Here is a 53,233-nt window from a genome sequence, read left to right on the forward strand (position 1 = left end):
ATTTTTTTTTGTTTTTTTTGATTTTTTGGGGTCAAAATCCAAAATTCAATAATCCGAGATAGCAGTTTTGTAGCCCTGTCCATTCTACAGCTTTTATGTCTGTATCATTTTTCTGTATTTGCAAAGCTATAGGCCTGATAGCTCTTCCCGCGAAACCCTTTTTTGGGTCGAAAACGGCAGAACATGACGTCACTCTGACGTCATTTCCGGCCAACCTATCATAGCCTTTGGAAAAAATTTTGGTCACAAGTGTAAAATTGATGTCCGGGAGGGTACTGAAAGTTTGGTGACGATCGGCGCAGTGGTTCTGGAGATATATCGAAAAGTCTGGAGGGGGGGGGCAAAAATAGCCCCCCCCCCACCAGGTGCGCGGGTTAAAGGCCTTGTGTTATGAATTCATCTCCAGTCCCATAAAATGCCGTCCCACAATGGTCTAATTCATCGTGTTCGAGGGTGAAGATACCATCTGAAAGCATGCTGACATGCAGAGTTTTCTTTGTTTTGCGATGACATAGGGATTTTCTGTAGTGATAACTGCGGTGAGGAGGGCAGAATGAAAGGTCAATGAAAACAAAACTGCTGACACAGAATTGATAGGAGCAGTCAGATTGAGAGGACAGGCCTGGACACATCCCACAAAGATCTCAGATCAGACGCGCGTCAGCGCCGTTAGCTGCAGGTATTGTAGTTCTCTAAAAGGAAGGTTTTTACATTTGATACGGAGTCGGTGGGAGATCCTAGAGATCTGGGAGGGAAACGTATTTTAAGAACGAAGCGCCGGTTTTCCTGCACTTCACATATGTATTGGAGTTTGGGATAAGATACGTCCTCCTAGATGAAAAAAGTCAAACGCCAACAACTAACGTTTCTCAAACTCATTATCGAATATTCCACTTGGTTCGCTACCACAAAAATTGCATTGTTATTGTATCGTAGCATGATTGGCTTTCAGCATGCCGTTCATATAAACTGCATTACCTACTGTTTGCTTTAACAAGGACATTAAGCTGTAAAACAACTGCATTGTGCTGACGCAATGTTTGATAATGCAATAATGGTCCCACAAAACATTTGGCGTTCATTTTAGCCGTAGCGACTCCCACACAGTGTATGTGTGTGAATACTGAATAGGCACACTGTATATCCGGGTGACGCGGGTCCTAGCTCATCAGCAGGGGCTCCGGCGAGCTCCGATGCCTCCTCTCCTACCACCCTCACTTCATTATCTACCGAGGTGTTTACCGGAAACAGACCGCACAAGAGATATCATTGGATGACAGCAAAGTCGTGCTTTTCCAGCCGGCACGAGCACCAGAGCGCCGTGCACCAGCACCAATACCACCACCAGCGCTGTGCTAACACTAATGCTCAGCGCATGCACCACCGTTCACCACCGCCTCACTGGTGCAGCTCCCGCGGCGGACTGGAGGCTGCCAAACTCATCACAGGCGGGGCAAAATTTATGACCGCGGCGAAGCCGACAGAAACCTTGATAGGGCCTGTGTCAATGTCGAAGAGAAATGGAATGGGGATGAGAGTCTTATCACTTACATTAGTTATTTTTCACATATCACTTCTCGTAAAGATGTGCTGCTATAGGAATGACGACAGCGTTGTAGAAAGTGTCCCCTAGCTGGATGACTCGCGATCCCCTTCAATGTCTGATATCCCCACTCAAATGCAAATAGTTACACCGAAGAAAAGCAGATAGGTTCATCTTTCGAATATGCCCCTAGTATCGGTTATCAAATCCATAAGACAGGAGAGAGTTGTTATGGTGACCTCCACTCTCGCCCAGTGTGACGCCGTCCTTCACTGAAGAGATCTCGGTCGTACATACGTCTCCTACCTCATTATCGAACTACCTCCCCGGTCCTCCGTGTCACTGTGCACCGCACCTGACGCCGCTGGGAAGCCCTCCGTCTCCGCCCCCTAATTAGAAACATTTCCTCACGCAGCGCGCGCCACGCACCTTGTCACTGGTGGTGGAGTCGTCGGCGGCGGCGGACTTGTTCTGTCCGAGCAGTCGGTCCGTCTCCTGGTCCGTGTCGGGCTCCTCTGCAACAGAAAAACGCCGGTTATCGGCGGAACACAGCACCAACGGTCACCAACAGAGCATGGCACTGGGCTGGGGTCACCGACCCACCAGAACACATCATCAGGCTGGTCACCAAAAGTCTGTCCCCGTGTGACCTCTGTCGCGTCAAGGGCAGACCACCAGTCAGTTCTAGCTGATCTCTGAGGTCCCTAATGATTGACAATTGCTTGATCTGAACGCCACATTACACTTTCGTTCGTCGATGGAAGCCCCCTCCCAACTATCATGAACGCTGTTTGATTAGATTAATTTTTCACCGATCAGATTTAAAGCAATTTACGTCGAGGATAGAAATGAATGAAATAAGATAATGAGCTCCCCGGGCGCTCGCCACGCTTTACACATCCGGGCGATCGGGTCTTTTGGCCCAGATAGCTCAAATCCCGCTCACGGGTGGAATTTTAACATGGCGGCGGCTATTCTTGTCACAGTGCGCCGGCTTCGCCACCGAGGCCGGTCCTGGCCTTTATCATGCTGCAGGCACCAATGCCGTTTGGTCTCTGGCTAATAATGCGAGTCCTGAGTCCTGACCGGGCGAAACTGACCGTCAACCGTCTTATTATTTGCGCGATTACTTTGGATTTAGCGATGCCGTAAAAACTGTAAAATACTTATACTTGTCATTGTATCATGACGAGACAATTTTGAATAAAATAAATAATTTTATTCTTTTATGAAGAAAAAGTCATACCTATATTGGTTTTGAAATCAATAAACAGGTAATGTGAATAAATACTTATTCTTTCACACATTCAACATTGAATCACAATGCATACCATTTATGAACGTCATCAATGTGAAAGGCACCGACGGCATCCGTTAGGCAGAACTCAGCGAACTAACTTTTAACTCGTGTCAATTAAGCATCCCATCCCAATCAAACCATCCCAATCGCTAACCTAACAACAAGGAACCAGCTCACTCACCGTCTGAAAATGACTCATAACAGATATACAGGCCATACAGCATTTCGCCCCACCAATCGCCGCGGCTCTGACCCAGGCCGCGTCCCCTTAGCGACCCCCGGCGACCTCTGACCGGCCGTGCCTCCGGGCGCTGCCGCTGTCACGGTGACTCTCCCCCTCACCGCCCGCTCGGAACACTGACAGTGCGCCGCGCTGGGACTGAGGCCACCTGGCGGTCGGCTGGTGACAGCGCCGACCGCGGCGTGCGTGAGACACCTGCGGCGCGGCCCGCGTCTCTCCCGTCACCGTCACCGCTCCCCGTCGGTGCCCCCCCCCCCCCCCCCACTCGGCAGTCGGTGCTGTTACCGCCGTCTATTCCGCGTTCGCTCCTATCGAAATTCTGTCGGAATTCCTACAGACGATTACATAAAAGTGTTAATTAATGCTGCCACAATTGGCTGCGATATAAACCAATGATGGACTTAGGACTAGGTGTGGAACGTTGCAAGTCCTTACAGTATAATTTGCGAGCCGCCGATGTCATATATCTAAAAATACTCTCCCCTTTGGCGATTTTTTCACATGCCTACATTTTCATGATTATTGCTTATACTCGATCGACTTACGTGACGATGCTCGTCAAAAAAGCAATAACAACTGTATTGACCACACTTTCTTTATTGAATGCTTAAAAATTTGCGAAAGTAGTGAGTCTCATAAAATGTTTGTTAACTCTTGGCTTAAATTCGTCCCGAAACACTCGCCATCGCTATCGAGGCTCCACGCAGGCACATGTAAAATACACGGTACGGGAAACACAAACAAATGCATGCGCATTGGATATGATGTTGCAAACTCCAGTAATCTGCAGTGCATGTCGCCCGACACAGCACCGTCTCCAGGGAACGGAACTTGGACACATGGGATCAACTTTGAGATCAATGGTTAATATGCCGTAATTGAAACTGGCGCAACTTCCAACTTCATTTAGCTATTTTAAAGTCTTGTAGGCGTTGCAGTCTGAGGCGAGGTGGAAACCGAGCCAGCGAACTTTGAGCTGTAGGTAACGTCATTTGAAAAGTGACATTAGATTTGAATATAAGATAGCCAGAAGCGGAAGCGTAGGGATATAAAAGTTTTGGTGAGCTAGAGAGAGAGAGAGAGAGAGAGAGAGAGAGAGAGAGAGAGAGAGAGAGAGAGAGAGAGAGAGAGAGAGAGAGAGAGAGAGAGAGAGGGGGGGGAGAGAGAGGGGGGAGGAGGGTGGCAGGGAGAGGAGAGGCGGAAGGAGGGAGATGAAGAAAACGTTTTCGGATAAGCAACAAAGAATGGCCTCGAATAGTTTGATAAAGGTTTCAAATAGTCATCAGAGGAGCCGCCCTGCCAATATGTGGCATCAATATGTATCCCGCTTCCAAAGCCGCATCCTATTTGAACGGCTAACAGGGTAACAATATCAGCTCCCTGGCGATGTGTTCGTCATCAGGACTCTGATGCTGTAGCGTATTTCCAGCGTTTGGTTTACTGGATACAAATTGACTAAAATGAGCCAAAATAGGCGACACGTCTGAGAAAATAAGGGACATTCCATCAAATAATCAAAAACAGCTACCGTTATCATCAGAACTTAACCCTCGCCCGCACATGCCATTTTCCCATCCTAGAACGCATATGGGGGGGGGGGGTGGTTGCCACCCCCCCCCCCGCGCCATTTCGTTCCTGTTGGAGATAGAGCTTAGCGGTAAAGACCAAAAAGATTCTTTGGGAAGAGACGAATCCAATGATACCCAGTTTTACTTTCTCAGGTCAGTCATTGACCTTCCAGGTCAGGTCAAACTAAAAAATGTTGCTGTTTTGGGTCACCGTTGGGTATCAAGTGCGCTGCTTATCAAATACCGATGACGATGCTGTTTTCTGGTGCCAAGCCAGCTAGAACCTCTTTGTCACACTACCCGACCAGATTTTTGTTGCTGAGGTCATTTCAGGTCAAGTTAGGTCAAGGTCAATTATATGTGTTTGTATGTCTGTGTGTGTCTGTGTGTATACTGATGTGTGCACCGATTGTTTTTGGGTCCATATTACATGAAATCATGATCTGAGAAGCTTTTACCAAAAATGCAGTAAAAAAACTTCACAACAAGTAAATTCAGCTTGCCTAAAACGCAATTATCTTAGATGACCTAGGTTGACCTTGACCCTGACCTTGACCCCTGTACATCGTCGAACAACATGTTCCATGATAGATGGGAGGTAGGACTGGCAAAAAAGGCCGAAATCAGGGTGTCAAAAGCTCACAAGGCCCATGGCAAACGCAAGATGTTGAGAATTGGCCATTTGGGCCATGACATGACCTGAAAATTAAGGTCATATCTCCAAAACCAAAAATCACAGAAACTTGAAATTTTCAGTGGACATCAAGAAAGGATAGAGGAGCAGCTATACGAAAAATCAGCCTTCTAGCTTTAAAAATGTTGAGTGCAGAGCAGAAAGACTACCTGGGGGGGTGGCAACCACCCCCCCCCATGTGCGGGCGAGGGTTAAAATCACTTACGGGACTCATCGAATTGTGTTTGCCTCGTTGCGTAAAAAGGACAAATGTATACGCGAAATGGGAAAGCTGTTTGTCTTGATTTACTATTGATACGCTATCTAGACATTGGATGGTCGCAATAGACTCGTGAATCATGACTGAGGCTCAGTCTATGACTCGTGAGTTGTGACTCAACTCACCCGTGTCAGCCTGAGGAATTGGCGGCGGGTCATCACATTTGGTCGAGAGCTTCTGATAGCCAGACCATCTGAAAATCGAGCACAAAAAAAAACGTCAACAGCATGGCACAGCTTGAGCTACAATACAACTACACTGAAAATAAATTCACACCCGCTCCTGGTGTTTACACCTTTTTAGGAAATGTTTACACCCCACCGTTTTTGAGCACCTGCACCGGTGTAGTTTCAACACCAAGTTTTGGTGTAAGCATACACTGAATCCTGGTGTAACACCAGGCACATACACTGGCGTATGGTGTTAAATCACTGTAAGTACACCAGTTTGTGGTGCTACACCACGTCTTTACACCATAAAAAGGTGCTACACCATTAATTTGCGCCTTCTTTACGGATACAAAACAAATACCTTTACACCAATGTGTGGTGTTAGCAGCCAATTGGGTACACCCCCTTCCGGTGTTGTGAAGGAGATACACCGGTGTTTGGTGTAGCTGCATCTCGATGAATTAATATATATATATATATATATATATATATATATATATATATATATATATATATATATATATATATATATATATATATATATATATATATATATATATATATATATATACGTGTGCATGCATCTGTGTGAACATATGTGACAAGTCCATATGCGTATACTGTCGCTTGCCATAGACCCCATACAAAGCAAAGCATTCCTTAAATAAAGACAATTTATTTTGTAACGTCCGAGACGAGCAATAAACAAATGTTATTAACAAAAATTGCGGCAACTGTGAGTGGCGCTTTCTCAAGTGCACGGGTGGTCACCGGACTCTGCTGACAACATATACCAGACCAGACACCAGACATGGGGGGGAGGGCGGTCGCCAGACTGACACCAGAGTCTTCACAGCCCGGTGACTGTCCCACCCAGATCCAGTCAGGTGACAAGCGGTCACCGAATCGGGCGGTCACGAGACTCGATGGACACAAGAGAACAAAGACAAACAAAGCAATGTTCTTTTCTAAACAATCTTGGTATGATAACCAAAGCACTATGGTAAAGAGACTCCGCGCCGCCTGGAGCCCTAACTCACAAGTCACAATGAACAGGAAAGCAGGCTCATGAACTCAACTGAACGTCATCTTTTTGTCACCTACTTAGTTGGAGCAGTCAGCCTACTCCAGGCAGCTCGGAGCCTCTTTGGCATGGAGCCTATCTCATCCGCCCTCAGCACATGAACGTTCATGAGGGTGGCCGTACACTGGCATGCCGTGAATGTCATTTTCTGTGACAGGACGGAGAAAACGATTCCCCACAGGAGCAGTTTGTCCTGGCTGCTTAGCCCGTTCGTCTTCACGACCTCCGTTTTTTTCCACACACAGGTTCTCGCCCACAATACAAGGCCACGCCTCCATGTTTGTTGGGAACACTGCGTCGTCCTCACCCAGCAGCGACAGCAGAGCTGACACAGTATCATCTGCAAGGGAAATGTACTGACTTAGCTTGCGCTCCGCAAAAAAATATTTTTCAACATTCAGCAGTCAGTACCTTATCGCTTTGAGAAACGTGTAGAATGAACTCACCTCCACAGCCGGTCTCCAACTTCACGCGGTCCAACACGTCTCGGAGACGCTGTGCGCAGTCGGCTTTGACATCTCCTTCCCAGCCTGTCAGTCTACCGAACTCTTTCCACATCTGCAACAGATAGTGCACATTTACTAAAATGGTGTATGTTGCAACTTCAAGTAAACTCACAGTAAGGCATAATGATAGTTTAAGGTGCGAGTACATGTTTCAGTGATTTACTGCACGAAGATCAACAGGTTCATTTTCAACTGTGGGTAACGAACATTATTACCCTTGAAATAAGCTGAGGAGACAGTGCCTAAGCTTCACTGAGTGCAAGCGTTGATATTACACTATTACTACCTATCTCAAACCACCCCTGGCAGTTGGCACTGAAGAAAAATATGATAAACAAAATAAAAAATAGTAGATGTTTCAACACATATCTTTTAACCCGCGCCCCAGTGGCGGTCTCAGCCAACTTCGCATAGTGGGGGGGGGGGGGGCATATGTTACCACCCACCTCTAACTCAGAAACTAAGAGGGCTAGAAAGACGCGGTAAAAAGCAGTCGATAGCGCTCAATGCGTACGTTTGAAAGTATTTCAATCATTTTTCATCTTAGAGCAATATTGGGGTCACCAGAGGTCATCAAAACTCAAAATTTGCCAATTGTCATATTTTAGAAAACATGCCGTTATCCCAGGACCTATGATAGCTAAAAAAACGCATGGAAAAGCAATCGATAGCTTTTGAACTTTTCTTTTGATAAGGTCATCATCAAAATTGACCTCAGGTCAACACTTTAGCCTCCAGAGGGCAAAAACTCGAAAAATAGCTGTTTTTACGAAAAGTGTTTTTTTTCGACAATAACTTTTGACTTAAAAAAGCCACGACATTTCCATTGCCAGGATTGTGTTCCTCTCGCCGAGACGCGTCGAATGAACTATAATTTGACCTTAAAAGGTCAACTTGAAAATTTGACCCCAGGTCAAGGTCATGACCTGACCGGGAAAGGTCACGTTGCATATCAGTCGATGCGTCTCAACAAGACAAACACGATAAGGTCATCCCCAACGTTCTATCTCTTTCCAATCGAGAGTTATTGGCAAAAATCTGTTTGTAGCTTCAAATGATCTCGGATGACCTTTCTAGAGGCTATCAGCAAAAAGGACACCTTGGTCGTCACGGGTGGTCCAAATCATTGTGATTCTGAAATATTTAAACTGTTCCTACGCGTACACACGGATCTAGAGGCATTTTCATTTGTCTTCATTGACTTATAATGGTAAGGTCACGCCACTGGCCTGACCTTAGGTCACGGATATAAAAAATCCGAGATATACACATTATAGGCGCCTATAACATCATGCAATCCACCAAGTTTAAAACCTCTCTGCCAAACACTGCAGGCTGGACATGATTGCAAACTTGTTTTTAGGCTTGGTCAGTTTACTTGACCTGGTGACCTGACCTGACATGACCTGGGGCCCAAAATTTTACACATTGTCCAGAATTGATGTACAGAAAGCTACTTTAAGCGGCGCGGCCCACGGTTTTTTATTCACACGCAAAAAAAAAAACGCGACAGGGTGGTAACATATGCCCCCCCCCCCCCCCACTGGTGTGAAGGTTAAACATCGAAACTATGTAGTGGATGCTGATCCAAGGTGATAAAAATTTCATAGCTTAAGACCTAAGCATTATAGTTAGATTTCGATTCAGGCCACGTTTCTTTTACCCTTTTGTCCCTTTCACGCGTTGCTGCAAAATGTCGGGAATTTACTTTTACATTTTGATACTTCTGCGGTTTAATTTTGGCTATACGATTAAAAATAAATGCTTTTGAAACGTGCGAAGCAAAAGAAATATGCATAATGCCTCTGCGGATGAACATCCTACAAACGTGAAGTCGGTACCGATTTCACGTTTGTAGGATGTTTATCCAGGATGTTTGGTCGATATAAGTGAAAATAACTACATACCTTCATCCTACCACGCAGCGTGCAGGGGGGGTGTACGTACGTTGGGATCGGTACTTCAATATACTATCTCTGCACCTTCAAGTACCTATCTCACGACTATGATGCACATTCTATGCTACTGGGATCATGAGCATGGTTGAATTAATTCATATTTAAGAATACAAACGTATCGCATTGCACCTACTTAATATCGAGGCTTCAACATACCAGGCAGCGATTCCACAATTCTGACTTAAAACAATATAACATCAATTCGGCACAGCAATTAACGAAGTAATCAGACACTAACTTAATATCACAAAATCATACCTGTGATGATCGCGCGGCAGGCTCCATCTTCATCTCACACCACCTCCAGTCTCCACACATCCCCGCATCACTCGTTTCAAACTGAAGCGCGAATCAACACGCCGCGCCGCCGTTCATTTGAATTTACGCATGTGCACGCGCAGCCGCTCGCGCTGGCCGGCGGCCGGCTGACCTTGAATCCAAGGCCATATCTGATCCATGGTAACGGTGCTAGTAACACCGTTTAGAGACCAATGAACTGGAAGCTACACCATTGTGTGGCGTTTGCGATATAACGTCTCTGTCACGGGGTGTTGACACCAAATGGTGGTGTTATTTATCCGTAGCGTCGGTTGGTCTGAGGTGGCATTGGTGTTAATTGTCGGTGTTGATTTTGAACACCGAGTAATTGCACCATTCTTCGGCGTTACACCCCACAGTTACACAGTTGAGTTGTGTTACACCCTACCAACACGCCTCTCATTGGTGCTTATTTTCGTGTCACCGGCACGCGAGTGTAAATTTATTTTCAGTGTATAACTTAATTTCTACAGACTACCAGCCCCTCTTTTGCGCCTCACCAAATAGAATTGCCTAATGGCAGCCATTTTAATTCCATATGCTGTGCCGCAGCGCACAGAATCGCTGCGGTACAGTCTACTTTGCAGGCGCTCTCCGTGCTGCCATCTATGAGTGAGGATCGCTACTATCTCTACTCGCAGTGTTTGGGCGGCGGTCCGGTCCCGGTACCCACCTGGGAATCCACGTGGAGCGCTCGGTCCTGCTGTTATCCTCGTCGGGCGACTCCAGGACAGGTGTGGTCGGCAGCCGGCGGGTGGCTGGCGCCGCTTTGCCGGGCAGCGCCGCCGGTCGGGCCGGACGGGCGCCGCCGCCCTGACCCAGCCAGCCCCTGCCCCCCGCCGCCGGCGCGGCGGCAGAGGGGGACGCAGCCGGGCGGGGCGGCAGGGGGGACGGGTGCGGCGCCGGCCGGCCGTTGGGGACCTGGCCCCCGGACAGCGACAGGGGGAGGTGGGGGCGCGGGGGCCGGCCCTGCGGCGAGGCGGGCGCGGCGGTCCGCGGTGAGGCCGGTGCCGGGTGTAGCGGCCGCACGCCGGGCGACTGCGAGCCGGGTGGCCCGGCGGCGAGCGAGGCCGAGCGCTGCGCCACGCCGGGCCGCGGGCCTCTGGAAGCCTCCAGACCGGTCGGCCGCCGGCCCGAGGCGGGCAGTCCGGGCGAGAACGACGTCACCAGCGTCGCCGACCGGAAGCTGGGCTGATACGTGTCGGACACAGTCTCATACGAAGCACTGTGGTCGGTGCCGAGCCGCGGCGGCTCCATGGCCGCTGCCCGCCCCATCGGCCGGCGACTGGTCGACGGGGACTGCTCCTCGCAGGAGTACGACCCCGGCGAGGCTCCGGGGTACCCCGACCTGACCCCACCCGCGGCCGAGTCCGCCGGGGGAGAGCCGCGGTAGCCGACTCGGCGCGGCGAGGGCTCCACGTAGTCACTTCTGCGGGTCGGCGTAGCGCGGTAGTCGCCGCCGTGGTGCCTGTAGTCGCTCCCATCGGGAGACTTCTCCAGATAGTCGTCGCTCTCGGGCCGCTCCGAGCTGTAGGCACCATGTCGTGCCGGTGTGCTGGCGTAGTCGCCGCGGCCTCGAACACCCTCTGAGCTGTAGTCCTCCCGTCTCTCGGTGGCGTAGTCCTCCCGCCTCTCAGCGGCGTAGTCCTCCCGCCTCTCAGCGGCGTGGTCTTCTCGCCTCTCTGCACAGTAGTCCTCCCGCCTCTCTGCACTGTAGTCGCCCCGGTGTGGCGTGTGGTGCAGCGGGTAGTCGCCACGCCGGTGCTCGGGCGGGGGCGGGGGCGGCTCGGGCGCCGGGGCGTCGCGGGCGGACAGCGGCGGCGGTGGCGGCGGCGGCGGCGAGGGAGAGGAGAGAGCAGCCCGTCTGCTGGTTGTCACCGGCAGGGAGAGAGGAGAGGAGTGGTCCGAGCCTGAGAAACGGACAGAGGGAAGGGGCTGTCAGCGATCAGTACCGCCCGATGCAGCGGAACACAAGACGCATCATTCTTCGACAGCGACAGCCCGTAGCAGAGTCGAGCTCAAATCAAGCAGCAAGGAATGTGAACGGAATATGCCTATATATCAGCTACAGCTGTAGTTCAAGTAGCATAAGAGGAAACGTTAGGTACCGTTTTACGTCTACGAGTAAGCCCTTGGTCCTTGATACTTTTTCTTATCGTCTTGGATAATTATCGACCTTAGAATTAGACATATTACCGCTCTTTATGTTACTTGGGAGAACACGATAACTTTTTTTTTGCTTTAAAATGGCGTTGCATCCCCGGGCCCCAGCTGGCAGTCGTTTTGCACTCAGACAGAGTGATACCGACGCTCGGGCTATTTTCGGGCGCCGCGGACATTAGCAGTGCTAGAACGACCGCTCGGAGAGCCTTTTTGGAGAGAGAGAACGGCCGAATCGCCTCAATCCGTCCAGCAGAAATGAGAGATTGGTTTCTATCCGTTCAACCAGAAGCAATAACACTAACCAAGCAGAAAATTGAAACCATGAACGGCATTGCTGATTTTCAGATTCGCTGATTTTGAATCGGTCAAACATGCAAAATAAAAAATGGATTTTTTGGGGGGGAAAAGATAAAAAAAAATCAGAATTGACTTGCAGAAGGCGCAGCCTGGCAGGGATCCCGCTTGTTGATTGATCTGCCTAATGCAGGAAGTTACATTTGTTTGACATATTTTCATTGCTTCGTTAATAATAAATTCGGGAATCTGAGCATGCATTTATTGTACCTACCTAAGGGATCGACTGATCTGAGGTCCAGGTCGCTGCCTCGGTAGTGGGCTCTGTACTGATGCTGCTCCTGTTCCTGCTGCTGAAGCTGATGTTCTCGCTGCTGCTCACGCTGCTGCTGCTGCTGACACAGGTAGGCCTCCACCTCCCGCTGTCGGGTGGGTGTAATGTTGGCCAGGCGGTGGTCGGCACTCGGCGGGGACGGCGGCCCCGGCGGCGGCGGCGGCGGCGGGGGCGGGGAGCCTGGCCGCCGCTCGCGCAGCTCCGACTCCAGCCGGGCGATGTGGCGCCGCAGCAGGCTGGCCGCCGTGGGGCTGAGCGGCTCGGCGCTGGCCGCGTCCTCCGAGTCGTCCGGCCCCTCTCCGTCCTCCCAGTCGCCATCCGAGAGGCCGTCCTCCAGCACCGGCATCAGCGGCGCGCCGGCGGCGGCGCTGCCCGGCGCCGGACTGCCGCCGTCCGAGCGCGTCAGCTCCAGCTCTAGCTCCAGGTCGCCGCACTCGCTGACGCTGGTGCGCGGAGAGAGGGTCAGCAGACGGGAGCGCTGCGGCGAGTCGCGCCCGTCGGCCAGCCGGCCGAGCAGGCTGACTCGGCCCAGGCCGGCGGCGGCCGCCTCGCCCGGCTCCGAGGCGTCCGAGCCGTGCGAGCCCAGGTAGCCGGACGACGAGCTGGCCGTGCCCGAGCACGCCGCCACGCCGCCCTCCGAGCCGCCGTCGGACGGGCGCACCGTCGACTCGGTCGGCGCCGCGTCCGCCCGACCGCCCCGAGTCGGAGTCGGAGTCGGAGTCGGCAGCGGCGACAGGCTGTGGTCGGGGGACAGGCGGTGCTCCGCCAGCGCGGCCGGGTCGGAGCCAGACACGGCGGTGGGGTCGGCCGCCTCCTCGGGGCGGGTGAAGGCACGGAGAGGCAGCGCCTGAGGCTCCGCCTCCTCTGAGATCTCCCGGTCGGGGGAGATCAAATAGTTGCCCGAGTTGCCGTACATGCTGGTGTCTGTCAGAGTCAGGCTGCCCCGCGACTCCCTCCGCTCAAACTCGCGCTCACCGCCGTAGTGATCGGCCCTGTGATCCAGACTCCGCTCCTGTCCCGACCTGCGCTCTTCCGTTCGTCCATAGCTCGGCTCGTCCTCGTATACAAACCTCCTCTCCGAGCCGTACCCCAGAGACCGGTCCGCTCTTCTGTCTGTGCTCTCTGAGCTCCGCTCCAGGCGACAGTCCAGACTCCTCTCAACTGCCCTGTCATAGCCGCGCCCTGGGATGCGGTCTGAAGTGCGCTCGATTCCGTACCCGAAGCTGTGCTGATCCAGACTACGTTCCGTTGCGCAGCTGGCGTTTCGCTCGGCGGTCCGCTCTGGACCCCTGTCGGAGGGGCAGTCGAGGCTCCGCTCGACATCCGGCCGTCGCCAGGACCGGGGCCGCGCCTCGGCCGACGCCCGGGAGCCGTAGCGTCTCGGCGAGCCCTCGTACTGCGCGATGGGCAGCGCCGGCTCGGCCAGGTCGCCGATGTCGTCAAACACCACGGTGCCCTGGACGGGCGTCTCTCCGACGGTGAGCCGGCCACCGGGCGCGGCGCCGCCCAGCAGACAGGTCTCCCGGAGCGGGCGCAGCCCGAGCACGGTCAGGTCGAGCGACTCGCCTCCCGCGGCCGAGCGGAGCCGCTCGCCGGTCCTGACCGGTCGCCGTCTGACCGGCCGGCTGCGGCCGCCGCGCGCCACCTCCAGCCGCGGCTCGGCCCCGCAGTCCGAGTCGGGCTCGCTGGAGGGCGGCTCGGCGGCCCGGGTCGGCTCCATGGCGGCGAGGTTACCGTTCAGGTCACAGACGGCCTCCGGCTCTGACCCGGCAGCTGCTGTCAGGGAACTGGCGGCGGTGCTGGCGGCGGAGCTGTGGCTCACATTGCCGAGCCGATCGGTGGCGGCGCGAACCGTCGGCGGCCGGCACTTGGGGAACAGACGGTCGATGCTGCTGTTGTCGTTACACAGCTGAAGGTGTGACGTCATGGTGTGACGTCATCACGGGCAGCGCCGGGCCCGACAGTTCCTGGAAACAGGGGAAAGGGGGGCAGTCGTCAGCCCGAGGGCAGACTGGCGTCGAGCAGTTACCAACCAACCAAATGTCACGGACGCAACGAATGCGATTCCACACCGTTTACTGGCCAGTCAAGCTATAGACATATTTTAGGACTCGTTTAGATTCTAGTTGCTTGCATTATCAGTATTACCTTATCATATGTAGAAGTAAAAAATACAGAATAATTGGGAGGGAGAAAAGTGCAACTTTTAAATGAGCGAATTCAGTAGGTATATAGCATTTTAAATGGTTTGAATGAATCTGTTCAAAAAGTCTAATCAGAACACTTTGCAGTCTCAAGAGTTATCCATGTCAACAGCAAAAAAGAACTGTTGAACGGTTATTAAATGCACAACGCTCTGGCGGTGGTAAGTCCCAGTTCATTGTAAGTACTAAGTACCCACCGACCCTGCTCCGACGAAAGGACCCCAGGCTGCCCAGACAGACCGGCCGGGGCGGAGTCTGACCTCTAAGACCCCGGCGGCCGACCTCGCATGTGATTGGCTGATCCCAGCAGGAGCAAGAAAGGCTACACCGCTGTTGTCCAGCGGGAGCAGTTCTTATCGTGATCTAATTGTTATGTCTGGTTTTAAAGCTATACTTTAGTAAACGGCTACCAAAAAAAAAAAAAATGTCAGACGGTGAAATCACAATCATGTCAATTATAATTAGCAATAGCATTCACTGTAAAATAATGTTTTGTAATTTTTCATAAACTGCATTAACTATTAAGCTACAAGCAGCCGGTTTCCTTCAACTACTTTTCTAAAATCTCGTAAACCTTTCACCTTCCAGGATTTGCCTCCCCTGCCGAGCACCATCTACCTACAGCTCTGATCGTTTTCAACCCTCCTCGCACTTCAATCGGCCGCGTTGATCCCCGCAGCGGCGGCCGCGGCGTGGCTCGAGCTGACAGGCGGCCATTGGGCCGTCAGCGGGTCATTGGGGCTGTCCGCGGGGCGGCCCGCCGCAGCGCCGCTGATCCGCCATCAGCCCACCGTCATCCCGAGCCGTCATCCGAGCCGTCACCGGCGCGCTCGGTGAAACCTGCCGTAATCACAGACGGCGGCGGCGGCGGCTCTAGGCTGTGGGACTCTCCCTCGCCTCAGTGCGAGCGCAGGGAACACTGACGCTGTCACCGGCTGAGTATCGGCCGGTCCTGTTGCTCCCGGATCTCGGGGGATCAGTCACCGCGTCAGCTGCGGCGGGCAGGGGGGGGGGGGGGGGCGGGGCGCCGGCGGCGACCGGCTGGTGCTGCCGCCGTCCGTTCGGTCTGGTCTGTATCTGCCGCAGGCCGACTGTTTGCGTCCGTTTGCCGCCAGTGTTTGCCGTTCCGTATCTGTCCGCCCCCGCGCCTCCGCTCCGCTCGGATCGATCCGGATCTCCGGGGACCGGGGGATCCGGATCAGGACGGATCGCGCTTCGGCTTAGAACCAAGAGTAGTGGAGGACGTTTTGGAGATGGGCTGCGTCGTATTCCGCAGGCTCGGCTTTTGCGGGGCGGGATTATGTGAAGATATAGAGCAGTCCTACAAAAGACTGGGCACTTGACTGCAGGCTTGGGGCGCAGACCAGCACCGCCGAAACGGGCCGAATCGTCTCAGAGGAGCTTATCTTGTGAGATACTTGCTGGGATTAGCGATGAATGGTCTGAAGGCATAAGGACTGCGTCAGTAAAGCAGTGATTATTCAGTTCATCTGTTTTTTTTTTTGCGGCATTCCATTTGATCACTTAATGGAAGTGTTCTCTTTTGCGGCGGTATCGGGCCACCTACGTCTTTCCATCGCCAGAAATATCGCTTATCCCGGCGGTCGCGACAGCCGTTCTGTTTTCCTCACTAGGCCTGCCGATTAATTATTCATAGGTCACAGCTGGAGGTCTTCTAGGAGCGGCGTCTGGGGCCGGCGAGGGTGTCAGGGTGATGTCAGTGGCGCCTGAGCACCGGCGGCGCCTGGGAGAACCTCCAGAGACCGTGCAACAAACAAGTTCCCCTGGAGCGAGCAGCCACCGGGCATTCCAGACACAAATTGTCGCCGAGACCAAAACAGGACAATTTCGCCGCAGAGTTTACGATGGCTTAACGCAGCTCAGAAGCCAAAGTGAATTCTCAAAGCAGCAAAAAAGGCATTGAAAGTCAACTCCTGTGCGCAAGTGGTGGATGTTATCGGCTAAAGAACGCACGTAACCATTTGCTCCTGGTTATCTTGCCAAAGTGAACTGTTCAATAAATGGAGGAAATTCTTGAAACTTTTTACATATTGAGTGGGAATGTCTGAAACGGTAGCGTGTAAATAAACTTCACAGTTAACTCAGGGTTATCATTAACGAAATAAATAAATATGTTATATAAAAAATGCAGATCATGCATGCTAATTTGAAATAAACTGACTTTCACTAATCGTACTCGATCGAACATAGTACTCGTAATTGGTCATGAGTCTGACTTATCAGCGCCCACAGCATTACCAATCAGGGCCCGGAGCGGCTCCATAGACTCGGGTCCCATATGCCCACCTCCACTCAACACCACAGTCACGCTCGTTACTGGGCCGGCCGCGTCACTCAGCTCCGACACTCGGAGCCATCGTCACGCTCCTAGCCGAGCCGACCGCGTCACGCAGTCGTCTTACGTAGCACACGCACACCGTTCGCTGGCCGTCCGATCAAACGAGCGGCACCACTTGTGGCCGGACGGCAGCGGGAACGGCGGGAGAGAGAGGAAGGGCTCCTGTGGAGGGAGGGACACCCGCCCGCTCTGGCCCGCTCTCCCGGTGGACGATACGCCCGGCTGGTCCGCTCCCCCGGTGGACGATATGCCCGGCTGGTCCGCTCCCCCGGTGGACGATATGCCCTCCAGTCATCCTCAGAATGGGCACATACATTATGCATGCCGTCCAGATGCTTCTATTATGGTCAGCCGGGAGCGCGCCTGCTGCGGCCGGCCGTCGAGCGGTGCTCGAGTACCCACGCTATCTCATGTCGGCACGGGTCGCGTGCCTGCCGCCGCCGCCGGCCAGCCCGGTTAGCAGTCGCTCTCTGCCGGGTATTCACAGGCGCGAGTTCAATCTCGCCCCAGGTCACAAATCTCACGTCAAACATTTTAGATTCTGGGTAGTGAGTGACATTGTTAATGTAAATTATGCCGGATCCCATAAGACGTAGATTGAAATGCACGGTTACCGACATGGTCCTCAACAGTTCCGCTTATTCACAGACGGAACATTTCTGATGAGCTGCGCTAATTTACTTGAATAGTTAATCACTGGACGGATATTAAGTAAAGTAATTAACTTAAAAGAATGGAAAATGCTCGGTTTTGAATTTTCGTCAATCCTGCTAAGGGGTTGCCAAGATGGTGTCCTGAATTGGTGATCCATTGTTGAGGGCTGAGGCCTTACCACTCCGCTATAACGTTTACCTACTATACTTAAACCCAATTATACAGTCGTTATATTCTGTCGTATCCCGCATTCCACGACCATAGAATCAATAACTTAGAAAAGATACTTATAAAGTAAAAGTATCCGATGTCTCAATATACTTAATTTTATTTGCCACGGAATCATGGTCTCAGATGTGCCGAACTCGTTTATACGCACTGATCCAAAAGTGCTCGAGTTCTGCATAACACGACCAGCCATGCCAACTAACGCCTGGCTCCGAGCCTAATCTTGTCATTTCCCGCCGCCCTCATTAGACAATCAGATTAACCCTCCCAATTATGCCTCGCTGATTGCAGAGGCATATCTCCTGCAGAGTTCATGTAGGTGTTCTCGCTCCCACCACTGTCGAGGGGGAAACTCTGACTCATTGCGCTCCTACACCGGACCTGGCCACGGGATAACACCCTCGTGTATCATGGACGCGGGGAATTCATGTCGGTCATCATTCTCGGCTCCCCAAATTAGCCGCCCATCGGTCTCCGGTGTAACGCGCTCCGCCACCGCCACCGCCGCTACCCCCCCCCCCTCTCTCTCTCTCTCTCTCTCTCTCTCTGTCTCTCTCTCTGTCTCTCTCTCTCTCTCTCTCTCTCTCTCTCTCTCTCTCTCTCTCTCTCTCTCTCTCTCTCTCTCTCTCTCTCTCTCTCTCTCTCTCTCTCTCTCTCTCTCTCTCTCTCTCTCTCTCTCTCTCACTCTGCTGCTATTACACCGCAGCCCTCCATCGAGTCGACAGCGGACCCCCGGCTCGTCGCAGATTAGCCCCCAGGTCCCGGGCAGAGCGCAGGAAGGGCCCGGGTGGAATTTCTCCCGGGAGCCAGTTACGCCATCCCACGAACGAGAAAACGCCCCGCGGGGACCACTGTGCCGTCTCAGAAGTGACACGTCGGGGCCGCGCAGGGCCTGTTGCAAGCTCTTGATGAGGACAGGAGTTGCGTAAGTGAGGTAGGTCGGGAAGGAGAGAGGAGAGATGAGGGGAGATGAGGGAGAGAGGGATGGGGCAGCAGTGGTGGCAGGGTGCTGTAACAATTGGAGAAATTCACATAGGCGGTGGCTGTCCTGATCGGCAACCGTCCTGTCCGCTGCCATACATGTAGAGATGATAATTTCACATAGCAAGGACTCACATTACCAGCAAAGTCCACGGGCCTATACGGTCATTATGTGGCGGACCGGGCGATGGCCAGCCCACACCGGCCCGACAGATGGCTAACGGACGGCCCATTTCGGGCCCAGAAACGAGCTGAACGACCTCAGAACGGTGCGACTGCGGGCGGACGACGATCGGGTGGGGTGGACTGTGGAATGTGGATGGCAGGTGTGAAGTCCTGTGGATTGGGAACTGTGGACGTTGGCCATGTGAGATCCTGCCGGCCGTGCACGGTCGGACGGTGGACTTTGGTCCGAGGACTGTGGATGGACGGTGGAGTCATGAACGAGCGGTGGGATGTGGACGATGGACTGTGGACTGTGGGCCGGTAACTGTGGAGCTCCACGGTCTGTGAAAGGAGGGCGATGCTGTCGTCTGTTGTCGATACCGCAGCAGCTGTTTGCTGTGGCCGTTTCCAGCCGCCGTTTCTGTGTGGAGCTGGCCGCCACCTCACGGACCGAGCCCTGTTAGCTCGCAGCCGGCACTTCCCACTATGATTGGATATATTTGACACGACGGCCATAACCGGCTGAAAATGAGCGCACCGCCCCGGGTTTTAAATGGCTGTCAGGGCGCAACTAATCAAACTAGAAGCATCGCGCGGAATATAAAGCGACAGCTCATCCCGTGCTGCCGCACGATCGCGCCAAACTGTATCCGGTATGGGATTTCTCGTCAAATTCTTTCATGAGGATGCCACATACATTTCAGGGGCCGATTCAATAAGGGTCGGGCTCATTTCCAGTCGGTGATTTCCCACGCCCCAGCTCACGCCGGCTGACAGTGCTCGGATAGGACGCCGCTAAGTTACCGACCCCGGCCGGCTGCCGCAGCCCGCTGCCACTGCCGATACTGTCGTCCCCAGACGTGGCCCGGGGAGTTTGTTCGGAGCTGCGGCCTGCGGCGTCACGATACCGGCGCCGGTCCACCCCCGGGGGACAGGTCGGTCGAGGTCGAGCACATGCATCGCGCCGCCAGCCGCGGCCGTGAACTCGGAGTTACGAGCCGTCTGCCTGTGCCTGATTGATTGGTGGTGTCGTGTTGGCGGTGAGCACCCCGTAATATCGCTGTGAGCTGCCGCCCCGGCCGTTCGGCGGTCCCCCGACCACCGCGGCCGGTCAGAAGGTTATGGGTCAGCGAGCGAAGGTCAATGGCTGCAGATCAATGCAAACACTGCAGGTCTCCGTTCCGCCCCACTGAACAGGGCAGCTGCAGCCTGCATTCGGTGATCACATCACACCCGTCCGCCCGCCGCCCGCCGCGGTGCCCGGTGGCGTCTGGGACCTAATCACGTGACTTCCCTCCACCAGCTGACTGCCGTTGTTAGCAGACGGTCCCTCATATCGGTCTGTAAAATGGCTGACTAGCCCCGCCCCTCCAGACGCGGCAGCCCCTCCGCGGCCGGCGGAGGCGGGGGCCCCGCCCACTGAGCACTGCGGCACAGTCTACTCGTCAGGCGTTATACCAGGCCTGGGAGGGGACTGATGGTCGCACAGTGGACGGCGTGGGAAAACGCGGGCAGGTGGCGAACAAAGTTCGATCTGTAGTTGACTTGACTTTCATAATGTTTGTGCTTTGTTGAAGTCAGTTTCACTTGGCGTCTCCATTAACATTTTAAAACTTATATAGGTAATCGTTAAATAGGTAGGAAAATACAAGGTCGTCTAAGAATTTATCTTAAATCAAAAGGGAACATCAAAACAAACGTTCGAGCACTGTTGCTGTTAAGAAAATCACATTTGAGCACCATGTCACGAGCCCCTATCTGTCGGCTTCATTCTGATTCCGTCCACCCTGCATCACGGGATGTTTGGACCGCTATCACGCCACCGCTGGCACTTGGTAACCGCTTAGCCGCCAACGATATTACCCGGCCAGATCCAGATTGAGTTTCAGACTTAGCATATTTTATTCATTCCACAAGAAGATAAATCTTGCGATAGAGGCTGGTTGCTATGACCGTGTGGGAGTTGAGAATCAACATAAATATGCACCTCAAACTAAACAAATAAATAAATAGGCAATAGCACATTGCATCGGGATAAGAGTTATCTTACGGCCAAGGTCACCCGGCGCTGGGCAGTCTGGCTGGCCGCCGAGTGACCACAGAAAGTAGATATGCTTGCGGTCCTCTGGGCATATAGTGAGCGCAACATGGAATATCGTGCCGGGCCTTGCCTCAGAACAGGGAAGCACCAGGAGACCGACGGCTAGGCGGGCTGGGCCACGAACCGACCGGGCCAGATACCGATATCGCTAACAGAACTTCCAGTCAGCTAAAACGGCACGATAGCCACACCTCAGCCAGAGACGGCTGGCAGACCCCAGCCGGCCCCAGGCCAGGTGGTGTTCACTCCCGCCTCCCCCCCCCCTCCCCCACCGGCGGCGGCGGGCCGAATCAATCCCGCTTATGATAAATCAATGTTGACATCGACCGGCCGGAGTGCCGGATTAATTACCGCGCTGGTTGGACTTTGGGCTGTGCCACCAATACGTGACCGGACTGGACACACCAGTGGAGGGCGAATGACGAACAAGTCGAAATGAATTGGCGTGTGTGGGCGACAATTCATGGAGGATGTACGGATTAGGTGAGATTGAGAGTGGAGTTAGATGGATGGGGCATAGCATCTGAGCTGGATTAGGGAGTTTGGGAGGTGATTCACGCTCCATTTGTTTGAGCACTCTATGATTCATGGTAGATTTCCCTAATTGACGTATGACCTACGGTGGATTTAACTGATAACGTATTGATACATGATTCATAACAGCTTAGATTTTGCGCGGAATGACTATGCAAATAGATTGACCAATCATCAACGAACATGACTTTATTGGTTTATCGTAACTTGTTATACTAGACACACCGGAATAACTCCCATCTTAAGCTTTCCGTCTTATGTTAGTGCCTCGACGCACCATCCCAGTTCGTCCATTTGATATCCATCTGCAGGCGTGGGCCGGTTCCGCGCCCAGCTTGTGCAGTAGCTCCGTATATTCGATAGTATTTCCGTTAGCGCGGAGGCGGCGGCGGCGGTGGGAGCTGGGAAAGGATGCGTCCCGCGGGGGCCGTCCCGACTGATGACCCGGCACCGTCTGACCCACCCGAGCCAAGCCGAGTGAGGGGGGGGGGCGGGGGGGGGGGGGCGGCCGGGGGGCCAGAGTGGAAATAGAGTGCCCGCGGCAATATGGTAGAGGTGTTTCAGTCATCTACAGCGCGGAACTGAGGATTCCAGATAATTATGCATGGTGGAACAGAAGAGACTTTAATCATGACTTGTTGATCAAATTTCAGATTCGTATGCATTCTACCAAACTCGAATTAAAAAGTAGAATATGCAATAAGTCAATAGTTGATGCCTATGTTCAATGCTTTACATGATACCCAATGCCAGGTTTCCAAAGTGATCAGAACTACCCAGCAATAATGGAGTATTTTCGCAATGAGCTGATATTTCAGGCAAAACTGTCCGCTCAGAGTGTGGAAAGAGATGGCCGAAATCCGTGCAACAGGCTTCCATCAGGTTGAGTGCCTCAGCACATTATCTGATTCCGCACCCTCATTGGAAGGCAAATAGATTTGGAGCGTTGGCATCGATGACTTTGTGCTAGCCCACCCTTTCGCCATCCGGTACAGGTGACACCGTATAGCCTGCAGTGCTCTCCAAAAAGTCCATTCACACGATTGCACAACCGACGGCCGACGCTGGGTTCACTGCTCAAATGAATCGTCCACTTGAAACTGTCGGCCTTCGAGAGTCTATCGACTCTCAATTTCTGCAGATTTGAGCTGAGATGCGATCAGGACAACCATAATCTGATGAGCAATTGAGCACACTGGCTTCCTTAACAAAGCGCAATTTCGCGTTCACGACGGCTGGTGACCCAGAACAACATGATCAATAACTTTGGTTCTGAGAAAAACAAATGGCATTAGTGTGATGAGCTTACAACCTAATGACTCGTGGTTGCAAAAAGTCTTCAAACCAAAATAAGCAAGAGACGCTCTTTCATTGTTTCGTAAACTCCGGCTAGGGTTGCCATTCATTGATGGCCATGCTTATTCATCCAGGCCGCATCTGCTTGTCTGTGGCAGGACCAGTCCACGAATAGCCCTGATCTAGAGCACAACCACCGTCTGGAGCTATTTACCCGGCGCTCCAGCCCGTTATGTAACGCTGACGACCCGCGGTCCATTCCATTAGAACGGATCGAGCGGGCGACGTGCATTTCGCAGGCCGTCGTCGACAGCTGCGCCGCGCCGTATTCATGGCACGCTCAGAGCGGCGCACCGGCGCCAGATTCGGCGCATTCATCAGGATCAGATGGAGCCGCTCCAAACGGGGTAACGACCGAACGGGGTCGGCCTGTGCCGAACGCGCTCACAATGGGACGCGTGCCGGACGGACCCTCTGCAGAGGCGGCGCCGACCCGGCAGACGGTGCCGAAATGAGTTCAGTGACACCGTGCCCAACACGGTCCACTTAACCTTAACGCTGGAAACGCTGGGAGTAATCTGATTTAGTAGTCAACTTTAATTGGAAATGTGCTGGTTGAGTGAGCGTCGGTAGGACTAGTACGGACAAGATGATAAATGTAGCTCACCGAGACATTTGTTCAAATATCGATAACTGAGTGACATACACCAGAGAACTTCTCTCTCTTTGACGCAATTTGCCCTCCTCTCCTGAAGCGCTGAGCTGCAGGTCAGGGAGTCCTCCACCAGACGTATCTCTCCAGCGCGCCTCTGTAGCCGCAGCCAGCAGCACGCCGGGAATGCCTCCGGTGCGCCGGGCATGCCTTCGGTGCGCCGAGAATGCCGTCGGCGTTCCGGTCCGTCCGTCTTATTCCGGTCGGTCAGATGAGCAATATTGCTGGGAGAGCAGGCCGTCGGATCTCGTGACACCCACCGTTCGCCGAGCGTCACACACACGTGATAAATGACGTCATCGGGACAAAATGGGATACATATGGGATTATATTATAGTGGGACTAGCGATTATGAACGAGATTATTTCGGGGAGTCATGGCGGCTATTAAACATCGAGGTTCATAGCTACTGTGAGATAAGGAGCATATTTTGGGTTATCATTGGGTCGTAAATCACCGTTTCTGATATACCGCTCCTCGGTCGGCCGTATTTCACTTTGGTGGAATCCACGGCCAGGCGGACCGATTTCAAAACCTATGTCATCTATCAAGCATCATGGAAATCAGTATTCAGCCGAGTACGAAGGATAGAAGATTATTACAGATCCACAGCTCTACCTTTGTATATAGCCACCATTCGTGGAGGGCATTTGTCACGAATCGCGAGCTATCACTCGCAGGAGTGCGCTACTGGAACTTTACCGCAGATGTGCTCTTGAGCGACCTGCACTTATCTAGATCACTTCTCACCATGGCTAATGTGTGAGTAAAATCAATGCATCCAACATTCATTACATGGGATAAAGTATGTGCGAAGGCATACCAAAATATGCTCTCTAGACCACGGGGTCGAGACAAGAACCATCTCTGCTGCACGTTGAAGGCTGGATCGGGACCACCCCCGGCCCGTGTAAGGTAAGACAGGGAACAGACCCGACCCGTGCAGCCTCTGAAGACCCAGGCCGGGCGGCTGGGTCTCATAACTCGGCAGCCGGCGCTCGGTAGCTCGGGCGGCGCGGGATATTGGTCGCCGGCGGCAGACAGCGCCCGCTGTGGCCGCTCACGTAGCACATACCTCGTGTGGGATCCGGCGGCGGTCGGACAGAGAGCTGATACCGTCCGGAGGCTCACACGGAGCCTCTGTGCGGCCCGGGAGTCCGGCTCAGCGCTCAGAGGAGCCCGCACAGCTCAGCAGAGAGGTCGCAGGCGAGACCGTGCTCTGCAGGGGGAACAGGCATCAATTTAGAAATTATGACGCAATATTGAAGGAGTGGTTAAAAAGAATGCTGTGGAAGATGCCTGGTAACCCTGGCAAGAACTGATGAAACAACTAACAAGTGGTGTTCGGTAAGACGACGCCCATTTGACAAATGCTGAATAAGTTGTCATGCTCACAAACGCTTGGACAAAACATCTTAGTCATCTTTAACGTCCAGCCCTGTTCAACAATACCTATTCTCAGTTGAACGCCAGAACTTCTCACAATAAGTGCTGGTCGCGTCTGACAATAGACTCGGGCCGGAGTTGTGTTTCTCAGAACGGTAGACGGTCGTCCAACTGCCGTCGGCGGTGGAACTCGCCCTTTTAGCGGCCGTCCACTCGCGTTTGTCGAGCGCGGCCATTTCCAGAGTGGCGTCACTTCAAAGAAAGGTCGTGGCCAAGCAAACGGTCCGTGTCTCGAGCTGTGTGCTCCGTTCAGCTCGCGTTAACTCGAGCATCGACCGCTGCTAGGTTTGCCGGGATTCTCCGGTTTCACACCAGTTCTTGGATTTATCAGCAGCCTCACTGTGTGTGTTGGCTGCCTCTGTCGCCTAACACTGCTATTGATTGTCACGGGGTAATAACCTGTGTATGAGACAAGCGATGGATACCGCAGCCAGCAGAATAGCCAGCTGTATAAAAAAAAATATATATATATCTACATCAGCTACCAGGCCGTTCGGTAACAGGAGGAACAAAAACGTCAGTAAGAAACAGCGCCGCACCAACAGCCGTGTCTGCAATTGTATCGAGTTGGCGGGTCGGGCAGTGGGGAGAGGGGTGGGGTGGGGAGGGGGTGGGGGAAGGGCGGGGTCCGTCCGTCCGTCCGTCAGAGTCATCTGACGTCTTTGTTCTGTGCAGCCGCTGACGTCTTTGTTAGAGCTCCCGCTAAATGTCGCCACTTGGAAGACATCATTGTTATACGGGAGATGCAAGATGACTCGACTTTAGTAGGGATAATAAGGATATTGGTTTGAGATGTAGGCTTACGCACAAAAAGTGACAGCGCGTCAATATCTTTTATTTACCTGTATTAGTATTTCAAAGCAATGCTTTCATAGGTAGCTTAAATTAGAGAAACGGCAGTAATATCAATTACTGATGCTCTTAAACAGAGTCTGGGGTTAACGACATGAAACAGCTAGGCAGAACAAATATGCATTAAATCTGCCTTACAAGTGCTTGATTTCATTTCGGAATAAGTAGGACAAACAAATTGCTTTTAGTGACATCTGAAGCGGAGAGCAGCTGCAGCGACATTTGAACTACTGAAACGTCATCATTGCAGCAAATAAACATCAAAGGGACAGATATGTGATGAATCATTTTCTTTTTATAAATTTGAAGCGAAAATAAACACTTGATTAGCCCACACACTGCAATTAACAATGCTACCCAGCAGTGAAGAGGATACACGGAAGCAGCACACAAGCGCGCTATTGAAGCTAAATTGTTTTGATCAAGTTTTCCTTGTCATATCTGCAGGCAACGAATGCATTTAAAATAATAATTGGCTGTTTAATACATTATGCATGCAACATGATGTACCTACAGCTGAAAACTCTCCCCGCATCATAACACGCACCTCTGAAAAGAGTAGGTACCTAGAGCAGAATGCAGGATACCATTTCCTGCAACATTTAGGTGCATTTTATATGAGAATCAGATGCATTGATCAATGTAATGTTGTGGAGGTGAATCACAGGTCATACCAAATAAGCAGGATACCCCATCTTTATCTTCTCCATACATATTGTCCTCGCGCAATTCGCTCAGCGAGCCTCTTTCTTTTTCTCTCCCTCCCTTTCCTTCTTACTCTCTCTCTCTCTCTCTCTCTCTCTCTCTCTCTCTCTCTCTCTCTCTCTCTCTCTCTCTCTCTCTCTTTCTCTCCCATCTCTCTCCAGTATCCTCCTATCCATCTCCTTCTTTTTCTCTCTTTCTTTCTCTTTCTAACATACCGTGCTAGTTCCACGCTTCCGCGTCAGCTCGCAGCCGCCCGCCGACCGTCACCATGGGTCGGGACAACAATAAACAGCACATTCCACAGACCGCACCCGCCGGCGGCGGCCCGTCAGTCGACTGTAGGCAATGCACTGCCGGCCGACTGACCCGCTGGGGCACGAGCACGTGACGGCCCGGCTGGAGGGGCTGACGGGGTGACGGGGCGGAGGGGCGGCTGGCTACGGGGAGGTCGCGGAGGGAGTGTGGAGGGAGGAGTGATGGGGAGGAGGGAGGGGTGAAGAGAACTTGAACTGAAGAGTTGTTCAACTGTTCTGCGGACGCGTTTTCTTTCAGCCACCCACTGCCACTGGCCGCGGCCAGCCGCCGCCGCCGCCCCAGGGTCGCCGACCGGGCCCCACGTGGCTTCTTACCGCCGCGCCGCGCCGGCGGCACGGTTGCCAGCCTGGCTCCGACCGACTGACGGTCGACAGACTATCGACAAAGCAGCCGGCGCCGCCGATCGACTGAGGAGCAGCGACAAAGGGGCGCGGTTTGCCCCCTGTCGCCAGGGTAGGGGAGGGGGGGGGGGGCGCCAGCCGGTCGGACGCCGGTGGCCCACCACCGCCCTGGCCGGCGCCGCTGCCCGCTGGTGAGTCACAATTGTGACGGCAGCGGACACTGACCGGCGCGGCGCCTTCCCGTCGTATTGGACGAACGTCGCTGTCGGTCCAATAATTCCGACATAGTGCAGTGGAAGGTGTTGTTGGAACACTGGGGAGGTAAGGTGATGTAGGACTGGTATAATGACTACCGTTTTACCTAAGCTGTGTGCGCAACCTTTATTGAGTAGTGTGCTCTAGTCCGATAAAGATCGATGCATCGAACACCCCTCTGAATGAAGCTACAGAGAGTCGCTACGCACATCACTAATAGTTCAATAGTGCATCGGTAGTTGTAGAAGCAAACGCCCGAGAAAAGCTGGCAGCTGCATTGTGATCCTGGGTGGTGTTTCAGCGATGATAGCAGCACGCTGCTACTAAACGTGTCAAATTGGGTTTCCATGGAGACGTCAACAAGCCCATTGCTCCAACACTGCCACAAGTGTGACGTCAGCTCGCGAAATGGAAGAGCGGCGTGCCGTGAAACACCGCCCTGATAGAGCTTTGGATAGTTCATAGATGGCGTTAGTATATTACGCCTGAAGGTATACTGTGCCGCAACACTGGTAGGTCCTTGTAAGACTCAGATGGCGCCAGTAGCTTACGCCTGAACTCATGCTGTGCCGCAACACATCGATGTTAGGAGAATGAGAGTGAGTGGGAGTAAGAGTGAGAGAGAAAGGGAGAGAGAGAGAGAGAGAGAGAGAGAGAGAGAGAGAGAGAGAGAGAGAGAGAGAGAGAGAGAGAGAGTGAGAGAGAGAGAGAGAGAGAGAGAGAGAGAGAGAGAGAGAGAGAGAGAGAGAGAGAGAGAGAGAGAGAGAGAGAGAGAGAGAGAGAGAGAGAGAGAGAGAGAGAGAGATGACACAACTAAAGAAGCTCCGCTGGATGGTTTGATACGAACCAGGAATGATTGACTGCACCTGACCACTAACAACTTGGTCCAGCGACCACTAGCCACTCGAGACCACTATGATCATTGATCACCAAAACCTTTGGTCCAGTGACCACTGATCAGACTACAATACCTCTGGTCCAGTGACCACAGCCGGCCGCCGCTGACGCCGTATAACCCAGAGATCGATCAGAGGCTGAGTGGTGGCGGCGGCGGGGGCGGCGCGGAGACACCCGCCCCCAATGACTCACCACGCACTGGCGGCGCCGCTCTGAGTCAATGACTCACCGGCTGACCGCCCCGGCGCGGGGAGACGCGCGGCGCTCGCTGGAGCGGCGGCTCCGTGGGATTAAATCACGGGTCAGTGTGACGCACAGGGCTCTCGACAGCCGGGCGCAGTGTGGGGCGACTGGGGGGGGGGGGCGGCAGAGGGGACGGTGGGTGTGGGGGGAGGGGACGAGTAGAGACGAAGAATTGAAAAGCTAGGTGAGTTTCAGTACTGTGCAGCGCAAAATGTAGGTTACCAACGGCGTATATTGAAACCAGAGTAGCGTGTGAGCTTGCGAAACATCCTGCTCCTTTGAAGCTCTCCGGCTCGCTTTAGCGCCGAGCAGTGTTCAATTAAGCGAGCGGCTGATCCAAGGTTATAAGGCGGCTTCTGCGTGTCACAGACCGAGATCGAACTCTGATGACGCAGTAGCGAGCGAGCTCGATGAAAAGAGGCGCCAGGCCGGACGGGTCTCCATTGCCAGAGATGTTGACGGAGAATGGGTCGGTGGAGCGGCGCTGCTCGGCCCCTTTGTGTTCAATCTGCGACCGGATACGGGGAGTGATTGTTTGTATGACGCAAGATATTGGTATGTGATAATGTTGCTAATAAAGGGAGCTCGTTCTACCGTGAGTAAGAGTCTGTAATTATTTATATTTTTGAAAGAGTTTCAATTGTAAGATACTGTTTAAATGTTTCTAAAGATAACGAACAAAAGAGCGGAGAGGAATGCGCTAAACCTTTATTAGATGCTCAATGCGTGAGCGTAAACGTACCCAATAATACACGCTTTATCTATTCTTTTCATCTGGGTGACGGCTTCACCCGGTCAGTCAAGGCGGGAAGGAATTTTCTAATAAAAAACGTCCGAAGTCTTTTATAGTTTCAAATATGACCCACCACGATCCCGGCTCTGTGTCCGGTGAGGTATATGTATATTCTCTCCGCGACCAGCTGCGTTGCCGGAGACGGGATCCGAGTCGTCCAGCGACGGCCTTGACCTCGCTGAGGCCTGCGGCCACTTCACTCGCGCACTCTGCGGCACCACCGCCATCCATAGGTCGGCGGCCACCGGCAGCACTATTCTGGGACTCGTACAGCCGGCGAGCACTTCCATATCAGCGCGCGTCAGTCGCGACCCCAATGACACCGTTCGGTAATTTAGGGCCGCTCTAACATTCCCCCAGGGCGATATCACACGTAGAGCCGTTTGCCCGCCCCTCCCGGTCCCCACCCTGCAGTCAGCAACTACCGAGACCGCCCCGAGATGAGCGCCACCGACATCGCCCTGTCAGGAAAACGGAGTCGTTCTGGCCCCCGCAGCGGGTAGGAACGACCAGGAACGGCGTCGTAGGATAGATTAGACCAGAGGCTCGACGTTCACAGACGGAGCAGATGCATGTCGGACTTAGAATACGCTTGGAATAGCCGATAAGTTGTCGCAGAGCCAGATTTGCAATAGACGAGTTTCGAGTTTCATAGGGCAGTGAGCACCAAGGGATATGTGATTATTGCCTTTATTTCATTATTACATGTAACTACTGATCACTTGAGACTTCTTATACGGACGATCGACCTATAAAACTATAATTAAGTCGTATAAAGTCCAGGCTCTGCTTACGACGGTGCTGGTCTATCGTCCGCACTCGATAGGTAGTGATGCATCCCGGTCAGACATTGCGCGTGGCTGAAGTCGAGGGAGGAGTCCCAAACTCTGACCATTCGACCGCGACCGTCAGATAGGTGAGACCATCAGCAGCCGGTGAGTAAAAACGTAGGTACCTCATCAGGCCAGTGATTTTTCATTAACGAAAAATATAATCGATGAAACGATCGATGATAACGGGGAGAAAAGATCGGTGGCGAGGGAGATACAAAATGGGGGGGGGGTATGTATTCGGCTTGGTATACTACTGATACTGGTAGGCTGCACGTCTTATTTTCAAAATATTGTTTCCTATGATAAAATGCAAATACTCAGATACTGATAGCTAGCTAATAGCTTTCTTTCTGATCACCTTATCCACTTAATGTCGATAGTCGGTGAAAAACTAAATCTATTTAGCTTGCTGTGAAAACGTCCGGAGTCCGGAAACTTGCTGACTCAGTTTTTCCCTATACAGACAATTGCGAAAAAGTCGCTGAGGGGCGAGCTATCCTGACCCGCTTGATCCTCCACATTACTTTTTCAGTAAGCACCAGTCCGTCTCCCTGACGTTCAATTTGGTCGGCCACGGTCGCAATTTCCGTCTGCATTTCTCTGTCCGTCTCGCCTGTAACGACGACGCCTCATCGCAGGCCAGCGGTATCGCTAACACGCCGAGTTCCTGTCACTAATTACCCCCGTCCCCCTCCCTACTCCCCGCTGGCCGGTGTTGCACGGCCGAGGGGGGAGGGTATGACGTCACTCCTGACGGCCTGGCGGTGGCGATCGAACCCCGTCCGTGCCGTGGTCGGGCGCCGCTCCCCGGATTAACGGCAGACGGTATATACCGGCAGCGACTCTGATCCACGACACAATAACGTCGCCGCGGCCCCATGGGCGCAGGGTGGGGCGGTACGGCGGCCATGGCCAGGCCGCAGCCTGCACAGCCGGGCCGGCAAACGGACGGTGACCACGGCAGTTTGGGCCCTCCTGTGGAGAGGCCGGCACTGGGAGAGGTCCATCCTGGGGCCATTGAGAGGAGACCGGTCCGTTTAAGGCCGGTTATGGGTGCTATGAGACGGTGAACTCAACGGCCAGACAGTCAGGGACATTCGAGGGACATTGGAAGGATAGCAGCCGACTTAGCGATGCTTTTCACGGGAGCAATGTGTGTCATTTCAGCAGTTTCCGAGCTTGACATTTATTTCAATGTTTATAATCAATAACTTTTATTTTCAATCGTCAATGCACAAAACACGTGGGTGTAGGTGGTTGGGTGAACTACTTGGCCCTTACAAACGGCATCCTCCGACAAGGCGAATGTAATGGGTTGTTTTCAGCCAAATCCAGTCCGACCAATGCGACTCCGACTCCGACCACAACCGTCTTTCTGAGAGATGAACGGCTGAGAGCTGACTGACTCACCCAGCTATTCCGAGAACTACCGACGACTGTTCGAGTGGTCCCCGAACATAACTGACAGAGGGGGCTCAGTAATGGATCTGGAACTGATCAGAAACAGAACTCCTGCTCTGATGAAATCGACTGTGTATGGACCCTCAGAAATACTGACAGAATGTGCGATTGATTGAATCGCTTGAATCTTCTACATTTTGGAATGTGACACCCATGGAGGTGACTAAAGAAGGGTCCCTGACATGCAGCTTTTGCCGCTCAAACCCTTATAGTGGAACGCATGCAAGTGGTTAGTACCAACGCATATAAGGCCCGATCCAGACTTGTAAACGACTCAAAATTTTTTTGAGTCGATTCTTTGTTTGAGTCTGGAAATTTGAATCGATTCATCAAACGACTCATGATGTTAAATTTAATTGATTCGAATCAACTCATGACTCATCAAGTTCCTCGATAAAATGATTCGAATCAACTCATGACTCGAGCAACTAGCCAACGGAATGATTCGAATCAACTCATGACTCACATTTTGATGAATCGATTCAATTCAACTCATGACTCACACGACATTTTTATTGAACTTATTTCATTCAACCCATGACTCACTATAGGCATTTGTTGATTATTTGACTCAAAGCTATGATAAAATGAATATGCCGCATACCACAATTGTATTAAGCAGCATAGTAGCCTTGACCAAAGATTCAAGCAGCTACCTAGTAGGACTAGGTACATAGGTACCTACCTACCTTACACCTACCTATCTTCAACACTCAACAGTCAACAGTGCAATATCAGATAAATTTGTAAGTAACTCTGAGAGACAATTATAATATAAGTGAGGACTAAGGAGTAGCATAGTAACCTATCTCTTATTATTACCTAGAAAGTCTTTTTGAAAATTCAAAAGCACAAGTTCCGAGAGGCATTCATGTTTTTTTTAATCAAACTTTTTCTACATGATAATGAAACAAATGTTACTACTTCTTACTTATCACATAAAATTATTCAAACAGTACAACCTCAAAAATAGGATTAATCCCACCTGTGACACATTCAGCATCAGCAGGGACTCCATGGGCCACGAGGAGCAAACGAGGAGACCATGACCTTGCATGGGTGGCTCAGGCCTCAGAATCAGATATGATCTTGAGTTGAGACTCATTGAAAGTAGTTAAGGTATCGGTAAAGCTGGCGTCCCTGGCTGGCGTCACCGTCGCCTTCCCGCCAAGGTAGGCCATAATGACCAAGGTCACGTATGTCAAACTAGTGGCAGCTTCAGATCGCAGTTACCGTGCGATCGTACTAACTTACTGCAAATTTGTGCTAACCTGCTGCAGTGGAAAACAAGTAAGTATAGTAAGTTAGTATTATGTCCGTGAAGTTAGCGTCAGCAACAACAACGAATACAGCGTCGGATTCAGAATCGCTCAAAAAACTCATATTCGGTAAATTGGGGGACGGGGAGCAAGAATATGACCTTTATTTGGCCCTAGCTTTTACCCCTTACCCCTTAATCGGCCCTTAAAGGAAGGGGCGCGTCAAAAGTGCCTCAAGGGTTCGTCTGATCGCCAAAATAAGGGTCGCAATCGATTCCCCGGGTTAATATCTAGCCGCAGCCTTGGGTTCCAGATGTGTGCAACTTACCCCTTACCCCTTAATCGGCCCTTAAAGGAAGGGGCGCGTCAAAAGTGCCTTAAGGGTTCGTCTGATCGCCAAAATAAGGGTCGCAATCGATTCTTCGGGTCAATATCTAGCCGCAGCCTTGGGTTCCAGATGTGTGCAACTTACCCCTTACCCCTTAATCGGCCATTAAAGGAAGGGGCGCGTCAAAAGTGCCTCAAGGGTTCGTCTGATCGCAAAAATAAGGGTCGCAATCGATTCCTCGGGTCAATATCTAGCCGCAGCCTCGGGTTCCAGATGTGTGCAACTTACTCCTTACCCCTTAATCGGCCCTTAAAGGAAGGGGCGCGTCAAAAGGGCCTCAAGGGTTCGTCTGATCGCATAAATAAGGGTCGCAATCGATTCCTTGGGTTAATATCTAGCCGCAGCCTCGGGTTCCAGATGTGAGCAACTTACCCCTTACCCCTTAATGGGCCCTTAGAGGAAGGGGCGCGTCAAAAGTGCCTCAAGGGTTCGTCTGATCGCCAAAATAAGGGTCGCAATCGATTCTTCGGGTCAATACCTAGCCGCAGTCTCGGGTTCCAGATGTGTGCAACTTACCCCTTACCCCTTAATCGGCCCTTAAAGGAAGGGGCGCGTCAAAAGTGCCTCAAGGGTTCCTCTGATCGCAAAAATAAGGGTCGCAATCGATTCCTCGGGTCAATATCTAGCCGCAGCCACGGGTTCCAGATGTGTGTAACTTACCCCTAACCCCTTGAGGCACTTTTGACGCGCCCCTTCCTTTAAGGGCCGATTAAGGGGTAAGGGGTAAGTTGCACACATCTGGAACCCGAGGCTGCGGCTAGATATTGACCCGAAGAATCGATTGCGACCCTTATTTTGGCGATCAGACGAACCCTTGAGGCACTTTTGACGCGCCCCTTCCTTTAAGGGCCGATTAAGGGGTAGGGGTAAGTTGCACACATCTGGAACCCAAGGCTGCGGCTAGATATTAACCCGGGGAATCGATTGCGACCCTTATTTTGGCGATCAGACGAATCCTTGAGGCACTTTTGACGCGCCCCTTCCTTTAAGGGCCGATTAAGGGGTAAGGGATAAAAGCTAGGGCCAAATAAAGGTCATATTCTTGCTCCCCGTCCCCCAATTGACCGAATATGAGTTTTTTGAGCGATTCTGAATCCGACGCTGTATTCGTTGTTGTTGCTGACGCTAACTTCACGGACATAATACTTACTTGTTTTCCACTGCAGCAGGTTAGCACAAATTTGCAGTAAGTTAGTACGATCGCACGGTAACTGCGATCTGAAGCTGTCACTAGTTTGACATACGTGACCTTGGTCATTACGGCCTACCTTGGCGGGAAGGCGACGGTGACGCCAGATTTACCGACCTAGGTGAGTTTATTTATATTATAGCATAGCCTATAGGTAGTTTATAGGCTATAGGTAGTTTGGGCGTATTTGACTCTATAGACGCCCAAATTCTTATGCTGTTGATTGATTATTGGGACCAAATTGGGACTGGGAGAAGGGGAGGCAGCCGCAGGCAAGGCCCTAAAACATAAGGTTGGACGAAGTTTTCTACCAAAAATGTACTAGAATAGCGTACGATTCAAAGCTATTCCCGTTGTTTCTTTACAAATATGTCGCAAACAAGCTTTTTCTGTAATAAATCATTATTTTGAAGTTAGGCAACCAGTTGCTATAAATTCGATAAGCAAACACTTATTTTTTATATAAAAGCCTAGCTTATATAGTCCAACTCTAGTTGAATAATCAAGTAGCTACTAAATTTTCCAGATGTGACACATATTGCGCACTTCAGACAAATGCGTTGCTAAGGCGTTGCTAAGGACTCTTTCGCATGTTTTGCTGCGTGGTTTTGTTGGTTTTGTTATGAAGTGAGGGAAGTGAGATGGACGGGCTTTTTGAGATATTTTTTCTGGTTTTCTAGGACCGTCGCAATTCTTTAACTTGACATACCTTTCTTGCTTTTTTATCCGAGGCTTTTTCAATAATTGGTAGATTCTATCGTGAAAATAAAAAGGGCCAGCAGGCCCGAGAATGCAAGTCGACTGATCTGAAATAAAAGCTAAAAGTGTCTGTTCCATTAGAAATTTAATGTGATGTGTGATGGAACATGAAGCAACAGGATCAGACGCAAGAACCACCAATTAAGATTTAAGAACCCAGAACCAGCAAGCGCCATGCCATCAAGAGCAGCCATGGTAACGTTTGATTAGCTTTCAGAAAATCTTGGAACTAGACGCCAGACGGTGAGCAATCAAGAGATCTTACAAGACCAGTAGTTACTTGAAAAAGAGAGCTGCCAGGAAAATCAGTGGATTCTTCAATGGCAACACATTTCAACATCTATCTAGCAATAATTTGCACCAGCGAGGTGCTATCATTGTGTTTTGCGTCTGTATCACTAACTGCTCAAAAATATTTGTCAATAAAAAAACAAACAAATAATGCGTCTTTTTCTACTGAAAGTATAGTCCTCCAAGTGGCAAGGGATGAATAATAGAAGGTACCTTATTAATTGCCATCTATTCATTCAATTAATAAATTAGGCAATTCAGGGCATCGATCGGCAGCGCCATTACTGCATGGTACTGCGGATCGTCCATGGGTTTCTTGATGACTCGGACTCTGACTCAGACTTTCAAAAATCAACTCTGACTTTGATTTCAAATGTCGGCTCTGACCGACTCCGACTCCACAGCCCTAGCAGGTCTGCGGAGGCAATGGATTTTTGGTGACTCCGACTCCGACTCTGGCTTTCAAAATCGACTAGCTGACTCTGACTCTGGTCAGAACTGTCGACTCCGACCGACTACAACTCCGACTACGGAACCCTGAAAGGTCTGCGGAGGGGATTGAATTTCGGTGACTGACTCAAACTCCAGCTTTAAAATCGACTCTGACTCCGACTCGGCGACTCAGGTCAGAACTGTCAACTCCGACCGACTTCATGACTCCGACTCCGGAGCCCTACTGGCAGCTATCACGCCAGGGAGCTGCAAATCATATGTTCCGTGGCGGTTTATGGCATTAAAGTCTATAATGCGGCTCAAGGGCGGCGCCACCGTGGGGGCAGTGGGGGCAGACTGCCCCCACTGGCAGGAGGCCGTGGGGGCAAGACTATGTTTTTGCCCCCACAAAATTTGGCTGATGTATGGGAACAGAAGACCGGTGCAACATTCATTATAGGCGGTTATAATAGTACGCCTGTTTTTGACGGTCCTCGTATCAAGTGCGTCAGCAGAACGTTCGTTCTCGGACCGTCTGTCGCATATCTCGTACTCCCACTCATTCTCCTACTCATTTTCATTCACCAAAAGGCTGCCCTAGAGCTTAATCTCGAGGAGGTTGAGAAGCAGTTTATCAAAAGTCGGCCAGAGAAGAGATCACCCTCTTTTGGGAACCCTTAGACTGAGACTGAGCTCAGAGAGGTATGACAAAATGTGATAGGTATGTATATCCCGGGTTATCTGGAATTGTATGTGGGTCGCCCTAATGGAGCTTATTCTCGTACCTATATCAATCGTATGTGAGAGAATCGCAAATATATACGTACTACGGGGAAAATGAGAAATAGGTACTGACTATAGTTTTGAGGAACACACCATTTTACATCTCAACGAACAACATAACGTTTTCAGTAGTTTTCACAGGTTTGTGTCTCGCAATCTAGTTTTATAGTTTTATTTCGGCCGGGCGGCCCGGGGGTAATCCTAACCACCGCAGCCCGGGGTAGCCCCCCCCCCCCCTGTTTAACTCCGTTAATAAGGCAGCTACTGAAACAAAAATGGTACCAAACGAAAAGTATCTATGAGAAGATTCTAAAGCACCGAAACTTTTTGACCTCAGGTCAGTTTTCAAGGTCAGAATTCAAGGTCAAAGGCAAAAACCGGCATTAATGTAGTGGTCTCAAAGTACGTGTTCCAGAGGACGGCATGGTGCATAAAATCGGCTAAAAGGGATGTTGAACAAAAGAAGAGAATCCGTGGATTCCGATGATGTGCATAACATTCAACTTCAAGGTCACGATCATGCTCAAAATTGACCACAAACTTTGCACTTTTTCTTATATCTTGTATACTAAATTCCGAGATGTTTTGATATGTTTTCAAGCTTAGCGGACCCCTATTTGTGCTTAAGCTTACGATACAAGACTGCTACGAGGTCAAAGTCACAAGAGAGTATCCTTGCTAGAGGCTATTTCACTATTCAAGTCAGGCATAATAATTAAAACATGTTTTGCCATACTGAGGCTCTAAATGAATGCTTACAGCAAAATGGATGCCAGAGGCCAAGAATCGTGATCCGCGGCTACGAAATCATCACAAATGACCTTCCATGTGTAAAAAATCAACCAAATGTCATTCGAGGTCACATGAGGTCAACATAAAACTTGACCTTTTCCAAACAATATATATGTCATTCGACGCGTCTCGACAAGACTAATGCGAAGGTACCACTGCCGTAGCTCCAGAACCATTTTTGTTGAAGTTATTTGCGAAAAAAAGAAACTAAAGCCCCAGCTCGGGGTCGTTGCCCTGACCTCTGACCTCAGGTCACCAAAGTTACTTAAGTATTTTTTTCTGGGTCAAATGCTACACAACCGTGCTCGTAATTTGTCTTTATCTCTAAAACTCAATTTTTGGCAGCTGGTTGAAGTTCACGTCCGTGACGACGAAGTTTGCCGTGCAGGAGTCTAGAAAAATCGGCTCTGAGACATTATCAAGGAGGCTAGGTCCAATTTTTTTGCTTCAAAAGATGTCAAACTAATGGGGGATAAGGTACAGCAAGCTTCGTCTTTCTATCCCTAAGCGTTCGTGAGGTATCGCAAATATTCGCCAGGGGAGGCGAAAAATGCCCCCCCCCCCCCTTTCCGGGCCCGCGAGGGTTAATGGTTAAACTCAATACGCCTATGCATGAAACCTAAAACCAAAATAATTTTGAATGACAACATCTAGGGACAATGTGCTCATGGATTTTGCAGATCGGCGTTATCAGACAACAGTCGGGTCAGTCTCAAGCTTGCCCCCACTGGCGAAAATTCGTGGCGCCGCCACTGATGCGGCTGAATCGCACTATGAAACACCCTTATTGGCTCCAAGAACCACGAAAGTTATTGCATCACCACTGGAAAACGTGACAAGATATCGATTAATTGGCCCTGGATTTGGATAAATAACATGCTGATGATCATATTAGCACACATTTACACTATCATCTATCTCAAGGTTGCCCTCCAGGCGGCTCTAAACTATGGCAATTTCCCTATCTTCAACATGTAAATGCCCTCGGGCGTCCTCGTGGTGACGTAGGCATGGGAGTGCCAGGTTGGTAGGAACTAGACTTCGACGCCCCCTGGCCGCAGGTGTCAATTCTGACTTCTGACATGTAAAATGTAGGTACCTAGGTAGTGTAGCAGGCACTTGGCTTGGTAAGACTAAGTACCTACCAACTGCCAAATGCTTTTGGCTCATTAGGCGCCTGTGCCTGAGCCTCTGAGGCTCTTGTAAGTCTGAAATATGGAGTTAAGTGATGGCTAAAGCTGAGGGAGTGATCTAGCATTGATTATTAGGGTGTTGATGGTGACTTGTAAACGACTCAAATTTTTTTTGAGTCGATTCTTTGTTTGAGTCGGAAATTTTGAATCGATTCATCAAATGACTCATGATGCTAAATTTAATCGATTCGAATCAACTCATGACTCATCAAGTTCCTCGATGAAGTGATTCGAATCAACTCACGACTCATCGAAAAATGGTTTGATTCTGAGTCGATTCACGAATCAACTCAGAGTCGTTTACAAGTCTGGCCCGATCACAGCGAATATTGCACATAACTACTCAGTGCGCAAATCACCTGGCCACAAGCTCTCGGTTGATTGGATATATCCCCACAGCACCTAAGTAGTCTCACCCTTTGACATACGACGCACCGAGAGCTTATTGGACCGCAGCTCGCCCCGCCGGGAGGACATGGGTAGGCCGCAGGTATCTTTCCACCGAGAGTCGGTTCGTGGAGCCGCAGCGCGTCTTTGCCGCCGCAACCAGCGCCCTGCGTCCGGCCGACCGGTGGATATCGGGTCGCCCGACGTGGGACGCCCCGCGCCTCCCGGGCAGGTAAGCCGCGGACATGCAGTGGGCGGGCAGCGCGGGCAACTTGCCGGCCGGCTCGCTCACACGGCCGGGCAAGTTTTCCCATAAATTCAGCCGGTCAGACGACTGCGCCTAACTGCGCCGCGCTGTTCGCAGCGATCGCACGAGTCGCCGTCAAACTTTGTAAGTGCAGCCAACGACATAAAATTGACGTCGTGACAGGTCTCCGCCGGTGCTCGAATAGAGTGCTTCGCAGGAGAGCGTTTTTATAGCGACATGCGAGCATTAAAAATAAAATATGTAGTAAAAAGCAATAAGTTACCCATCTAAAGGTACGTAACACGAATAAGACGAATAACAAGCATTTTATTTCGAGCGACGATGACAAAAACCACAAAATGTTGTCACCCCGCTAGAATACCTGTAAAATTAGGTATGTCTGATCCTTCACATCAACACGTATATTTGGCACAGTGACTGAAAGGCTGGATAGCAAGTCAGCTTTGGTGGGGACCATGCCAAGTTGTCGGTAAAAGGCATTTAGCAGTAAGCATGTGATTCAGTTGATGGTCACTTGGTCACACGCGTCAGTTAAACCGCTCGCCCCGGCCCTGGACCGGCCACTGACAGCACCCTTTGGGCAGGCACGCCCTTCTCACACGCCACTGGCAATCGATTTGGGACAATCCAAATCAGCCTCCCCGCACGCAGCGAGCGCGCTGCATGGCAGACTCGCCGCCAATACCGAACCATACGGAGAGCCCGAGACTCGACCATGTGATGTCACAGGTCACGTGCCGGCCGGGTGCCGACCTCGCCCGGGGTGCTGGTTAGCCCCCTCCCCCCGCACCCCTCCCGGCTGTTTGCTCCGTCAGCTGGGCACGGGATATAGCGGATGATGGGACATTGTGAGCTGCCGGGCCGCTTTGGAAGCTCGAGCCTCCGGCGGGAGCCATCTAAAGCGCCTCTGGAGACCCATGTTAGGTCAAGGTGTGACCGAATCTGTGTTTCGGTGCGCTGGTTAGGTTCAATATGCCGCGGGTCACCACCCTGCCGTCTGACCCGACCCACCCCTCGACCCCGCCCCCTCCTCACCTGGTGGTCGCCGCGCTGAGCTGTGCCGAGCTGGGTCGGTCGGTCGCCGGGTCGCGCTGAGCCGTTCTCGCGTGTTGCAGCGCCCCAGGCTGGGTCACACACTGTTCCGAACACCGCTCCAGCGACAATTGATCATCCAGCCGCCTGGCGGACGGACGGCCAACCAGCCGACGCCAATCGATAGGCGCTGCGGCGTGGCCGCGGACCCACCCGGCCGACCTGCCCGGGAGCGGCCGGCGACCGCAGCGCCTCTGGCGGCCGCCGCCGGAAACTCCCCGAGCCGACCGACAGGTGGCAGCAGCGGCGGCCGGCCCGTCCGTGGACTATAACCGATGGGGCTTCTGTCTGCTACCAGGACGATAAGAGCCTCGGGTCGGCTGTCCAGACACCGCGCAGCACTATCTACATGGTGCACTCAGCAATATATAACAGTGGTTTGCCTCAGGGACCCGTTCAATGGACCTCGACTGGAAAGTAGGCCCGAGGCACACCATGATTCTGTCCTGATGATGTCAGTTGTCCTGACAGTGTTGGGAGGCTTTGTAGTGTGCTGAGCTGCTGGACAAATTTTCGGACACTCCGACTCTGCAAATACCACTGTTAATTCGTTTCATGGATAATTGATAAGCTTGTCAACGAGGCTTGTCTATTGACGTAAAATTACGCACAATGCACATCCGCGGTACTTTTATTACATTACACACAAATAACCGCGCCGACCTCGCTTGAAGTGAACAAGACGGAGGCGGCATACCATCCATCCTTATCCTCCTACCCAGACAGTCTTTAGACAAGTTCCTGACCCTTCCCGATCGAGCGACGGTCTCTAGGCAACGCCCGCTCTCAAACACGGTAAAAAGGCCGAGCGGATGCGCCGTCCGCACCTATCAGTATCGCGCTACAGAGCGCCGGCTCTTAGACTCGGTAATACGCAGATCCAGCTCGGAGCTGTCGGCGTGGCGAAACGGTCAGGTTATATATGTACAGACCACCGGGCACGGACCGGACAACGTGACCTGTCGGCGGACCAGACGGAAACGGGCGCTAATTAGGCGGTGGCTCATTGAGCGCGACACCGGGGGTTACCCGACGAACCAACATCGGACGGCGGTGACCGCGGGCCACAGGAAACGGGAGACAATGGTCACCTGCCGAGAACTGACTTATTGAGCGCCTGCCGGCGAGCGGTACCAGTGTACGTACGACGCAGCGTTTGCCAGCCAATAGATGACAATGTTTCGCGGGGGTCCCTTCAAGACACAAGACAGACTATGGATTGGTCAAATTTTATTTTGGTTCAACTTTCGATACACTTCCGATCTTTTCTGCTAAACATAAACAAGATAGAAGCGGTCGCACAACCACCCATTTCATCTTCATGCGGACACACAGAAAACACTGCAATAACGCCATCATTTTATTGGAAACAATTAATGCACACTTAAACCGAGAACTCAGGATCCAACCCGTCACCTGGATTCCAGTCCACTCGAGAGAAGCCATAAATGGCGGCCACGCAATGCCGGCGCCGCGCCCGCAGGAAGATCACCCGAGCCAAGCGGTAGCCGCGCGCGCCGATCGCGAATCTCCAGAGAACCTCCGACCGAGTCACCGCTCTCCGGTAATATTCTATAGTACAATTTGCAACGATTGTGAGTTTGAATATGATATCGCACAGTGCATGGTCGCGGGCGGGGGCGGGAGCGGGGGCGGCCGGCGGAGCGTCCCAGCGGTCGGGGCGGCTCACTTTTTACCGCCGCCGGCCCCCGCCGCCGTCTCGGCAGCCTTTTTTTCGGCCGCCTTTTGCTGTTTGAGTCGCATCATGTCAGCATCCCTGGGGCGAGAGGGACAGAGTCAGTGGCGACCGCAGCACAGGGGAGGACTAGGCGGTAGCTGGCAATTGGCAGCCACAGGTGGCAAGCGGAATGGCAGCCGTAATTATACAAATCACCGCTGGTACTGATCACATGATCTCTTACAACATAATATCTAACCGAGTTGGCAGTTCATCTCCGGTTAAATTAGGTATGCTACAACTGCTAACTGACTTGCTGGTGCATCTTGGTTCATATCACGATTTTTTCCATATAAAAAAAGATACACGATACAAAAAGCCCAATCATGCGCAGGCAACCGCGCACCTCACTCCACCCCTAGGGGAAAGCCCCGGAGATCAGAACGCACCGGGAATCGATCCCGGGTCCTTCCGACCCTCGAACAGACGCCTTCCCAGCCATGCAACCAGGTCTGCCGGTCACGTGCCGTGCTACGTGTGGCTCACGTGCGCGGACATTTGTGAGCTCAATGGCAGCTCTGAATCAATCGATCTGGATACAGGGAATGGCAGCTTTTGCTGGAGATTCCATTGGAACTTTGCCACACAAGTGGACAGGTGAGTCGCACCATGCCACGGACACAGGTACCGAACTATTCATACCATAGGCGTCGCCAGAGATTTTCGGTTGGGGGGGGGGGGCAAAATCAACTTTTGTGTTAAAACTTGCCTTTCCCCAGTCTTTACTCACTCGTTTTACATATCATTCGACGCGCAATGGTGCGAGGAATCCGATGGTGACAAAGGTTTCCTTCTAGCTATGACATGTAATTTTTACAGAAAAATTCGAAATTTTGAAATTCCATGACAAAAACGACTGGTAGAATTATAAATGGTATATAGTGGCTGCGATTGCCGACGCACTGCAGAGGGCCCCTGTGCAGACGCTCGACTCTAATGATCATTACCCAGAAAAAGGTGAAAAACGCTCCATTTAATCGGATCACCCTGCTAAAACCTCCATTCACGCATGCATGCAGAGGTTTTACGTGAAATGCATAGGACTTATCCCAGCCGCCGATCGTAGCTAAGTTGGGCATTCGGCGGAGAGTGAATGTCGGAAGTGTGAATCGGAAGTACCTAATTCATCTTTGCTCTAGTGAGAGGAAGTGTTTTGTTCACTCGAGTGTGAACAAAAGTTTCTCGTTTTTCGTGTGAAGGGAAGCGCTGCAAACGTGCACAAAAACTGTTAAACGGAACCAAAAGTTACGCACGGCATAGCGGCAAGGGATCCATCAGAGATAGGTTTGGGACTTCCAGGCCATTTCAGGCCACTAAGGGTCAGTGCTGACTCTCAGAAGCATGCTTAGGGTCCCGGAGATCGGCGTGGGTCACCTCAAATATTTACGTGTACGTGGTGCTTTAGGGCTTTCCGAGCCCAAGCCTCAGAAGCCAGTGTGGGCGGCGGGCGCTAAGAGACTAGGCCCAGGGTGAGCCTGGAGCCCTCGGATAACAGTGTGAACCCTCGGGGTCTGTGTCGAATCCCTAAGGACCCTACGTAGGGACATAATAAACATGGTGTTGCGGACCTCAGAGGGACACGTGAGCTGTGACCCCTCAGATGCCGGCTTGGGGTTAGCAAGGTCTGTCGCCTCCAAAGTTTGACTGAACTATCAGAGGCCAGTTAAGGTTCTCAGAAATGTTCGAACTTCGAAGGCTCGAAGATCCCTGTATGGGCCCTCAGAGAACATGGACACCAGTGGAACTTTCAGAGGCCGGTTTGGGCCCTCTGAAAGCTTCTTTAGGGCTCAGTGGAGCTCCTTAGGAGCCTTTGTTTAAAGCAAGCTCATGAGCCCTCCGACACTTGTACGGTACTTGAGCCTGTCACAGACATTTGACGAGAGTTGAGAAATGCCCCTAAGATTTCGTTTCACGCTTTGAACGAAAATTGTGTCAGCACTCCAAAACTTATGAAAATCAGCTATAAAATGTAATAAAGAACGAACTAGGAACATGGAATGGATCGCAGCATTGACATTTCAGAGTCTGGACTCGGAGTCTTGAAGATTTTGGCGACTGCGAGTCAGACTCTGGTTTGAACTGCACGCTCCAACCGAGTCTGACCTCACAGGCATTCTCAGAAAGGTACCCCCATTTTTTCCCGACTCCAAAATCTCATCGGATCTGTATCGATCTCAGGGGGTGCCCGGTCCGAGGTTGGGGGGGGGGGGCAAGCTGCCCCGCTTGCCCCCCCGTGGCGACGCTAATGATTCATACACACTGACAATGTGGAAATACCAGGATGCCGACACGTCCACTGCCCAGCCCCCACCCCTGGGAATTCAGGCGTCCCCTCCCTCGTCCGCTCAGCTGCTCGGTCCTCGCGACCCACCCACCTCTGCTCCGCCGCTGCTCCTGGGTCAGTCCCTTGTTGCCCCCGTCCCCGTCCCCACCGCTCCCGGCCGACCGCCTCACCTCTGCTGGCGCTGCTCCTTGGTTAATCCCTTGTTGCCCTGCATCTCGTCAGCCTTCTTGGCCTTGTTCTGGTTCTTCATGTTCTTCTGGCGGGCCAGCTCTCTCTGGTTTCCGCCTGTACGCGGAACGCAGCCCGGTCACAGAACGAAGATCCCGAACACGCACAGAGTGATCCGAATGGAGCTCTAATGGACCACAGTGAATAGTCAGGTGTGAAATTAGACATATGAAACTAAATATAGAAATCACTCCTTCCATTTCGAGACATAGTAAAATCAGGTAAAATGGTGTTTTAGGCATATTCACTATACGAGTGACAACTGACGTCGATAAAAAAAAACTAATCAATCGCGGAAAATGAGCCCCAGACGCGGAAAGTGCGCCCCGGTGTACTCACGGGTCATTGTTGGCTACGTTTGGGCGCCACCCCGCCTGGAACAGGCCGGAGACGCTGAGTCAGAAACTGGCCGCCGCTACCACCGGCCGGACAATGCCCCGTTACCGCAGCGCGCCTCCGACGGACGCCGGCGAGCCGTCAGCGCAGGTGATGGTCTATTTTTCAACGAGTACACACAGGCGGATCAAAACTGTCACACTGCGCGCAGTCCACACGTAACCAGCAATGTCCGTTGTAAATGTTATCTGCGTACCGCGATGGAGATGCGGCCTTGAGCCAGCCCTTACCGATCTACTGGCACTCCATATCATTAAAATTGGACTACCATTATTGTACCACAACATCAGACTTGGAACCATGTTGTTATCACTGTCCACTATCATATTAAGTTAACAAATAAAGACACAACCTGCACCTGCCACCTGGCGGTAAATAAATGTAACTTACTAGCATACCTTTTGTGCCAGGTTGAGCAGTGATAGGGAGTAATAAATCCCATCATGTCACTATCTCAGGGATCAAAAAGTGTTTGCCACCATCAAGCATAACCTCAATCCTAATGGCACTCTGACTTCTCCTATCTTTCACCAGATCTCAGGATCAGGATCAGGATCAGTGACCAGTTCACCAACAGAAAAATTGCCTGCTGCTAGTAATTTTATTTAAGTCTTAAAAAAGTTAAACCAACCAAGTGAAAAAACTAATGATGATACCTACCAGTAAGGCTAACTGATAGGTATTATTTCTTACATCAGCAGATGCCGTATTAGCCCAGCTGACAAAATTTTGATGTGCAAATTGAAAAAATGCCGCTGCAGCATTAGTCAAAGAAGTTAGCAGCAAATATGTGTTGGCAGCCTGGTGCTTGTCAGCAGCAATCTGGATTCTGGATAATATTTCAATGGAAAATACAGGATACTGAAAACTTGCAATAAAAATTGCAACACCACTGACAAGTCGTCAGTGGTGTAGCAGGGTGTTGGACTGTTGGTGTGTTCATCAGCGCGGCCCGCCGGCCCTGGCAGACTGAGCTCATTTCAGTCCCACGCACAAGGGGGAAAAGCTCAAAAAATTGAGCGCTCAAAAAATTGAGCGGGCCCCATTACGAAGGAATAGGCGAAACGATGGTATTTTACAATGCCTGTAGCGTCACACTACGGCAAATATCGTATCCAAATAAGGTATCAATGGCAAGAGAGAGCAACAAGGTTTCTTCTCGAACACTCGCCGTGATAATTTATATCGGTGTTTTTGGAAAGAAAATGCCCTAAAGACGCTCAACTTTTTGAGCGCCACTTGTCGTTCGGGACCGCGATACTCAATAAATTGAGCGCCACGACAGACGACAGTCAGCTGGCGCTCAAAAAATTGAGTGCCGGCCAGCATCTACACTCAATTTTTTGAGCGTTCTCCGTGACAGGTGAAGCCGGTACTGGCTGCCAATTGCCATTTTTGATGTTATGTTCGTTGAAATACGTTAAACTGAGTTGAAACAGAAATGCAGGAAGTTGAATGCTACGTCGTACCTAAACTTTTCACACACCCATGGCATCATGTCACATTTTCCGCTAGTAGTTTTATCGGTCTTTCGGATTCGGCACACCTCAAATAATTACGGAGCGAGCGAAGCGAGCGGAGTCTTTACTTAGATTAACGGAAATTTCTGAGTATGAGCGGCCGGCCGGCCGGCCGGCCGGCCGGCCGGCCGGCCGTGCGGACGCTTTTGCGAGGCTTATATCTCAGCAACCACTTGACCGATTTACACGCGGTAATTTTTGTAGGGTAGCTTCATTCCTTCTACCAAGTATTGGACTATTCCCGATGCATGTGGGTGACCCCTTATGCACGTGCCACGTGCAAAACGAAGAGGTGTCAGTTTTGTAATTGTTGCAATATCTCGGTAACTACTTGGCCGATTGCGCTCAAAGTTGGCATGTAGGTAGGCACCCACTAGGCACTGCATATCCATGTGCCAGAGTTGGGGTGCTGCTGCACGTGCGCACGTGCAGGGGTCGTTTCCAGATCTCGAGAACGGCTGGACCGATGGCGCTCAAATTTGGTACACGGTTAGGGACCAGTTAGTAGGGTGCCGTGCACAAGTCAGTTGGGACCCATTTTGCACGTGCGCACGTGCAGGTGCCGCTCCCAGATCTCGAGAACGGCTGGGCCGATTGTGCTCAAATTTGGCACATCGCTAGAAACCGGTCAGTAGGGTGCCGTGCACAAGTCAGTTGGAGGTACCCCCTCGAAATTTCGCACGTGCAAGACTCACCCCCTCGCTCGCTCCGTTAGTCGCCCCAAAAGGCGCTATACTGGTTATACAAGGCTTGAATAATCCGTATGAATACTGTAATTGATATTCTCTGACTGTACTGGGAGAAGGGAATACGTGAATACAGAGATATCCACCCACGCTTGAATATTGGAGAATTATAGCAGGAAAAACTGTATTGCCACGGTTACAACTTACAAGGCCATCGGCCGCAAACAAACAAAAATACTACACAATGTGGGTTAGATTCACAAACATCATCAAGTGTGGAACACAGAGACGAGCAAAACAACATCACATTATCGCATGCCAGCCCGACCACATTGGAACCGGGTCCGGGTGACCTGCGACCGGAACCTGCGTCTTGCCAGCATACATCACAAAAGCAGGAGGCAGTGTCGTACTGCTTTGATCCAAAATATGCCATATAACAAATGATATAAACGACCTAAGCTCAGACTAAGCTTATCATTATCAAATCCTTAACATGTAAAAGACGAATGGAAACATCGAGTCTCAGACCAGCAGTAGCAACGATCACAGTAGCAACATCACAAAGAACACGCGGCATTATCAGACAGCCGTTTTGTTATCGGGCTACAGGCGGCGACGGCGTGGTTGCAGACCAGCTGCGAGGTAGCGGCGTGCGGGCAAAAGGCGCGGGCACACCTCCATGTGGCCGTGCGGACAGTGCGCGGTCGGCGTCGCATAGTGGGCGGCATCGGGCTGTCCCGGGCCGTCGAAGCCGCACAGGTTGTCGGCGCATGTGGGCGCGCGCGGTCACCACGGCCAGCTGCTCACCGCCAGCACAGACTGCGCAGCGTCGCCGCTCCGCCGGCCAGAACACGCAGACAACCCTTCTTGCAGTCGCACAACACGTCGCCAAACTCATTCACCTGCTCCACCATGTTGTTGATGTCACCGAGTCGTTCGAGTTGTGGCTCGTGCCGTCGAGCATGACCTGACCGATCGGACACGGGTTAGCGGCTTCTGCTCCAGCAAGTCTTCATCTTAGTGACGTCTTGCTGATCTCCACAAAGGCTGAGCAGATGACCTTACCCACAGAGACGGCCGACGTCCTCGCCAGCGACCGCTTGGTTGTGCAGACCTGCCAGAAAAAGAAAAGCTGTTTGGTGATCTCAAACTATTTTTTCTTTATGCAGTGGAACAAAACAGAAAATATGTCATACAACAGGAACTAAAAAAAAGATGCAGCCTAGGTCGTCTAAGAAATGGGTGCAACATTGATAAAATTCTTCATTGAATGAATTCTGCAAATGCTTTTGATAAAATGTGTGGTGATTATAAGGAGACCACTTTACTATAAAATTGCTCAGGATTCCCTATCTGGACCTGTCAAAAAATCCTGACTGCACACCAACAATGAGCATGAAATCCAAAGCCTCTACCAGGTACCTAGGGATAATTAACTTCTGATTCAGGAAAATATTTCACATCATACAAATAAAAACCTTTACTATATTGAAACTGAAAATGTGATGCTGATCCATTGACCTAAGGGTCTCAAAGTATAATAATGAATTAATTGATTATACGTTTGGTGGTGACTGCCGACTGGCATCTGGCGGCCTAGACCTTGAGGCTTGAAAGTGGCCTTCCTTTTCGGTTGACTCCGATCCTCCAGATGGAAATGATATAAAGGATCATTTTTATCTTATTTCATATGAGCGAGCCAGTCAGCAAAGTGGCTATCCTGTTTCAGCATTCACCCACACAATAGTTGACTGTCAGTCTGTCATGCTGTCAGTGTTGTGAAGTAATGAAGGAGTTGAGTTTTGTTGATTATAAATTGTGATGTTATGTAAAGGACTGGAAAATGAATGTGAAAACTATGGAAACATATTGGCAGAGTATTGTCACTTACTATCAGGACATATGGATAGAGAATACATTCAAATTAATAAGAAATGCCAAATATCAAGGTACTCAATCACTGATAGCAGTGGACTATCATATGTTTTAATGTCATTTATATGAAAGTTAAGACTGAAACTACCTTTTACCTCATCATAACTAATGAAAAATTGTGTGAAGAAAACATTCACAGCCTCTTTGAAGCACTTAGACCACTAAAAAACAAAAATTTTCACGTAAATATGTTGTGTCTCCTTCCTTCAAAACATCATATCGGATGGCGCCACTTTCGTCGACAGTTACTTATCTGCACGCAAATCGAGGAAAACGTGAATTGATTGACGTTTACGTGTTTCCAAATTTAAAATCACAGCATATTCAAACTTTTCAGTGTACCTTTTAACATCTAAGTACAACTAAAACGATAAAAACTTACCCTCAACACAAGGACGACGACAACCACGCGACCGGAGACGTCGCGACGAAATAAACAAACGGCGCCGCCAAATGAAAAATATTCTCCGATATGGGTAATGTGAAATTGAATCGCAATCATTTTGGGTAGTATGAAAAATGCTCTTTCCAACAGAACCCTAGTAAAAAACGTGAATGGACAAAAAATAACTTTTATTTCGACATAAATATTGGCCTGTTTTAAAGTCATCCTGGTATGCCGTAAGATTTCGACCTATAAATTGGTGTTCCCCCAATCATTGAAGCTTGAGCAGTGAAAAATATGAAGGCCTAATCTGTTTTGCATCATTAGTGATTCTCCTAGGGTGTTGCCATTTCTCCCTAGGTGTTGCGAGTTGCTTTTGCAAAACGTGTTCCTGAAACGGCTCAATTTTTTGAGCCCTCAGCATTACGCCTATGGGAGCCTCTGACGTCACACGCTCAATATTTTGAGCGCTCAATAATTTGAGCTTTTCCCCCTTGTGCGTGGGACTGATTTATGAATCCTTACAAAGGGACCCAAATACAGAGGATGTTATGAAAAAATAACGCTTGGACAATCAAATCATTGAAAAATAGTCATTGACGTTCAGACGAAGACGAAAAGAACGACAACAAAGAAAGCGGAAATTGAAATCTCCCAGCCGCTACCGGAAGCTGATTGAAGCGGCAAGAAGTGCAAACAAATGGATTTATGAAAAGTAAGTCAGCCCGCAAGGATTTTAAGATACAATTTTGAGAAAACCAGAGAAGGATACAGATTTACACATATTTTCCTCACCTCGAAATACGACCCAACACCAGCTCAACTGTGCGACTGACAAATTTCAACTCAAGGCCGTATAAGAGAGGTAGAATCATCCCGCGATTTCCAATGGACCGGTCGCTAAGCATTAGCGTGACGTCACTGGTGGAGACCGGGCGGCGCCCGGCTCCAAGCTGTACGTCGGGTATATTTGGCAAGATACCTATAAGAAACAGGTAGGTCCGATGTTTTGAGTAAAGCCCACGTAAAGCCCTGGTGACGTCACTGACATTTCTTATATGGAGAATTTCGCCCATAAGAAAAATATTTTACATACGAAAATTTGTATTTCATTCGGAAAAAATACATTCTATCAATTTCATCATGAAACTTATATAATTTAATTTAAAAACTTGAAATCCTTTGAGTGCTTGTCCCAACCCCTGCTATACCTTTGGTCACGTGACTTTCATGATAAACATTGGGTTTTGCAATGTTATGACTTAAAAAGAAGCAATAAATGTTACAAGCGTATTATTTATGATGTTTTAGGCAGCAATTGTGTAATAACATCCTTGAATTATATACATTTTGCTTAAAAGAGGTCACGTGATGTTACCAGATTGTGCTCGGACAGCATCTTCTTGAACTTCGATTTTGAGTACTTTTTACCTTCATTGAGTCCTAATAACGGACGTTTTTAGTTATAAAATGAAGCAATGAATCTATTGAGGGCAAAATTTAATCATTTTTGCACTTTCAAGCCGGGCTATCTTGGCATGAACTTCGGCCGGTTTGTGTGTGAAGCCTATGGTGAAGGGAAAACTTCACGCCCGGCTGACGTCACAGACCTCGGCTACCAAATCGTGTCCGGTGGGGGTCGATATTTGGCACCGTATAGTTATTATTACTGAACGTAACGACAACTAATGACTCTTAATGACTTTTTTACTCACCTAAAGCTGATTTCCTTGCCGGTACATTGCCGACCCGAGCCCCAAGGTTGACAATCATGGGATATGGGTCGGATGGGCGACCTCGCAACGGGAGAAGGAACGATTGCAATTGTTGTGTCCCGCACCGCCGATTGCATTCTCTATCTGCACCCGGGGGGGGGGGGCAGGGGGCACGTGCCCCCATCGGATTAGGGGGCCTCGGGCCCGAGGGGCCTTGCGACGCCAATTGGCGGCTGAGGGTCCACGCTGGCATCTTTCGACTCAGAAGGGCCCCACAGGGCTCGGAAGATGTGCTCCGAAGAGCCACACTTCTCTCCATAAGAGCCCCACACCGGCTTTTTAGTGTCCCTTGTCGGCCTTTGAGGGCCCCTTGCCGGCTTCTCAGGGCCTATTGGCGACCTCTGAGGGCTACTTGCCGGCCGCTGAGGGCCCTTACCGGCCTATCAGGGACCAGCAGCTCTAAGGGTTCCACACACGCCTGCGATGACCCATGGTTGAAGGCCCCCACAACGGCGCCTGCGAAGGCCCTCACCGGCGGCTGTGAAGGCCCCACACCGGTGCCTAGCTGAGGGCCCCACACTGCCACCTCTGAGTGCAACCGGCACCCCTGAATGAGGTCCCGAAACCAGTGCTTCATAAGGCCATATATCGGCGGCTCTGAGGGCTCAACGCTGGAGCCTCTGACGGCCTCAGACGGGACCTGCGCATCGGACGGCCACTCACCGGTGACTTTTGAGGGCCCCACACCGACGACTCTGAGGGCCCCACTGGCGTCTGAGTGTACCTTGCTGGGCTCTAAGGACTCCACAGGGCTCCCGAAGGCACCGCAAACCTCTTGAGAGCCCCTTGTCGGTCTCTGAGAGCCCCTGTCGGCCTGTGAAGGGTTCGAGCCAGCAGCTCTAAGGGTCCCACACCCGACTGTGACGACCCCACACTGCAGTGTCTCTGAGGGCCCACAACGGCAGCTGTGAGGGCCCTCACCGGCGCCTCTGGGGACCCCGCACCAATGCCTCTGAGAGCCTCACACCAGTACCTATGAGGGCCCACACCAGTGCCTCCAAGGGCTTCATAGCCGGCGGCCCTGAGGGCCCTACACGGGTGATTTTGAGGGGCCTACCGAAGGCACCACACAATCCCTGACAGACCCTTAGTCTCGCTGAGCTTCTATCCCAATCCCATACCGGCTTTTATCCCAATTCCGGCTCAACTTATTAGCAGCCCCCCCCCCTCCATGGGTCAGCAGCGCCGCGCCGGTGCCGGGGGCCAGCGCCATCGGGGGTCGGCCACGCGCACTCAATGGTTAGCGCTTAGCACCGGCGGCTAGCGCACGCCCGGTGTGTTATCGGCCGTGAGCCACTCCAAAACGGCTGTAGTAACTGGTCGATATAGGTAGTAAGCAGATGCAGAGATGCAGGTGGATTGATGACCGGCAAGCTTTTGTGTTTTACGAGGGTGAAGGGTCGAAGTCGGCTGCTGAGTGGTGAGCGGATTTTATCAGATGCCGGTTCACTATGACCTTTGTCCGGGTCCTGGTACCCTGACGCACTCTTGGAGAGCTGAATCACAGCAAAACTCAATCCACGACTGTGTCTATACGGCTTACGCTTTTCTGAAAACGTCTCCGTTTGGCCTTCTACGGGCCCGGCCGGCCGGCCGGCCCCGATTGGCGGTCCACCAGTGACGTCACCGGTAGTGTTAAGCTG

The 53,233-nt window shown here is 51.3% G+C and overlaps 1 protein-coding gene and 1 long non-coding RNA gene across 2 annotated transcripts; both read right to left on the reverse strand.

Annotated features, from left to right (window-relative positions):
• Positions 1-1,954: 1,954 nt before the first annotated feature.
• LOC122375175 (protein PRRC2A-like) lies at positions 1,955-40,695 on the reverse strand (the record flags this gene model as incomplete). The annotated part of the gene is made up of 5 exons (XM_043354416.1): positions 40,584-40,695; positions 12,373-14,399; positions 10,315-11,551; positions 5,731-5,798; positions 1,955-2,058 (listed from the first exon to the last, which is right to left on the reverse strand). Coding segments are annotated over exons 2-5 (3,396 nt in total), but the record flags the coding sequence as incomplete, so codon positions are not given.
• LOC122375173 lies at positions 6,419-9,645 on the reverse strand. Its single transcript, XR_006255354.1, has 3 exons — positions 9,582-9,645; positions 7,306-7,417; positions 6,419-7,199 (listed from the first exon to the last, which is right to left on the reverse strand). It is a non-coding gene; the product is annotated as an uncharacterized LOC122375173 (long non-coding RNA).
• Positions 40,696-53,233: the final 12,538 nt, after the last annotated feature.

The sequence above is a fragment of the Amphibalanus amphitrite genome, unplaced genomic scaffold (assembly GCF_019059575.1).
Source record: "Amphibalanus amphitrite isolate SeventyFive unplaced genomic scaffold, NRLGWU_Aamphi_draft 001790F_arrow, whole genome shotgun sequence".
NCBI classification, from domain to species: Eukaryota; Metazoa; Arthropoda; class Thecostraca; order Balanomorpha; family Balanidae; genus Amphibalanus; species Amphibalanus amphitrite.